The 72,089-nt window shown below is 40.1% G+C and overlaps 1 protein-coding gene across 1 annotated transcript; it reads left to right on the plus strand.

The window, feature by feature from the left end:
* The first annotated feature begins 5,007 nt into the window (after window positions 1-5,007).
* Window positions 5,008-35,101, plus strand: LOC124556272. The gene is made up of 6 exons (XM_047130257.1): window positions 5,008-5,025; window positions 25,177-25,344; window positions 32,592-32,975; window positions 34,349-34,458; window positions 34,548-34,737; window positions 35,036-35,101. Exons 1-6 carry the CDS (start codon window positions 5,008-5,010, stop codon window positions 35,099-35,101), a joined length of 936 nt encoding a protein of 311 aa, XP_046986213.1.
* The last annotated feature ends 36,988 nt before the right edge of the window (window positions 35,102-72,089 follow it).

The following is a 72,089-nucleotide window of genomic DNA, read 5'->3' on the forward strand; positions in this document are numbered from 1 at the left end:
GACCTTAGTATCATATGTAGGGTAAAGAAGTTCCACATATTTCATTATGGCATAGAATTTTACCTCATTATTGCCTATAAAGTATTAGTCACAATTTTTTATCCACATAACAATATTGCACAACAAGCAGCAGAAAGTTTACAGTGATGAAAATTATTCCATAGGTCTTACAATTATTGTTTGCCTCTGTAGCTAAGTGGTCTGTATCTATGATTGCTATGTGAATGATCCAGGGTCATTTCCTGATACTGCTAGGGATGTTTCTTTGGTGAGAAGGCTGAAATGAGGTGCAGTCAGCCCCATGGTGCGAACTGACTAGCTGCTTGAATGAGAAGAAGTGGCTTCAATGTGTAGGAAGTTGACAACACCAGAGGTGTGCTGACCCCATATCCTACTGATGCCATTGGCAGAGGATGAGTGGCCTGTCAGGGCCCAGTACACGGAAATAGTTCTTACAATCATCATATATTTTATAGTCTAACTGTAGATGTTCTGTCAAACCTTTCAATGTGCCCAGACCTAGAATTTGTCATAAGAACTAGTATGTTACCAACTTGATAATGATCTTTGCATGATGGTGGAGGGTTTGTTATTATGGCCGAAGTTATTGCGTAATTTACAAAACAGGACCATATCTTAAAATATTAATTGCATTTGAGATGTAACTAGTAAGTAAGGAGGGCTATATAATGAGGTACTGATACTGGATTGGTACGGGCATAGGTGATAATTTTTCAATAATTGTACTATATCATACCTACAATTACATGAATACTCAATACATCATATTTTTATTATTTTTAAGTGCATTTTGTGTTCTTGTTTTTTTACTTCCACATGTAATAAAAGACCTTTTGATAGCTGCTTCTTCTCAACAACTGCAGTGTAAGCCGACAAGCCAAAACATTATGACCACTTGCTGAATAACTTGTTGATCCGTCTTTTAATGCAGTGTGTCACACATTCTGCATATCATAGATTCAATAGTTTGTTGGTTGATTTTTGGAGGTATGTTACACTGGATGTTCATGCACAAGTCATGTAATTTCCTTAAACAGTGGTCCGCTGATTTGTGTATGCAGTGATGGCACCTAATAACAACCCAAATGAGTTCAATTGGATTCACATCAAGAGAATTTCATTGCCAAGACATGAATGTGAGTACACAGTCATGCTCCTCAGACCACTGTAGCACATTTCTGGCATTGAGGCAGGGGACAATTATCCTGCTGGAAGATGACATCACTGGTGGGGAAGACATCAAGCATGAAGGGTTGCAGGTGGTTCGCATCTGTGAGCGTGTCTTTTGTAATTAATGATGTCATTGGGTCAACATATAAACATGTAGGGATCATCTGCTGCAGAGCCCCATGTTCAACTATGTATGATGAATTGTATGCTTGAAAACGCTTATGCATGCACCAGCATTGTGCTCTTTAGATAGAGATGCCACAGATTTCTACCTGTCCTGCTTTACTGAGCAGGCAAGTCTCAAAATCCCATGTTCTGTGAAGCATTGTGGGCATCCAACCACTTATCGCCCAGTGGTAGTTTCACTGTCATTTTGTCACTTTCCGTAGATACTCACTACAGTAACATGTGAACATTTGAACAAGTACACCATTTACAAGATACTCGTTCACAGGCTCTGGGTAACAATGATATTACCTTTGTGAAAGTCGCTTATGTCAGTAGATATCCCCATTTGTGGCCCGCGTCATTGCTAGAATGATTCCCCATGTGTCTTTTATCCACTTATATACTTTTCTTACCATGTCTCATTGCCCCAGTGCCACCAGGTGACATCCATCCTCGCAGTGGGCATAGTGTTTTGGGTTACCAGTTTATATTTCAGAATAAAGTTCAGTTGCCAAGTGCATACTTGAAAAGTTTGTTTTTCTTTACCAATTTGAACAGATTAATCTGTCATCTTCAGAAGCCTTCAAAATTTGGGATACTATAAATCATTAGAACTTGGACATACAAGTAAGTAAAGTATAGGAAGTATATTACAACTGTCACTTAATATTGGTTTATCAGATGATAGACAGTTGTTTTTCCCTCGCTGTATTTCCCTTGCTGTATTTGTGAGTGGAACAGGAAAGGAAATGACTAGTAGTGGGACAGGGTTCCCCCCCCACATGCACCATATTGTGGCTTGTGGAATATCTATGTAGATGTAGATGTACATGTGGTAATTGTAACCACAGATTGATAATTTACAGTGAATGAATCACATTTATGAACATAATCAACTTGTGCCAGCAACCAGGAATGTATGTAAAAACTTATAAAAAGTATATCTACATCTACATGATTACTGTGCAATTCACAATTAAGTGCCTGGCAGAGGGTTCATTGAACCACCTGCAAGCTCTTTCCCTATGATTCTACTCTCAAATGTCGTGCTTGAAAAATGAGCATTTAAATCTTTCTCTGCAAACTCTGATTTCTGTTATTTTATCATGATGATTATGTCTCCATATGTAGGTGGGCACAGCAGAATATTTTTGCAATTGGAGGAGAAAGTTGGTGATTGAAATTTCTTGAGAAGATCCTGCCACTGTGAAAAATGCCTTTGTTTTAATGATTGCCACCCGAATTCATGTATCATGTCTGAGGCACTCTCTTCCCAATTTTGTGGTAATATAAAATAAGCTGCCCTTCTTTGAACTTTTTTGATGTTCTCCATCAGTCCCATCTGATGTGGATCCCTAACCACACAGCAATACTCCAGAAGAGGGTGGACAAGCATGCTTTAAGCAGTCTCTTTAGTAAGCTGCTCGGCCAATAAATCACAGTCTTTGGTTTGCTTTACCCACAACATTATCACTGTGATTGTTCCAATTTAATTTATTCATAATTTTAATCCCTAAGTATTTAGCTGAATTTACAGCCTTTAGATTTGTGTGGTTTATCCTGTAACCAAAATTTAGCATATTTCTTTTAGTATGCAGGAGTGACAAGTCAATAGTCGACAGGACACTGAAACACTCTCTTTGCGAATGAAGTTCTTTGGGGGAAAACGACAGTGTTTCATTTCTCACGTTAACATATGTTTGCATTGTGTTCGTGCGGTATAATAAAAGTGATTATTTCCAGTATAAAGTCCACGCAAGCATTTTCTTTTATGTGGTTTGATTATCCCTACGTAAGTGGTGACCCCGTAACTACAGTGGTGTGGCAGCAGACAAGTTTCTATATACATTTTTCATGCCATCTCATATCGACATGTCATCTGCACAGAACCTCTTCCATGACATCGATGGCTTCATCCAGAATATCAAGAATGAGCTCAACATGATGCAGCTAACCTCTCAGTTCACAGTGCCACGGATTCCTACATCTCATACCGAGTTTGTCCACGACGTTACATTTCCAACCACACTGCGTGTACCGGCAGTTCCCGTGCTGCCACAGAGGATATTGCCCCACACAACCAGCCCGCAGGACACACCAATATCAAACCAAATGTGCTCATGTTTTCATCACCCGTGTCGGTGCCACTCCCACAAGCTTCAAACTTCCCGTTCCCCGGCTCTTGCAGCCCACCCGTGTCGCAATTACAAATTCAGGCCCTGCCTTTCGTTCCCGAATGTTCGGAAATTTGATTCACTACTATGGAGAACATTTTTGTGCAGCAACAAACAGTTGATGATTTTGAACATTTTACGCCAGTGATATGCAACCTGGACCGACGTGCTTTGTCAGTGTTATTGGATATAATTATGCAACCCACACCACAACAAGCTTACACCACCCTCAAGACAGCGTTTACTTCACGTTGCACAAAACTTGTGGATCAATGGATAACACAGCTCCTGTACCACGAGAAACGCGGTGACAGGTCATCTTCAGACTTTTATCAGCATTTACATGCTATGGTGGACCCTTCCGTGTTCTCAGACACATTACTTGTGCACATCTGGCAACAGCAAGTCACAGTGGCCACCGCAGCAACCACCTCAGCTAACGACTCCTGCTGAGCACTGCTGGAGCAGATTGACGTTGCACCTCCAGCTTTTGCTGCTGCCACAACCACACGACATGTGCTGGACCCAACCAAAGATTTCCAATCTCTCTGCACTGCCATTCGTCAACTGACCGCCCAGCTGCAGCAGTTAGAGCCAGGCGGCATTGTGGCATCTGACACACACACACACACACACACGTCCTCGCCAGCCGACGCACCCACCGCATCACGTAAACAATGCCACCGGTTATTGCTGGTTCCACCAGTGTTTTGGCATGCAAGCTACGAAGTGTAAGGTGCCGTGCTTGCACCCAAACACGTCCCACAGCCTGCTTTAGGTGCAGCCAACTGTGACAACAAGCAACTACACCTAAACTCACAGATGCATGGAAGGAGGATACCCCCATTTCAGTGCAGGCCTACGTTGTGCGGATCGACTTCTCCTGCAGCTGTCAGGTACACAGCTTCACAAAGACTTTTTGTTCCTGATCGCTCTAGGGGATGGATGTTTTTGGTTGATACCAAGTCAGATTTCAACACACTGCCTGTAAATTTCTTTCCTTCAGACAAGCATGATGAAGAGACCACTTTGAAAGCAGTCAATGATTCAGTCACCCACATATATGGACAGAAAACACTGACAGTGGACATTGGGCTTCCAGAAAAATGCAACTGGAACTTCGTTATGGCTGATATTGACCAACCTATACTAGGTGCTGTTTTCCTGGCAAAAAATGCATTGTCCATGGATTTACACAAGACACTCCTCATCCAATCTACTAATGGATGGGTTATCCCGGGAATACAAGGGCGTCTGACCTTTCATGCATGCCCAAGAGTAGATCACCTCAGCGTGCACACCTGGGTGGACACCATAGCGACGAAGGAGCCTGCCCTGCAGATGGCCCAAATGACATCAAAACAGTTGACGGCACCAGAACAGGCTCCCACTGTTTGAACCGCAAAGGCAACAACCAAGCCAGGACATTGAACAAGAAAGAGTAGGGTGAAGCATGAGTTGGGGCACACACACAATGGATATCTTCTTCCAGGTAAGCTGACCAAGGTTTCCATTGAACGGGTAAAACCCGCTTGGACAATGAAAGCACCGACTGCAATCTCACAAACAACTTCGACACATCTCGCAACGAACCCACACCCTTCACAGAGCCAGACATCTGTGACCCTCTGAAGCTTCACACCATGGGACCTAATGCATCAGCAGAATCATCGATCAGCACCGCACTATCTGCACTTGAGCAGGCTGACAGGTGAAGTTTAAGTGCCCCACCATACCTGGTGCTCCGCACTTAAGGGGTGGGGGCTGGGTGGGAGTGACAAGTTGATAGTCGACAGGAAACTGCAACAATCTCTTTGCGAATAAGGTTCTTTGGGGAGAACGACAGTGTTTCATTTCCCACATTAACATATGTTTGCATTGTGTTCGTGTGGTATAATAAAAGTGATCATTTCCAGTATAAAATCCGTGCAAGCATTTTCTTTTATGTAGTGTAATTACCCCTACAAGTACTCATGTGGATGACTTCATACTTTTCATTATTTAGAGTGAATTGCTACTTTTCACACCATAAAGATATCTTGTCTAAAACGTTTTGCAATTAGTTTTGATCACCTGATGACTTAACAAGATAGTAATTGACTGCATCATTTGCAAACAATCGAAGTGGACTGTTCAGATTGTCTCTCATGTCATTTATGCAGATCAGTAACAGCAGAGGGCCTGTGAGACTTACTTGGGGAACGCCAGATATTACTGCTGTTTTACTCAGTGATTAATTACTAAAAACTGTGACCTTTCTGGCAGGAAATCATGAATCCAGTCACACAAGTGAGATGATGCTCTATAGGCACACAATTTGATTTAGAAGATGCTTGTGAGGAGTGGTGTCAAAAGCCTTCTGGAAATCCACAAATATGGAATCAATTTGACATTCCCTGTTGATATTACTTGTTACTTCATGAAAATAAAGAACTCGTTGTGCTTCACAGGAATGAATCCATGCTGACTGTGTGTCAACAGATCATTTTCCTTGAGACAATTCATAATGTTCCAAAATCCTACTGAAAATCAATGTTAGTGAAATGGGTCTGTAATTCAGTGGATTACTCCTATTTCTTTTTTGGGTATTGGTGTGACTTGTGCAACTTTCCAGTCTTTAGGTATGTAACTTTCAAAGAGCAAGGGGGTGTATATATTGTTAAGTATGGAGCTATTGTATCGGCATATTCTGAAAGGAACCTTAGTGATGTAAATTCTGGTCCAGAGGCCTTGCCCTTATTAAGTAAGTTAAGCTGCTTCGCTACACCAATGATATCTACTTCTGCGTTACTCTTGTTGGCAGTTGTCCGAGATTCAAATTCTGGAATTTTTACTTCATCTTCTTTGATGAAGGAGTTTTGGAAAACTGTGTTTAGTAACTCTGCTTTAGTGACACTGTCATCAGTGACATCTCCATAGTTGTTGCTCAGTGAAGGTATTGAATCTATCTTGCTGCTGGTGTCCTTTACATATGACCAGAATCTCTTCGAATTTTCTGCCAGATTTCAAGACAGAGTTTCACTGTGGAAACTATTAAAAGCATCTTGCATTGAAGTTCATCCTAAGTAAAACTTTAACAATCTTGAGAATTTTGCAGATTTTTAAATTTGACATGCTTTCTTCGTTGCTTCTGCAACAGTGTTCTGACCCATTTTGTGTAGCATGGGAATCAGTACCATCTCTTATTAATTTATGTGGTGTATATCTCTCAATTGCCAATGGCCTTCCCACAGTGGTAACACCGGTTCATGTCAGATCATCAAAGCTAAGCATGTTGGGCTTGGCTAGCACTTGGATAGGTCACCATCTGAGTGTGCTGAGTGCTGTTGGCCAGTTGGGTGCAGTCAGATCTTGTGAGGCCAATTCAGGAGCTGCTTGATTAAGGAGTGGTGGCACTGATCACGAAAACTGACAATGGATGGGAGAGCAGTGTGCTGAACACATGCCCCTCTGTATCCATATCCACCAGCCTTTCTCGAATTCAAACTGCAACTGGTCTACACTAACATAGTCAGATGAGAAGGGGAGGAAACTGTCACTTAGAAAGGCATCAAGTGAATTTTTATCTGCTACTTTAAATAAATGTAGTTTGTGTTTATTTTTGGTTGGTTTGAATGTTACAGTATTCAGTCTTGCTACAGTTGCCTTATGGTCACTAATCCCTGTATTCATCATGATGTTCCCTCTTTGCTCAGGATTATTTGTTGCTAAGAGGTCAAGTATGTTTTTGCAGTCATTTACACTTTGTATGGGCTCTTGAACTAATTGTTCAAAATAATTTTCTGAGAAAACATGCAGTACAATTACAATTTATGCCTATCATTTGAGCTTCAGTGCTTTCTATTATCAGTTGGATCTCTGATTGTTTCCTAACACAGCTACAACAATTTACAACTACAATACGGACTGTTGCTGGGTCTACATTCCTGTGCTTGTCTTGTCCTCTTTTAGACTGCTGCCCTTTCTGTAGCTTCCTGAGACCTTTAACCTAAAAAAAAGTATATATAAAAAGGAATTTATGTATCACATGCATGAAAAATGTGGCAAATAGTTCCACATAAGCTATTGCTACAAATAGTTCCACATAAGCTATTGCTAACATTAATACCTAAATGAAATGGACTAATGTTCATCATTTTATAAGAGATGCTAATCGTGCAGTCTTCAGCTGCATGATTATAGTTAGTACACCTGTTAAACTCTCCCTTCTCCAGCACAGACATTTCATCCCTTGAATACATAGTACACAGTAAAAAACTGCATCATTCCTCTCAGGAAGCCTGGCACAGACTAAAGCTCCCTGACGTAGTAGGAGTGAGTGGAGTTAGGTGGCCCAATTGCCCTATTTCTCACCAAATATTTGAATTTCCCGCCATTTTTTAATTTACTGCCAAAAATTTGAATTTCCCACTCAGGAATTTCTCAAAGGAGTTGTGGAGGAAGCGATACATGCCAGCTAGAGATAACCCATGACATCATCAAGGGACAGAGGTATCTAAATGATCAATTTGCATAATAAATTTGAAATCATAAGTGTGCCAGAACACACATTGTCCTAACACTGTCAATTGCTGTATGTGTAATATGGCAGGAAATTCATATTTTGGCGGGAATTTAAAAAAATTGCTTAGTTGCATTAGTGACGCCAGAGCCCAAGTTCTGAAGTATGGGCACTATCACATTAACACCAGAGACAAAAGATGTTAGATAGGTGTCTGCTGACCTCACTCACAAGTTCTCCTCAAAATATTATTCACTGAGAGGTGTATGGGCACTCGATACTACTTCTCCTAACTCTAAGTTTGGATCTCCCCACCTGAATCTTTATTTAGCACTACAATGAGGAGGGAAACGGTCCTCCGGACACATTGCCGCCCCTGGGAGCAGTCTGCATGCACCAGCTGCCTAAGGAGCGCTAGGTCTACCAGTGAACATGCCATGTCATTGAAAGAAACCTCTGCATTGTAGGCAAAGTGCTGTGATACGACGCCACAGTCTGGGTGGTAATGTACCACAGGCTACAGGTATTAGAAGTGAAGTGTTCACACAAAGTGGACTACAGAAGCTATCCTTCGCAATGCTAGTACGATGTTATAACAGCATTGCAACCACATCCCGCAAGATATGAGTTAAAATGATGGGAAACTAGAAAACTGCAGCAAGCACATTCATACTTTATCCCAAATAACAGGGAATCGAAAGTCACGTAATTTGAAAATAAGCTGTAACTCTCACATATGTTCTTCTTGGAAACGGAAAAATCAAGAGATGCACATTCATCCTCCTGGCAGTGGACACTTGTGCAGTGGCTCAGTGGCCAAAAGTTAGATTAAGGTACTATGATTGTAGATTCACCACAAAAAATTTGTTTTGAATGGCTGGTGGCTATTTCACTGGCATTGACATAACCATCCACCACAGAGCCATCAAACATGTGAACATATACATATCAGGCATTGTGCAACAATATTTGAGAATGAAACATGCTTATAAAGAGAGAATCAAAAAGGGCTATAGAGCTTTGGAATTATATAGAAATTTATTTGAGATAACTTACGGAATGGGTAGATGTGTCATTTTGTAGTGAACAACCTTAAGTTTGGTTGGCTGGTTGGTTGATTTGGTGGAGGGGACCCATTGGGTTAGGGAAGGATGTGGTAGGAAGTCAGCCATGCCTTTCAAAGAAAGCATCCAGGTATTTGCCTGAAGTGATCTAGGGAAATCACAGAAAACTTAAATCAGGATGTGCGGATGCAGGTTTGAACTGTCGCCCTCCTGAATGTGAGTCCAGTGTGCTAACCACTATGCCACCTTGCTTGGTACTTTAAGTTTCATTCACATAGTGCATCAGTACCCCATTATGCCAGCAGGAGCGCCAGTGTAGTGCACAGTTAAAATGGCTACTTTCACTGATGTGGAGCATAGACATTCCTGAACAGCAATGAGACAACATTTCATATCAGTCGCATGGCGAACACCTACAATTGCAGAATATAGGGCAGTGAAAATCCACAAGCAATTGTGGAACACTTATGTGACAGCCTCAAAGTTAATGTGTTTTGTGGCCTTAGCAAAATGAAAGTGTATGGCCCTTTCTTCTTCATGGAGAAAACTGTCACTGGTATTGGGTATCTGGATGTGCTTGAAAACTTTTTAATTCCACAGATTTATGAGGATGACTGAGATTGGATGGTTTACTGCCAGCTAAATGGTGCAACACCTTATTCCCTCACAGAAGTTTCAGGTTTCATCAATAATCCCTTCCCAGGTTGGTGGACTGGCTGTGAAGGACCAATCGCATGGCCACCTTACTCCCCAGACTTGGCACCATTGGATTTCTTTCTCTGAGTTTGCATTAAAGATCATGTGTATGTTCCTCCCTTACCAAAACATTTAGCTGACATGAAGAATTGAATCTACACTGCCGTTGTAAAAGTTAACCTGATTTGTTGCAATGAATGTGGGAAGAAATTGATTACTGATGGGATATTTTTCGTATCGCAAATTGTAGTCACATTGAACCAAAATGTCACTTGACACTTTAATGTGAAACTTGAGGTTGTTTGTTTCAAAACTACAGATCTACTAATTCTATACGTTATCTCAATAAATTTCTATATCATTCCACTGTATATTTCAAACTTTGTTCAAAAGTTGACTTATACGAATTTCCATTGTCTCATTGAGCAAGTGCTCACAAAAGTGGGTCTTAATTGCCCCCCCCCCCTGTCTGTCATTGCTCAATGAAGATAGAGAAAATTCAAAATTGAAAAACACACTCTTCCTCCTCCACTTTTATTTAATGTAGAAATTTTGCATATAATCAATAAGGGCTACAAAATGAACTCCTTAAAAGAGTTCAAAACAGAGAAACATTCCTATTTAAATTCCAAATATTTGTTGAATGACCAGCTTGCTTTGAAAAAAAAAGTTACATTTCACAGCTCATGCTAATAAATGTGTGTGGTGGAACTGTATCTCATTTAATAAAAGTCCAGTCAGTCTTCCAAAGCACCAGAGGCGAGGTGCTCCTCTGCTCCAATGCAAACATCCATGTGTGCAGTTGAGGAAATGTTGGTGATGAGCAGGGACGAATTTAGTAAGTGTACTACTTGGAAGCACACAGCTGAAGATTGTATCCAGAGCCTCCTACACAATGAGTGGAAAAGAAAGGTATTAGATGAGCATGGGGTGAATACTTTTAGACAAATAATGGTAATGTAGTGGGATGGGGTGAAGATGCATTTCAGAACTCATGCAGATAAATGCTTGTGCTTTAATTTAATTAATTAATTGATCAACTAATAATTCCCACCCCCTGATGACATCATGAGTTTTTTCCCATCCAGCGTGTGTCCCTTCCCCTACCACTCCATTATCCTCCTCCCTCACCCCACCCCTGGAAATGATGGGAAATTAAAATTTGGTGGGAAATTCAAAAAATGCTGGGAAATTCAAATTGAACAGTGGGAAAATCAAATCTTGTGTGTTCACCTTGAGATTTAGAGACTAACTCACCTAGCTCACAACACTATCACCAGAGGGCGCTGCTGGCCCTACTTCACTTCACTCCCCTCCCCTCCCCTCTCCTCCTTCATCTGAAAATTGGTGGGATAAGGACGCAGTCTCTGCTGGGCTGCTGGATAGGATGGATGTAAGTCTTTATTTTGTATGCAATGTGGTACTTGTTGATCTAAAAATGAATAGCTGCTGCTGGGAGGAAGATAAGGATGAATAATAACTATATTACAACAGCGACCCACTGTCCCCCAGATGGGGGGAGGGGGGGCGGTCTAGCAGCAATGTAATATGCTGCTCTACAGCCTACAGAAGAGTTAAAAAACATAATGAGAATAGAAACAAACAAGAAAAAAACAGACAATAAAACGATGACATTGTAAAAAAACTGTAAAATGGCGTTAAGTTGTGGAATTTAAAATATAAAAGTAGACAGGCACAATTAAAAAACACATGCCGACAGCCTGGTTTCTGTTCGCACAAGATAAAAAACATAACTAGCGACAGTATGGCGGCTGTTCGTAACACTAACAGGTGACGCACAAAACTGAACACTCACTTACAACACCACTATACAGAACCACGGTGGCAGATGGAGGGAGGGGGGAGGATCCGGACCTACGATGGGGAGAAGGGGGGCAGTCGATGGAGGGAGAGGACATAGAAAAAGGGGGGGGGGCTGGGTGGATGTGAGAAGGAGTGGGAAAAGCAGTGGAGGGGAGAGCAGAAAGGACTCAGGGGAGAGAAGGGAGGCAGAGAGAGGGTAGGCGGGGGAAAAACAGGATGGAAAGGGGGGGGGGGAAGAGGGAGTCCAGGGAAAGGACAGAGGAAAGGAGGGGGAGGTGAGGATCAGAGTTGTTAGGAGGGATAAATGGAGGCAGAGAGGGCATCATCCTGGAGCAGCACTGTGCTTGTAACATCTTGCCCCTGTATACAGGACTCCTGTAGCAACCCCTTTTCCCCGTCATAGGTCCGGATCCTCCTCCCCCCCCCCCCCCCCCCCCGCCCCACCCCCCCCCCCCGCCCCACCCCCCAATTGACTCCCTGTCACCTGTATAGTTCTGTTATAAGTGAGTGTTCAGTGTTGTGCGTCCCCTGTTAGTGTTACGAACAGCCGCCATACTTATACGTATTTGCAAGTTGAAAAGTCACATCCAATCCAACAGAAACACGGGAAATATATTATATAATATTTTTTACGAGTGTAGTGCTCATTATCTTACCTGAACACTGTGTCTCAAGACGAAAAAGGAAACTGACCAGCCACCTCAAGTGTAGTACAGCGCCATACACCGAGTGTATTGTGTACCTGAAGAGCCATCCAGGTGAGAAACCACTGGATGCTGGCGGCCAGCACCACCAACTGCAGTATAATGCAAGTGAAGCACGAGCAGCTGGGACGCATATAACAGTTCCATCACTGATATAGACTCCTCAGTTTAAAAAATCCGAAACGGTAATATTGTTTTGTCAATACACCTCGAATTTCTCGCGAGGAATGTAGCTCCCTCCCTTCTACACAAATTATTTTCAGATATAGAAAAAATCGGACCGTACGTTTTCACATCACGCAAGTAACGTTACTTGTTGTGAAAATTCTGTACAAAACCATGGCACAGCTATATTTCCTCTAAGTATTCTCTCATCTGTTATCTGACATGTCCTGCATCACAGGATTAGAATATTAAACTCGTTTTTGGAGTGATAAGAGCATGGTCTACCTCTGTCACAGGATGTCTCCTCACTTTTGAACTCTCATAAAGCAAACAAATGTCTCGTTACATACGAAGTCTGTCAAAGTAACAGCACATAAAAGTTGCAAATACCAGGTTTATGCTATGTATCACTTTGTAAATTCGATAACATAGCTGATTTTATTACGATGATAATCTCTCCGTGTGTAGATGAGAGATTGAAATTCGTTAAGATCTCACAGCAGCGAAAAAAATCTTATTACCACTCGAATTCTTGAATAATCTACATGGTATTCCCACCCTCGTTTCCATCCACCCGGTGGCACATCATTGTTATCGAGTTGATATGTTAATTAATTAAATTGATCACGAAAGCCCCCTGGTGTGATAAGTAATTTTTTTCTTGCAGTTTGATTTCACTCGCCTGGTAACCGTTATAGACGCTTCTGTGACGTCTGTAGGCTTCCCAAAGGCCAGGTCGTCACTTCCTTTGATATCCAATAGGTGATAATCGGCCGGCCGCTTGTGGCCGAGCGGTTCTAGGCGTTTCAGTCTGGAACCTCGCGATCGCTACGGTCGCAGGTTCGAATCCTGCCTCGGTCATGGATGTGTGTGATGTCCTTAGGTTAATTAGGTTTACGTAGTTCTAAGTTCTAGGGGACTGATGACCTGAGATGTTAAGTCCCATAGTGCTCAGAGCCATTTGAACCATTTGGTGATAATCGTCGTGAAATAGCTAAAGATATCAAATGCTGCGTTCTATCTCTTGGTGGTCTTATTGTGCTGGTAGAAGTAAGTTACTTAGAATTCTGGTACACTGCTCCCAAACTAATCCTGCTGAGAGCTGTCAGTCTATGAGGGTTATAGGATGTCTCACATGCTTCTCCACCCCCACTGCTCGATTCTATGACAACAGCTGCCACGAGGTTGGAAACCTCCGCCTGTGTATCAGGGCTGTACCACTCCGAGCCGACAACCCGCTGCTCGCTGTGCTGGACGTCTGTTGATGATTCCATATTCGCAAAAGTTGTCCTATCCTTCTCAAAAGGACTGGGCGTTTAATGCCGTTGGGTAAACACCAGGGTGTTGAACAATATGTTTCCCCACATCCCTCCTGCAAACTGAAACATTCTGAGATGTGTTTTCGAAATATCCTGGAAAGGCTGACGCAGTGAGCAAATACAAGAATACCTGTCTGCTCACTGCCACATCCCAAACGAGTATGAGTCTGCGGAACTAGTTTTCCCTGAGAATACATCCGTATTGAAGCGTTCCTAATGGCTCCTGCAAAATTAGTGAGCAGATCCTTCGAGAACTAAAATGGGAATCCCTGGAGGGAAGGTGTTCTTTTTGAGGAAGACTATTGAGAACCGACATTTGAAGCTGACTGCAGAAGAACTCTACAGCTGCCAACATACATTTCGCATAATAACCACAAAGATAAGATAATGCTCCTAGGGGACATATAGGTAGTCTTTTACCTTCCCTCTATTTGTGAGTGGAATAGGAAATGGAATGACTAATAGTGGTACAATGTACCCTCCACCTCATACCATACGATAGCTTGAAATCTAAACATATAAATGTAAATTTAGTCTACCTTTTAAGATGCCACTCCATCCATTTATAGGTTCACAAAACTTGTGGAAGAATGTTGTCTCTTACTTATCGAGAAAATAAGAGACGTAACTCTTGCTGCTAATTGTCTATCTGTAGAAACCTTCGTATTAGCTCCTAATTTTCTCACTGCAGTCACCTTGCGAGACATATGTGAGAGGCTGTAATATGCTTGCCCACAATACTTGCAAGGGAACCTCCCCGTCGCACCCCCCTCAGATTTAGTTATAATTTGGCACAGTGAATAGGCCTTGAAAAACTGAACACAGTTCAATCGAGAAAACAGGAAGAAGTTGTGTGGAACTATGAAAAAATAAGCAAAATATACAAACTGAGTAGTCCATGGGAACATAGGCAACATCGAGGATATGTGGGCACAGGAGCGCCGTGGTCCCGTGGTTAGCGTGAGCAGCTGCAGAACAAGAGGTCCTTGATTCAAGTGTTCCTTCCAGTAAAAAGTTTAAATTTTAATTTTCAGACAATTATCAGAGTTCAGGCACTCACACATAATCAATTTAGCTCTCCAAAATTCCAGGACATGTTCAGATTTGCTTGGACATATGCAGGATTTGACGGTCTACACACGGAAAAATTTGAAAACGTTAAAAACATATGTTTTGACAGAGCACAGAGAAAACTGTGCGACTGTGAAACTGTTGCATTCATTTGTTGCAGTTTATGTGACAAACTCTAATGTTTTCATAACTCTTTTGGGAGTGATTATCACATCCACAAGAAAACCTAAATCGGGCAAGGTAGAAGAATCTTTTTACCCATTCGCCAAGTGTGCAAGTTAGGTGGGTCGACAACATATTCCTGTCATGTAACGCACATGCCGTCACCAGTGTCGTATAGAATATATCAGACATGTTTTCCAGGATCAAATGTTTTCGGTTCCCATTGGAGAGGCACGTCCTTTCGTCTACTAATCGCACGGTTTTGCGGTGCGGTCGCAAAACACAGACACTAAACTTATTACAGTGAACAGAGACGTCAATGAACGAACGGACAGATCATAACTTTGCAAAAATAAAGTAAGTAAACTTTTCGCTCGAGGGTAGAACCAAGGACCTCTCGCTCCGCAGATGTTCACGCTAACCACAGGACCACGGCGCTCCTGTGCCAATATCGTCCTTGATGTTGCCCATGAACTTCTCAGTTTGTATATTTTGCGTATTTTTCATAGTTTCACACAACTTCTTCCTGTTTTCTCGACTGATTGGTGTTCAGTTTTTCAAGGCCTATCCACTGTGCCAAATTATAACTAAATCTGAGGGAGGTGCGAAGGGGAGGTTCCCTTGTTAGAAGAAAACGGCATACAGCTCATCTCTTAACGCCCCTTTCGTCAGAATATCGCTTACCTGTTGTAATCTCATTAATCTTACAGACTTCGGTATACAACATTTGAATCTAGCTGATTTTGATAAGTAAAAGATGTCCCCCACTAAGTTGCAGACCCATGCTGATTCTCTCGAAATCCCATTACATTCCGCAGCACTGTTCCGTTATAGAAGGCTGACAGGTAGAGAGCTGTCACGACGAGAAAAATAGCACACTAATGTACAGGAGGAAGTTCGCAACCATGGAGAGTATATGTGGATTGCATACAGAAGTCCAAAAGCATAACAGCTACAATTCATCAATAGCGAATGACGGTCTATAAATCAATCCGTTCATGTCCTAATCTCCTTTATCATGTTTCTATGATTACCACTCCAGAAATACGGCAGTGTGATGGTGACCAAGTCTTTGTCGACAGCATAGTATCTCTCTCTCCATCGTTATTTTTGTAATATCCAATGGAGTAAAACTATGAAGTGTAAAAGCTTTGCCAAGGTTACCTGGTAGAGAACTCATTAAGATTTTACCGTATTTCTCTTTCATCCGATATAGTGGGGAAACAAATACCATCTGCATGTTGACATAGACTCATAGACCATATGTGATGATACCATTAAATATACATTTTGTCAGTCCACTAGTGCAGGCGACCAGTGATCAAACTTGCTTTCATGAACCTGTGTAAAGTTTGGTCGCCTGTACTGGAGAAAGACTGTATCGATTATATCACAAAGACAGAGTTCGTGTGTTGTTGTTTCATAAGCAGTTTGATACATTCTTTTCCTGCTGTAACACAACCAAGCAGTGTGTGACAACATCTTTGTACTCCGCCAAACATTTTCCAACACGACTTTGAGGTCTGTGTCAGATGCTAAACCAACAATAACACGCTTCATCCATTGGCTCTCACAGAAAGCTGGACATCACATGGTGTAAACTATACTGCTTTCACTGCACACAGAATGATTTAAATAAGAGACACGGGCTGTGTTTCTTACTGAAAAAAATGTGGAAGACATTGCAACATATGGAAACTGGAAGAGTTTGCACCATTGTGGAGCGTTTCCAAACAGCTGTCTGAAGGTGATGACCCCTACAGTTAATCAAATTTTCCACAGTGATAGCATAGCAGATGTCTCAATGTTCCGTTTCAAAGAGACCAAGACCATTGATTCCTTATATTGCAGTCATGTACACGATCACTGTTTCGATGGAACGTGTTGCTAACACCAAGACTCTCTCCATCTCAAGTATGTGATATCAGTGAATCATTATGTTGTAATCAACAGTGCACTACTGGACGGATAGGATGGAAAAGACACCGTCAATGTACTGTAATAAGCACCACAGTTGATGGTTCGATCAATTTTAGCAAAATTACCAGCTCTTCTGTAATTTCAGTGCCAGCCAGTGGTGGTGGATGGAATTGGAAGCATTTTACATAAATCGACTGTGCTATCAGCTATGTAGTATTGTTCTCATGTCTGGGATCAGTACCAAGAAGGTATTAGCAAGAGAGAAATGATCGTAAAACGTAACACACACACACACTCGTAATGATGGACGGCTCTGCACTTAAACATGTTATAACTATGTGATGTGCAACGCCCTTAATACTCTAATGCAGGACATGTATGTCCAACATCTGACATACATCCACGCTGCAAATTTTCTATCCCACTCACCATGGTGACAAACTTTAAGATGATAAAACTACTTCCTTCTGCAGCAAAGAAAACCATAGACTCTGTGTTATGCATGCACAATATACTTTTCGTTGGTGTATAATACCCAGTGCTCAAATCCGATTACCCTTCAGAAATTATGCTATGCTCACATCATTCCTATGAAATGATCGCCAGCAATGGAAAATTCATCTTATGAGGAAACAGACAAATGCATAGCACTGGTGTTTGACATGTGAAATTGCACTCCGTGCTGGAATAACTCTTTATACAGGACAACTGTCAAGAAAATGTACACGCACATTCATACACACACACAGGGTTTGCAGTAACTCACAAACCCCAGTCTGCGATTTAGAAAAAAAGCTAAAACATTTTACATACATCACTTGTGCTAACAAATCCGAATTATTGTTCAGATATTTGGTGTCTACGCCAAGGAGATATCGGAAAGAGAGAAATGATTGTTGAACATAAATGCATTCCAAGGGCTACATGATTCTCCCCTTAAACATACCATAATGCTAGAGCTGTCCAGTTTCCAACCAATCATTAGTCATGTAGAATGCAACGTTGTTAATATTCCAATGTAAGAAATATATTTCCAGCGCAAGACATACATTCTACACGCAAGTTTTTCTACGATAAAGTACGGTGACAAACTGTAAGGTGATAAAACATCTACCTTGAATACCAAAGAAAACACCGGATTCTTTGTTACACAAACACTACATAGGTTTCTGAAGTTGTATGATGCCTACTGTTTAGGGAGTTCAAGCTCAGTTATGGTTCGGAAATTATGATATGTTCACAACCACCCTATAAAATGACTGTTGATAGCCGAAAATGCATACAAAGAAACAGTGAGATCTTACGAGGAAATAAATATCATGCAGTTTACCACCGTTCCTGCTAGCCTCCCTCTTGCACATAGAAGTCATGGTCCGATGTGAGGCTGTATTGCTCATGTGTGAGACAATATTGTTGTCTCTAGAATTCCTTCTCTTTCCACTATTAAGGTATTTAGGCCTATATGCAGCATCAGTTCACTCTCCTCCTCCAAAACATGTAATATTATCGATTTCACTCAATATTACTGGTAATTTTTTTCTAATTTGAAGTATGCCCACTCAACTTCCGTAATTTTACGAGGTTTTCACTATTTTACATACTTCATCGTATTTCCCTCAATGTTCATGTATTTACTTCAGTTTTACGTGATAATACCAGGCGTTCCCTCAATTTTACCAATTTTTTGTCATTTTTCATATTTTCTTGACACCTTGCCATTTGTATACGCTCTTATTGCTAACATACCCACGTGTTCATTGATTTTCTGTGAAAATATTTGAGCGTCTTATATGCCAACCTACTAAACAGTCCTAAGATTTCCCCTCTCCTTGAAGATGCAGATGCATGCATTTTGGACAGGATGATCATGAAAAGTATAATAACAGTCACTTCATACCTATAAGAGATTCAATGAGTGGTGCAGATGGTGGATGTATTAGAAAATCAAAGTCTGGAAACAATTGTGTGTACTGCTATGACCCATCAGAGAGCCTGTCTGCAGACTCATGTAGTGCTGCACTTGACAGAGTCTTAAGTCTGGACACAGTTCTACATGTTCATTTGACTATCACCCTATCATGTAGGGGTCTCCAACAAGGATTTGGCATGTGTACAGAGTTGATTTCAATTGCTGCTCGGATTTTTTTCCCGTAAGTATTTGCTCTTAGTGCTTACTAGATGTGCTTCGATATTTCTGTTTGTACTGCAGCGGCAACACCGCTTAGGATAAGGAAAGTTAGTTTTGTGCGATATTTGGACCACGAGTTACAGGCAGGTGCTAGCCAGATTGCAGTAAGTTACGCATACCAGCAGTTGCGAAGGCAAATAGAGGCCACAGGGGCCTAGAACTGCCAGAGAGGGCGCACACAGCAATTTCCATGGCGCAAGTCACAAGCAGAAAAGGGCCACTGGCCAACCTAAGTGTTATGCATACGTGATGCAAAGCGGCCCTCTTGGTAAAGCATTGGCGCACAGCCAAGTATAAATAAGTGCCATTTTCTAACGAGATTCATTCAAGTGTGGCAGCTCTCCTGGACGGCGGGGCGTATCACACCACCGGGCTACATACAGCAACAGATGGGGCGCCAGCGTCCCAGTCCACGCCGGGTCGTTGGTTCGACTCTCTGAGACCGACGCGGGGTCCGCAGCAAGCCAGGTGGGCCACCCTTCAGCTCACTACTGCGGGCAGTCGTCTCGGCTCCCGACACACGCTGGACACTTCCCGAGGCAAGGGCAGCAGATTCGGACGCCAGATCGCGGGTGGTCATTGCCGCCGCGTTCTCAGCTACGCCAGCGAGGAAGAAGCAGCAGCGGGGCCGGCCTACAGCTCCCGGCGGAGCAGCGCTGAATGAATGGGGAAGAAGACTGCTCAGCCGGCTGTCGGCACCTCCTGGCAATCAGCCATTACATTTAGTGTCATAATAGCGGACGTCGTCTGTCCAGTATGACGTTCGAGCCCACCACCTGCATTATGGTCACAAGATGTGGTGAGTGCTGCCAAAATTGTTCTGTATGAGATAGGACGTTTTTTTTCTTTTTTGTTTTTTCGCGTATGGTTCCTGGCAAGCCACATTGTACATGTTTTCGTGGGCATAGTATTTTTTGTTGTCACAGTAAGTGTTAGTGTATTTGAGGCAGTAAGATTTTTGTTTGGTGGCATTTGATTACTTTTGTATATGTTTATGAATGATGATACTGAGTATGACGATATCGAGCTGTAGGAAGTCAGATTATTCTTGTACTTAATCGATTTGTTTCGGGACTAACTGGGAACGAAAGCAACATAGTGGCAGAGTCAAGGAGGCAAGGTGTGTCGGAACCACAAGCGGCGCGGATTTTGTTGGAAAAAGTAGCACAGTTGACAGCAGACAATACACAGTTGAGAAATGAATTAACATCTAGAAGTGAGCGGGAAACCGCATCTGATCAGTCGTTTATGCCTAGGGCGAAGGAGATTGATGCAGCCGCGGCAAGTTTGATTATTCTGTTTTCTGGCAAGGCATCTGAGGATGTGCGTTCGTTTGTGGAGGACTTGGAGACTTCAGTGGTGATGAATGGTTGGTCTGACGAGCAGTTGTTACATATAGCCAAGATTAGACTAACAGGTGAAGCGAAAACATATGTAAGGTGTTCTGAGACCTTAAGGAAGGTAGGACAGTTTAAACAGTTCAAGAAAGGGCTTTTACAAAAATACAAGAAACAAAATAGCGCTCGGTACTTTAGGGAGAGGGTAAGTACAATTACTAAGAGACAGGGGGAGACAGTGGAGAAATTTGCGGACAGGATAAGGGAAATTAATGAGTATACTTACGAGTTGGGTCAGAGCGATGAAGTGAATAGCGTTCTGTTGCAGGAGGCTGAGCAAAGAGCACTTGATGTATTTTTGAGAGGGTTACCGGCGCATATGTCACGGAAAGTGCGTGAAGGGACTCCGAAAGATTTGTATTCGGCCATTCAGCTGGCAATTCAATCTGAGGAAATAGACGTGGCAACAGGGGCACGCGAGAGGCAAACAGTGTTTACGGCAAGTGTGAAATGTTTGAAGTGTGGTCGTACGGGACATGTGCAGAGGCAACGTACCCAGTCGCCAAGGAATAGAGGAAGAGGTGGAAATCAGCAGCGTGCAGGATGGAGAAGTGGAGATAGGAGAGGTGGACAATCGTTAAACGACAGAGGGGGCCCAAGACCCACGTAAAGGGGCTCCCGTTTAATTTCAATGCTACGAATACGTATGCGGCGGTGGAATGTTCAGTGGTTGGATCCATAGGAACTAAAACGTTTAAGATTTTGTTGGACACAGGGGCGCTAGTGTCAGTGACTACTAAAAATATAAGGGGACGAAGGAAGCTAGACCCACCACGTTATAGGTTGCGTGGAGTGGGGGATGAGGAGGTCACCCCTCTGGGGTCAGTGACAGTTGACTTTCGAATAGGGAAAGTCCGATTTAATGCTTGCATGGAGGTAGTACCATGAGTAAGTGAGGGCTACGACATGATCCTAGGAGTAGATTTCTTGCATCAACATCATGGCAAAATTGACCTTGGACAATGAACTGTGGAACTTGGTGGAATGTTATTTCCGCTAGGGGAAACTGTTGTCAATGCAGAGCTGTCGCGAGGGGCGTTCAACATAATGAACAAACCAATTGAACCTCGTACATTAGCATTCAGGCTTAATTCGCATGAGTGTGTGTCTAGTGGCACTGGGAAATCGCTTTGGGTAAGTGTGGAGTCGAATCTACCTGCGGCTACAGTATGTGTTACTGAACCATTGAAGGTTAATGAAGATTTGGGTTCACTGGGTTGTTTTGTGAAAGGTAGTGTTGTACGCATACAGGAGGGGAACGACGGGCGAGTAGTTCCCGTGAACGTCGATAATTTTAGCGCTGTAGACGCGAATTTGAGGAAATGAGTTTTAGTAGCAAAGTTAGACGTGCCAGATGACGAATACTGGTGTTCGGGAGGTAGGCGAAGCAATCAACCACTAACTGGCGATAGAACTGCACTGCGTGTCAAAATTATCTGAAAGGACGAGAAAGAGAGCATATGGAAGAATTATTGTGGGAATTTAAGGATTTGTTTTTCCACAAGGGCCGTTACCAGCAACTCCATTAGTACAACATAGGATACCAACAGCGAATGAAGCACCTGTTTACTGTAAATCATAGAGAATACCAAGGTATTTGCAGCCGTTTGTGGAGGATTTCATTGATCAGCAGCTCCGAGCTTCGCAGGAGAGCTTCTGTAAAGTTTGGACGGTAGGAGACGAGGTACTGGCAGAAGTAAAGCTGTGAGTACCGGGTGTGAGTCGTGCTTCAGTAGCTCAGTTGGTAGAGCACTTGCCCGCGAAAGGCAAAGGTCCCGAGTTCGAGTCTCGGTCGGGCACACAGTTTTAATCTGCCAGGAAGTTTCATATCAGCGCACATTCCGCTGCAGAGTGAAAATCTCATTCTGGAAACATATTAAGCTATCTGTGTAACCAGTCGATTATCCGTGGAATATTTCCTGAATGGCTGAAATATGCTGAAGTTAAGCCACTGTTTAAGAAGGGAGATAAAGAAATAGCATCAAATTTCCGTCCAATTTCACTGTTGCCAGCATTCTCAAAAATTTTCGAAAAAGTAATGTACAGTCGTCTTTATAACTATCTTATCTCAAATAACATACTGTCAAAGTCACAGTTTGGATTTCTAAAAGGTTCTGATATTGAGAAGGCTATCTACACTTACAGTGAAAATGTGCTTAATTCATTAGACAAAAAATTGCAGGCGACTGCTATATTTTGTGATCTGTCAAAGGCATTTGACTGTGTAAATCACAATATACTTTTAAGTAAACTAGAATATTATAGTGTAACAGGAAATGCTGCAAAATGGTTCAAATCTCATATCTCTGGCAGGAAACAAAGGGTGTTATTAGGAAAGAGACATGTATCAAGCTATCAGGCATCATCCAACTGGGAACTAATTACATGTGGGGTCCCACAAGGTTCCATTTTGGGGCCCTTACGTTTTCTTGTGTATATCAATGACCTTTCATCAGTAACATTACCAGATGCCAAGTTTGTTTTGTTTGCCAATGATACAAACATTGCAATAAATAGCAAATCAAGTGTAGTCTTAGAAAGATCAGCCAATAAAATATTTGTGGACATTAATCACTGGTTCCTAGCCAATTCTTTGTCACTAAACTTTGAAAAAACACACTACATGCAATTCAGAACTTGTAAGGGGTGTCCCAAGAGTATATGTCTAACATACGATGACAAGCATACACAGACATCCTCATTTGGGTCCTAAATGTATACATGAAGTGCTCCACCTCAGAGTTAGAAGCCAGGTGAAGTGGGGATATAGTCAGATGCTGGATACCATTGTGGATGCAAAAGTCCTCAAACTTCCTTGACACAAATGGCCTCCCATTATTGGACAAGAGGGTCCCAGGGGATTCCTCGGTGGCAAAAAAAAAAAAAAATAAAACACATGAACAGCTGCAGTAGACGATGTAGAGGACAGCTTAGCTTCATATGTGAAATTGGACAATGCGTTAACCACCAACCACCACAAGCTGCACAAAAATGGACCACTGAAACTGATGTGCACCCTATCTCAATGGTGCTCTGGGACTGACCAAAGAGAGACCTGGTGCAGCAGTGTAGCCTAGTTCTGTGTACAGGCCCCACAAGCAAAACCCAGATGTTCAGTGTCAAGCTTGATCACCAGCCAGCACACACAACTTAGCACCAATGCATTCATACAAGTAATACCCAAGTGCAATGCATCCATGCAGCCAGTGGAATAGATGAGCATGCAATGCCAGGGGGACAACTGCTAGACAGCATAGCTCATTTGTGGAAAGCATGAGCACCTAATGGAGAATGCTGAGCCAGTCATACATGAGAAAACTGTACATCATGCTTGAACCACACCCAAAGAGATGCTCCAGTGACGTTTTGGTGGCAACAATGGCTAAAGGTCAATGCCCTAGTCTGAACATTAGGATCAGGAGCTAACCGGACAATCGTGTCCCAAATTAGTGAGTCTGCATAAGAGATAGCATACATTTGGACACTCAAAACATCATTTGCATAAGAGGTGCTGCAGACCAGCCATCCAGGCCACACACAACTGCTCAAGGCACTTGTTGTGTTGGTTAAACTGCAACCACACCGCCGCCGCCGCCACCACCACCACCACCACCACATGGGTTTGATGACCAAAATTCTGCATAAGTAACTGACAAAGCTCGTTAAGAGATTTTCTCAGGCTTGGAGCAGAGCTTAAAATTCTGGACAACTTCATAGAAACCCACATTGCTGGACAAGAAGGCTGCCTTATCAATAGCCTTATCAACTAGATAAATGATACCCCTTATGTGTAAGTGCAGCAAGAAGTGGGGGAAGGTAATTCTCCCACCTTTTCATAGTCTCACTGAAACCAGAAAAAATAATCGGGGCAGTGAAGAAAAATGCCCAGTGTGTGCCTGGTCCCCTCCAGCTAGGCAAGGATGTGAACCAAGTCTGTGTTCTGGTTATCAGTGTCAGCTGCAGCTGAAAAGCTGAGCCCACATTGTGGCCCAGTGTTACACTATGAAAAGGGGGTGTAAATTACAACACGAAATTTTTAAGAATGTCCTTCATCGCCACTTTGGTATCGGCACAGGCATGATAACGTTGCTCCTCTACACTGACTGTGTAGTTGCTTCATGGGACTATGGTGGCTTGATAATAGCTGGGCAGCACAGCCCCCTTTAGAGAACATGAACTTATGATGAGAGTCCATACGTGGGAAGCCAAACATCCAAACCCACATAGTGATGTGCACAGCAATAAAATCGGCAAGCGGATATTGTGGGCAGCTTAAAACTAAGCATAGGTCATGAGAACACGCACACACACTCTCACACTGTAACTAAAATTCCTACCTTTGAAGTTCTTAAAAACTGATACTGAGAGGCAAAATTCAGTTGGCACATAGGGTTACCCTCCCACTACTAACCCTTAATGATTTGATGCAAAGCATGCTGGGTTTCAGGCCACTGTGTGCTGCTAGTATATACTATGCATGTCCATTGATCATTATTGACAATGTGGCCATCATTAGAAAATGGATAATATGTAGACTTTTTGATAAAATAGTTGTGGAAAAGTTTTAAATTCTTAGTTTTTATATGTGACTGTTAACACAGTTCTTATGATTTCAACTGTTTGTTTTTGTAGTTTCGTTTCCTGCATAAAACTCTGAGTTCAAGTGAACAACAGCATACTCAGCCTCCTCGGCCTGCAACAACAAGAATTCAACAAGAAATTGATGAGGCAGTTCAGAGGGAGAGAGAACTGAAAGAAGCAAATGGAATTCAGACATCTGATGAAAATATTGTACATAAGGTAAGTCATTGTTGTCCTAAATGTAATGTTTAATTGAATGTAATGGGGTATGCTTTTGGAACATACGGACAAATGGCTCTCTGATGGAGGTGCATGGTGGTGGTGCATATGATGCAGACAGCTAGTCTATTGCCAGAACTCTCTATTAATGATCATACATGAACACAGAGCAGTGCATCTGTGACAGAGAGACAGACAGTAGGCATGGGCGAGGCTCCTGGGATCTGAGCATGCCGGGAGTATGAGATGGGATGGTGAAGCAAAGTGAGGGAGCCAGTAGCCAGGGCTAAACTAGTGGCCCCGACAGAACTACCCAGATATGTAGCTGATGAACACAGAACTGCAAGCTGTAGAGCAGCAGTGGGTGGCAGTGGTTCTCCCTGAGTGTGGAACTGGCTGGAACTTGCTGCATGGTTTGGACCATGAGGTGGCACCAGGTTTCTGACTGCTGGAGCTCAGGCAGTCAGACGGTGGTTGTTGGTTCGTGGCCCAGAGAAACTGGGAGTGGCTGTGTCATGTTAGATGACATCTGGCACCAGCTGCGCATCATGCTACAGCCCAACTGTACCAATGGTGACAGGCTGTACCAGGGGTTTTAAATACTGATGCCCCAGCTGAGTTTACAGAAGAGCAGTGTTTCTGTGTTGGAAATCTCTGGGGCAGAGGCTGATGACCAGGGTTCATCTGTTGTGTGTCAATGTGTCAAACTGCAGAAGCTTCTTGAAGACTGTTCCACTTCTAGGTAGTTGGCACATGGGAGTGATGGTACAGAAGTAGAGGCTTATGCTGAATTGCTGCATTGGTAGGGGCACTGTTTGGCCTGCTATCTGTGACTGTGGTCTGATTACAGTCCTGGGCTGCTTTCCATGCCACTAAAATTCTATACTGCTACATTTCTTCCTGTCATAGATTAATCTGGATACTGGATTACTGCTTAAGAGTTGGGCAGCAACACCCTGCACTTTACATTCTACTGCTACTGCATGAATTCAGAGCAAACACTTCTTGCTTAATTTTCCCCTTTGTGTGGCCTCTTTCCATTTTAATATCATATGGTATACATGATCTGACTCTTGCAACTCTCAAACATGGTGTGTCAGGGCCCCTTGTTTTGTTTTCACTCCTTTACTCACTCAATGAGACCTAGTCACTGATTCTGACATGACTGCTATGGGCCTGCAGGTTAAAGAAACATAAAGGTGGGATTTTGGCAACTCTACATCTCAGGTGACATACACAATATTTATGAGAGTTATGCTAATTCCTGTGTAGTGTTAAGTTGGTGGTGGTGTTCGGTGCAATAAATTTTCATGTCATCAAGCAGGTGGTCCATCATTAAGTGACTATTTTGTGCTGATATCATCTGATTCAGGGAAGCAAGAAGGGTCAGGTATAGCATGCCATTGAAGTAGGTTAGGTTTTTCATGGGCGTAGTCTTGAAAGATGGGTTTTGCAGTTACATAATGAGCAGTTTGTGTTAAGTGTTGTTGTTCCAGTGATGGTGGCAGGTAACTGGAAAAATGTCCTAAGAAATTGCATCACATAGCATTTATCAACAATCCCTGCTCATGCAGTTATATTTGCTGTACACAGCTGAAATAGCCTTGTTTGTAGCAGATGCAAACTACAACTACTGGTTAGGGTGTACTCACATGACTTGAGGACTGTGTGTGTTCATTTTGTGGGGGACAAACAGTGAGTAGCCCAACTTGGCATTGTAGTTATTCCATGGTGGAGAGTAGTACTTTCTCAAATTCCTTGTTTTCTTCACTGACTAAAGCGACCTAGGAAACATCCCTTATGAAATATCTTTAAAGTTAAAGGCCAAAGGTGTGTAACATGAACACACCATCACTCATTTACTGCCAACCTGTTGCCTTTAAAAGTCTGCATGACTGCCTCTACACAAACCATGTATTTAACAAACAACAAACTTTCTGCACCATGTAACATCATTGATTCCCTTCTAAACTAAATTGGACACACTAAGGTTCCACTAACACTCCACAGAACATTTCACCTAAAATTTCCCATAACTTATTAACTAAACAAGAATGTCTCCTTTGAGCCTGTCTCATGAAAGAAATAGACACATTACCAGAATATACACTCACAAATATCCCTAATAACTAATTAGCAAACACAAAAAATTAGCTCACAAGGCCGCCTCATGGTTTTACGGCATTAGGAGTGTCAGGATGACTATTAGTACATCCTGCGTCACATGCTTAATTTTACCTTTCCCCCCTTGTATTTTCTCCAATCGGTTCCCTTCCCCATTCAGAAGGAGCTGCTGTTAAATACGGCAGTGCTTCCAGTACAACATGAAATAAATGAGTTCTTACTACGTGGACACTTGGGCTTTGGGTTGGGCATTGCAGTTTGACATTAACTGGAGACATAATCTCAATTATCTGGTAAGGTGCCTGGTATTGCAAAATTAGCTTTTTAGTTTTTTCTTTCAGCATGTAGGTGTTAGATAACATTACTCACTGCCCAGTGTGGTACATAACCAATTTAGCTTTTTGTTGTGGGGTGCCTTCATGCCATTCTTAAGACTTCATATTCATCTTTCTAATCTGTTGCCACGTACTTCTTAATTTTGTAGCAAAATTTTGTGTGAAGTATACATCTTCACCTAGGGTAGGTGGCATAATTTGAAAGGGAATGGGGTCTTTTGGCTAAAAACCACCTCATAGGGGATAAAGCCCATGTTTTTGTACACTTTCCAAGTTACAAGCTGTCACTACAAATTATGGTAAAGTGTTCAAATCATTGTGACTACTATTCATGAAATTACTTAACAGTTTTCCCCTACTGTCCTGTGAACTCTCTGTTCAGCCATTCACTTGCAGGTGTAGTGCACTAGTTTGTAACATCTTATAGTGTAAATAATAAGTGTAATTCAGAATGAGATTTTCACTCTGCAGCAGAGTGTGTGCTGATATGAAACTTCCTGGAAGATTAAAACTGTGTGCCAGACTGAGACTCAATCTCGGGACCTTTGCCTTTCGCGGGCAAGTGCTCTACCATCTGAGCTACCCAAGCACGACTTGTGCCCCATCCTCACACCTTTACCCTGCCAGTACCTCATCTCCTACCTTCCAAACTTCACAGAAGCTCTCACCTGAACCTTGCAGAACTAGCACTCTTGGGAGAAATAATAATAAGTGTAATAATGAATGTAATTGCTTCAATAACTTGGACATACTTGGCAATTAGTGCTGTGGTCATTTATTATTGTCTCTGGCATTAGATTTTTAATAAGCAATGGTTAACAATAGTCTGTGCCACCATTTCTGCCTGTTGATTTGATATGGTGATCATGGCCAAGACACATGATTTTTAAATACAGGGTGGGCAAGAGTCCCCGTACCCCTGTAACTTCTGTGTAGTATGAGATGTTATTAGGCAGGTTGGTAACTTTATTACTACTTGTTGCAATTCGTGTTTACATGTTTCCACAATGGCGTTTTAATCTGTAGCCATGTCAGACGTGAGTGGTCGTAATTGCACTACTGAGGAGCATTTAGTGACAAGTGTGTGGATGCCTGAATGACACACAGGGCAGACAATGAGACAGAATACTACAGTAGTGTTCTAGGAAAGGTGTGATGAGGCTCCACCATGAAAGGTGACACTTCTGGATTGAGAAATAAATGCTTTTGCTTTTGGCAGTGTTAAAGATAAGCCACTGAGTAGAAGGAAGAAGACATGAGAAGAAACGTGCCTGAGTCTCTACTTTGATTGAACAGTCTCCTGTAAAGCCAACACACAATATGCTTTAAATTTGGTATACCAAGGACAAAAATGTGAGATCATATCAAAAGACATTATAGTCAGACCTTTATGACTGAAGTTCGTAAGAGTTATCGGACACAGACTGGAATGAGTGTGTTTCAGCGTGCCAAGTTTTGTTAACTCAATTTCAAAATGCAGTGAACTATGCCATGGTTATGTTTTCAAGGGAATGTGCCATTTATCACAGCTCACACAATAGAAATATTGTCGTTTGAGCCAAAGAGAATCATTACATGGTCAAGTTACAAAGAAAGCTGCCTCACATAATGATATGGGCAGCGATGACTTCACAACTTATGCTTGGACCACACATTTTTCCAGGAACTGTGAATGAATGGCACAGATTATTTACACGTGGTCCAAATGTTGTTCATACCTCAGCTTGAGGAAAGGGGCCTCACAGAATGCATATGGTTGCAGTAAGGCTGAGTGCCTCCTCACTATGCTCCTGCAGTGCACAATTTCCTAAGTGAGCTTTTTTTATGACGGTTGATAAGTTGTGGTGCATCAACACCACCAGGTTCCTTGAAATGTCCACCAAAACGTCCTGACATCACCACACCTTACAACTCATTATGGTGAGTCATTAAGGTGCATGTATCTGCATGTTGCTATGCTACCAATGAACTGCACAATGCTGTTGAAGATGCATTTCACACTGTAACCCCAGACATGTGTAAAAATATGTCAAGAAATGTGTTAACAACATGGTGGGGAACCTACTGATATAATGGGCACTTAATACTAAAGTACATAGTTGCGCTAAAACAAATCAAATCAATTAGCGTTTGATACTAGGGGTACAGGGCTTCTCACCCACCCTGAGCTTTGTGCTGTTCTTCTGTGTTGACTCAATACATTCTACAGCACAGCATCTAGTAGAGAGTGTGCAGCAACAGATTTTATGGTATTCTTCTTCTTGTCAGCAGCAGATGTTGTCATTTCGACATCTTCAATTGTTTAGTATATTGTCTGTCTTGCACGGCGACGGTATCTTCTGTAGGGCATCTTGGCAGCGTTCAATGCAGTTGCCTGTGCAGCAGCAGCAGCGCGAATGATCCGCTCCGCGGGCAGCGCTCGCTTATATAGCCGCGCACTGGCGCGGCGGGAGATAAGGGACTTAGAATATTTCACAGTGCCAGCCGAGAGTTATCCCGGACGCGAGCACTAGACGTTCTAGGTGCTCGCGTCAGCTGTTCGTCGGTCAGTCGGCGGCTGGCGCGCTGCCAAGATTGGGTAACAGTGTACCAGTGATACTTCCTTGAACATTGCACAACCTCAAAACCAAATTCACTTAGCCATGAGTTGGAGGTCTGTCTCGAAATTCATTTCAGTGCAATACCTCAAGATTTGCTTCAGTGTGGAGCCTCATGAACCTATTACCTCTTCTTTAACAAAGGCATAACTTCTGCAAATTTTGGGATGTATTCTCTATAAAATTGCAATCCTGAGATATTACTGTAATTTCTTCATTTGTGCTATACACTGGGAAATCATTTACAGCTTGTATCAGCTGTGAGTTAGTCGTGCACCATCTCGGCTGATGATATGACCTGAATAGCAGACTTCCTGTAATACAAAGTGGCATGTTTCTAAGATAAGGGTCTGTCGTGCCACACACAAACACTCAGACCTCTTGTAGATGCACCTTATACTCCTGGATGTGTTGGACAATACAGTGTCATCTCGGTAGACTAAGCATTGTTTTGGTTTCAGATTCTGTAGTACTCCATCTAACATGTGTTGGAAAGTTGCATTTTTCAAACCAAATGGCATCTGATGATACTGGTAGTGATCAAATGGATCTGAAAACGCTGTTTCAGGTCAATCCTCCAGTGCTACCTCTAATTGGTGGCACACCCCCCCCCCCTCCCCCCCACCAAATCCATGGTGATAAAATAATGGCATTGCACCAGATTGTCTAAGGTCTCTGTAATGTTTGGCATGGGCTATTCATTAGTTATTGCTTGTTGTTTAGATATTTACAGTCACCTGATAAGCCTTCTTACCACCTGTTATGAGAAGCACTGACTAAACACTGGTGCTTTCTTTAATAATTACATCCTAGTGCTGTTTCTTGTACACAAGCAGCACATTTGTTGTGGAATTCCATGCTGCAATAGTCATGTAGCAGGCATTGTCCATGCAGGTTAAATAATTCTGCAAATTTCTCCAATAATCTCTTCATTTCCACTTTATCACATCCATTTAGATAAGACACCTTTCCCCTTAGTGCAGTTAAATCAACAGACTGCCCTGGGTAAAACTGGCCACAGCACACTGCATGGCCCAGACCATAAGGCAGTAGCACACTGCCTGAGCTCAGGCAGTCAGATGGCAGTAAGATGGCTAGTGTAGTTGCATCGGCTGTGCTTCATGGTAAGGCCCAGATGTACTGATGGTGATGGCCTCTCTCTCTCTCTCTCTCTCTCTCTCTCTCTCTCTCTCTCTCTCTCTCTCTCTCCCTCTCCCTCTCTCTCTATTAATAGTTACATATTTTTTCAGTCTCTCTTTTTTTTTTTACTAAAGACATTAAGACAGTGGCTATCCTGCCTAGCCTAAACTTAAAAATACGTTCATGTCAGAGAAAACTGAGGGAAAATATATCTCCAACAACAGTGACATGGATTTTCTGTGGTTTCTCTAAATCACTCAAGTATAGAACACTGATGATTCCTTCATCAAATCATTTTTCTTCTCCCATTATTGTACACGTGTAAATTTTTTTTTAATTTTTTATGTCAATAAGATGTGAAACACTAACCACCCATTTCATTTTTTTTTAATTTTCTCTAGATGCTACATATTTTCATAAAAACATTTAATATCTTCATGATTATTAACAACTGCTGTGGTGTAGTTTTCTCCCTTTCATCTTCAGAGTAACCTAACTGCATAATGTTGTTTACCTGTGCCTGCTTGTGTGGGTGTCCCTCACAGATACTTAGTTCATAGCAATTTGTTGGAGGGAAGTTCAGTAACTGCATGTATTTTGAAAGGGTAAGAAATGTAATTTAGCCAAGTCAATAGTTAAGTCTCTGAGAGGAGATCAATGCAATGGCCAAATTCAAAAATTTATACACTCTGAAATAATTTTCTCAGTGAAATCTGTCATCAAATCAATGTTTAATTCTTCCATAACCTTTCCCTAAAAGAATAAAGTGGATGGCGGAAACTTGAAGCCATTAAAGATAATAGAGTGGCCAGTTTCAGTCCAGTGTTATGCTACATCTGTTACCAGTTTTAAGAACTAGATGTTCCATCAGGATATGGTTACAAAGGTACTCGGCAGAAGTTCTTGCTAACACAGTGTTCTCAGTTTTCTCTAAAAATGTCCAGCTTTTTGCTTTCTAATTTAGTGCATTATCATTGAAGTTAAGGTTTGAAATAACTTCCTGATCTGAACAGAATAGTTGCAGAATAAGATATCTAATTTTTTATTTCAGAGATCTCAAACACCTGATGCTGTCAACAGTTCCACAGAAGAGAGAGAGAGTGATCCAAATAGTTTCTCCTCTTCGAACAATCTTTCAGATTCACTAAATGATGGAGAACCCTCAGCACAAGCTGTTCCAACAAAGAGATCTCAGTCATCAAGTCCATCACTTAATAATTCTCCATTTGCAAGCCCAACACACAGGTTCTCATCTGGTGGTGGACAGAAAGGATTGATGCAGAGGTTTTATGCATCACATGGAAGGATGAGAATTTATGCTGCTCCAAGGAATACTGTACCTGTTGTTGTTTCTCCTCCTTCTGTTTCACCTGTACATAACCAGCCTCCAATTCAAAGGAAGATCATTGACATCAATAGTGGGAATGATTCACAGGTATGTAGTGTGTTACTGAATTAATTAGTAATATTTGTAGAACTTATCAATCAAATGAGCTTTTTTCCTTTGTATTCTACACACACCATAAATTTCTGAAAAAAATATAGTGCATTTGTAAATATACTTGCAAATGTGCCCATTTGCCACTCAGTGCCATCTCCAAGGTGAAGAGCAATGTAATGCTTATTGTTTTTATTATGGATTTTCCATTGTTTGCTAATTGCAAATCAGTTGTACAGGAAATAGTGTCCTAGTTTTATTGCCACGCAACTGAAGTGTGTGTTTCATTATGTTTACTTGATACTATGCAACATGGTACCTGAGCCATTGGTTTTTAGACTCCGTACATATTTGCTGAGAAATGTAACATTGTTGTTGAAACAATGACCTTACATTCCAGGCAAAGGGAACTCAAATCTCTATCTTGCCATCCATGTGTAGGTTTTTCACGGTTCCTCTAAACTAATGCAAATGCCAAGATGGTCCCTTTCAAAATAGGAAAGCCAATTTCATTACCAGTTACCATGTCTAATCGGAGCATCATTTGAAATACTAAACCATAATATTCACTTGTTTCTTTGCTATGTAGATCATTGGACTTCCAGCTGTACATGTCATGACATTTAAGGGGTGATCAAAAAGTTTCTATTTGAAAAACCACACTGTTCAGAATAGGTATGCCAATCACGCAAACTCACAATGAGCATTGAGGCAATTGTCTCAACAATGCATCAGGTTAAAAATACCTGTTTGGTATAACATCGTGTCCTGCTGCATGAAGTAGTTCTTAACTGGCTGTTCTACATCCTCATCTGACAGAAATTTTCAATGGATTAAGGACTTTTTAAGGGACCAAAGGCATGATAATCACGTGAGCAAGAGATCAGGACTATAGGGCAGGTTCTAGTGTCTCCCACATGAGTTTGTGTAATTTCTGCATTACATTTCCTATATGGGGACATCCGTTATTACGAACTTGGTGCACCATTCCACAATGGTAGTTTTTTTTATAGACATGCTGCGCCATACACATTCTTCATTCTCCAGTGGATGTCTTCCAGTTTTTGCCCTTCAGCAACCAAGGAAAGAATAACAGCATGTTGTTCCTGTTAACATGAATTTGGTAATATGGCCATAGTTCACATTTCCACATTTACTGCACACAGACACATTGGAAAGACAGGAATGCCACACTAATACTTTCACATGTGGGTGCTTATATACCCACATCAGAGTCATGTTACATTGTGTACATGCTGCAGCAAAATACTCAAATGGAAAGTTTTGATCGTCCCTCATAGTAGCAAATTATAGAGGGGAGAGAGTAATTTTTATACTGACACATTTCATATAAGAAGCATTTTGTACAGGATTCAGATGAAGACCTGGTAAAGACCCCAGTGAGAAAGGGCTACCAATCAGCTGAAGAGAAGATACAAGCAGAGTTACAAGAGATGCAAAAACGTGAAGAAGAATTGAGGTAGGTCTTATAAATTTACAATCATTTGTAATGCAGTTATCTGATTTTTGGTAAATTGTTTCCTAACATGTATTATTTCATCTCGGAAGGTTGCTGAGAGCAAAACTATTTGCTCAGTCACAGCCAAATCTTTTGAGCATTGGTAGTATTGAGGAAGAAGAAATTAATCATATCAATGGTGATGGAGAGAAACAGACTTTGCAGAGTGCACAGTCTATTCCAAATCTCTTAGATTCTGATGATTCATTGGATGTTTCACAGGATCCGGCTTCACAAAAGGTGAGAACCGGCATTCAGTTATGAATTAAGAGGAATATCTACGCAACATTAGCTTAATAATTCCAATTGCAGGTTTTCAAATTTTACTTGGAGTAGACATTAGTCTACTATAACATTCATGTTTCTGCTAAATAGACATTCCATTGTGAAATGAAATACTTTCCAAGGATCATAAAGATGGCTAAGAGGTTAATTTTTTTAACTTATAGACAGAGAAATGTAAAACACTCACAGAAGCATAAACACACTTGCAAAATTATAAGTATTTTCCAGTTAAGCATGTGAGCTTTTTATACAGATACTGGCTGTACGCCCGTGCTTAACAGTGGATAAAGATGGGCGTTTGCATACTGTCACTTTTTAGGGTTCCGTACCTCACTTAGTAAAAACAGAACTGTTACAGGATCACTTTGTAAAGAAATGTTTTCCTAGTGAAGAAGTCAAATATAAATGAAACGTAATGAAACAAGCAAAGCATTTTTTAAAGTCTTTAACACACAAAGTGAAATCAGTAAATCTGTATAGCCTAGCCAAGTAAATTCACTGTTATGAAACTTCCTGGCAGATTAAAACTGTGTGCCCGACCGAGACTCAAACTCGGGACCTTTGCCTTTCGCGGGCAAGTGCTCTACCATCTGAGCTACCGAAGCACGACTCAGGCCTGGTCCTCACAGCTTTACTTCTGCCAGTATCTCATCTCCTACCTTCCGAACTTTACAGAAACTCTCCTGCAGAGTTTGGAAGGTAGGAGACGAGATACTGGCAGAAGTAAGGCTGTGAGGACGGGGCGTGAGTCGTGCTTTGGTAGCTCAGATGGTAGAGCACTTCCCCGCGAAAGGCAAAGGTCCCGAGTTTGAGTCTCGGTCGGGCACACAGTTTTAATCTGCCAGGAAGTTTCATATCAGCGCACACTCTGCTGCACAGTGAAAATCTCATTCTGGAAATTCACTGTTAGTTTGTATTCAGAAAGATAAGATTGTTGTATTTAATTCTGTCACTGATGTAAACTTCTAAAAATACTCCTGTCACTGAGGTAAAAAAACTGATAGCATCATCTATTGGTTCTTTGGATACAACACCATCTCTAAGGCAAATATCTGAGCTACTAACCTGAGAAGACTCCTAAAATTCAAATTACACTATTTTTATCTGCGGTCCAGTTTCGAAATAAATCCTATAGGTTGCCTCCAGCTAGACTAGTTACCTGTGCAAACCACATGAATATTCACCAAGCAGTTTTGGAGATCAGTGTGTAAACAGAGACAGACAACATGATGATTTTCCAGTTTTATTATTAGTGTAGATATAAATATTTGATAAGTAGCTGAGATAGCTATTGAATAATAAAACATCTATATATCTTTTAAACAGGAATAGTAGCATGTTGACACATGCTAAACCAGTGTACCAATAACATCTGATATGATGTAGTTGCTTATAAAACAATAAATTATTAGCTCTACAGACTAAACTCGAAGTATATCAAATAACGTACAACACAGAAGACTGTAAGAAAATTGCCAGTAGAAGGTATAAAATATTTTTTAAAAAACTGGTACTGTGGGAGACATCAGAACCATAATACTTCCATATTATACAAACCACACAACAATAAAGATTCTAAGGAGAAAATACACAGCAGAGTGCAGAAATTGTTAGACTATACTAAGAGGGTCGTTCAATAAGTAATGCCCCACATTTTATTCTCGGAACATATTTATTGTTGAGAGTCAGAATATGGTGACATGGTAAACAGGTCTTGTCCATGTCCTATTTTTCTACATTGTCTCCATCACGTCCTATGGCCATATGTCAATGTTGTGGAAGAGCATGTATTACCCACCGGTAAAAGCTCTTGTCCTGTAGGCATAGCCATGTTTTCACTGCATAGATGACCCTTTCATCATCTTCAAAGTGTTTTCCCCCATGGAGAATCTTTAAGCGGCCCAAAGAGATGGAAGTCTGAGGGTATCAGGTCTGGACTGTAGGGTGGATGTCTGGAGCAGTGGCTGTGACAGGACGTCCTGAACCTGGTTGATCATGGAGCTCTGTTTCTGCATTTCCTGAGGTTTTGACTTCCTTTATCCATTGCCCAACTGTACTACTATCAACTGCAGCACCACCATACACTGCACACAAACATTTATGGATGTTCACCATGGTTTCTTTTTCTGAACACAAGAATCCAATAACAGCATGCTGATTGTAATGTGAGTTGCATGTAGATGCCAAATTGACACTGTACTATGGCTCTGACGTCTGCAAGAATGGTTTGAAACTTCACCAGCACACAGAACAAACATCAAATGTGAAGCACCAACAAGGACATTTGTCTATGTATTTATTTGTTGAATGTATTTAAAGTGCCTTACAAAATTTTAATAACAGATAAAATGTCATACAGAGAGCGAAGGATTCAAATTGTTGGTAACACATTTATTGTCTTGACCCAACAAATTTGAATACCCAGTAGAATAAATGGACTTGGATGGCTGATAGTGGCAGAACCTGTAAAGTGCTGCAGTTTTCCAAGAAAGTGCCACCCTGAAGTTCCTCAAATGTATGCTTCAACAATAGTTCTTGCTGCAGATGAGATAAATATGACCACATGGCCATAAACTCATGTCTTATCTTCACTTCAGTTGTGTATAGTTGCCATTGTACCTAACTCTAGATTTACTTTACTACATTGTCACATCATCTTGGTTTCTCTCTCAGTAACTCGTCAGTCTGTTGGCATGTTGTTCACTTGTCCATCTTGTGTTACCATTGTGAACATCCAGCCAAGGACAGCAGACATTTGTTTCTGTTGATTCTACCAGTCAGATTCTGCCACCTCATGACTACAGCATCATTTAAACACACATTTTAACCATACTGTCAAGATTCACTCTCTTGTTGAATGTTTAAGGTGGACACATTACTGACAAAATTCAGATTTACCTGGATATTTAAAATTAAATCAGTAGAAAACTAGATTATTCCTGAGCTATTATAATAAAATTTTGTAACTAAGCAAGTAAGGAAAAGTAATGCAAATAATGAAAATCAGCAAGAGAATTAAAACTGAACAGATATTGTGAATTTTTTTATTTTTATCTTTCTTCAAACATCAGTAATTGTACATTACATTAAGATACGACAGAATAACTCATTGGTCCCATACAGTGGATTCACATAAGGCCTCTCCACCATCAAGGCTTCAGAGTATGTAGTACAAAAATACATAGTTAGATGGTTGTTGTTTCATGTGTGGTGGTGATATGCGGAATAAAGTGAATGTACTGATACCACAAAATGCAACCACTTTATTAAATGTGATTGATCATAAGACAAGAGTCATGGGTGTTGATATGCACACTCCAAAATGAAATAGACAAAGGCCAAGAATAAAAAGATGGGGCTGAGTGACACACCTGGTCAGTATAAATTGATGATGGGCAACTGAAACAAGGAATCCACAGATGAACAAAGACCAAAGCAGTAGATTTATCTATCATATCCTTTAAAGGTACAGCTTCCACGCAACGCAATGTCCTGTCAGTTGCGGAGAAAATATATCGGAACAAATTTGACTCAAGTAGTGGACCAACCAGGTCCAAATGGACACATTGAAGTCAGTCTTAGCATGTCATATTTCCCCTATTGCAGAAAACTGTGGTGTCCTAGCCGTTGCATTGGCAAACAAGAGATGTGCATAAACTGTCTGCAGTCCACTTAAACACCTGACCACACAAAGCCCTCAGTCACTAATTTTGTGGTGGGATGAATACCAGGATTTGATAAGTTATGCAGACCATCAAAGATTGCCCTGCAGAATTTGGCAGGGACAGAGAATGTGATTTGCCTTTAAAGGTGTCACACCACAGGAGTAAGTTGGTATGGGGGATTTGGACAAGTTTGGGCAGAAATTGTGGCAGTTCAGACAAAAAGTGCTGAACTCTATGAACATTGATGGAAATATGCCCATGCGGCACCATGTAATTCAATTTGGATGTGTTGTCAAATTTGGCACCATTGGTAGGCAATGACTTCGAAAATAAGCTGGAAATATTAGTGTGTGAGCTTGTCAGCCAGGTTCCACAAGGTGAAAGAATCTGGTTTGTCACCTCTATAACCAGTGCTGAAACACAATTTGAATCATGAGGGGAGTGGTCACAATGATGTATTTGTGCATAAAAATTTGATGCATGCCCAGGAACATCTGTTTGTATCAGTGTCCTTTCTTCATCTTCCATAAAGAAGTCAATAAGATCCAAGGATAGTAACAGAACTGTGATGCACGATCCACATGTCCTTGTACACATTTGGGAGGAGAATGTTTTAATCAACCTCACTTGTAGTTTCATACTTTCATTGTTCCATATTGTTCAACATATCCCACAACCCACAAGAAACCAAACGAAACCAAACCAGTATAGCTGAAAGGTCTCAATAACTTTTGTTGTGTGTCAGTGTTCATTGTTTGGTGTAAGGTAACACTGTGCATTTCCTGAGTCCACAGAAATTGATTGTTGTCATAGGTCACCAGTGTGGGCTTTTCCATTGTGGTGAGTGTATGTAACAAGATACATGTACTGATTTCATAAAATGTAACCTCTTTAACCTGATGACATTGCTATTTTGAGTGAAAGTGAAGAAGAATTACATGATCTGCTGAATGGGATGAACAGTGTAAAGAGAATGGATTGAGAGTAAATTGAAGATGAAGGTAATGAGAAGTAGTAGAAATGAGAACAGCAAGAAAGTTAACATCAGGATTGATGGTCACAAAGCAGATAAAGTTAAGGAATTCTGCTACCTAGGCAGTAAAATAACCAATGCTGGACAGAGCAAGGAGGAAATCAAAAGCAGACTAGCAATGGCAAAAAGGTCATACCTGGCCAAGAGACGTCTACTAATATCAAATATCAGCCTTAATTTGAGAAAGTAAGTTCTGAGAATGTATGTCTCGAGTACAGCATTGTATGGTAGTGAAACGGACTGTGGGGAGAACTGGAACAGAAGAGAATTGTAGCATTTGAGATGTGGTGCTACATACTGATGTTGAAAATTAGGTGGACTGATAAGGTCAGGAATGAGGTGGTTATGCACAGAATCGGAGAGGAAAGGGACATGTGGAAAACACTGAGAAGAAGGGACAGGATGATCAGACATCTGTTAAGACATGAGGGGATGACTTCCATAGTACTCAAGGGAGCTGTAGAGGTCAAAAACTGTAGAGGAAGACAGAGACTGGAATACATCCAGCAAATAATTGAGGACATGCATTGCAAGTGCTACTCAAAGATGAAAAGGTTAGCACAGGAGAGGAATTCGTGGTGGGCTGCATCAAACCAGTCAGAAGACAGAGGACAAAAAACCTCTTCATTAAAAAAAGAACGATCACAAGATATGAGACACATGTGTTAACACAGACAATACAAAGTGAACTAGACATAGGTAGAGACTTCAAGAAGGCATTATGTGTGTGTGTAATGTTCTTGGGACTCGATTTTGCTTGCTCATGTCACCTTCTGCAGGTCGATATCATCACATGACCATAGTGAACCAACAGAAAGCTTTTTATGCAGTATTTCACACCATAACACTTGAAAAGTTCCAAGATTATGAGCTATGTGAGAATCCTCTTGAAGGAAAATTTAACTTTTTAAGCTTATTTACCATTGTTGGTGTGAACCAATTTTGTTACATACTTAACTAAGGGGAAGAGGTATTACACAAAGATGAGCTTGGAGGCAAGATACTGAGAGACTTGATTTGATTGATTCGATTTAACCAGAGAGGTAAAACAGCTGAACATAACCCCATTTATCAGCAATGTCATTTGTGTGTGACCCTGTTGGCTAGGTTCCACAAGTTGACACAAATGTGGTTCCTAGCCTCCAGATGTCCACACTGAAACTGAGATTATTGTACAATCTCTCCCCCTGTCATACTAGGAAAGCTAACTAATAGCCTTAAGTAGTAGGATGATTCCCTTTACTTTCTCTGTTAGCTGCAATTTCTTCAGGAATTAGACATGTCCAAAAAAACAGATACCATACACACAATTGTAGTATCTAAGCATTGATGGTACTTCATGATATCTTCAGAGTGGATGCACCCTAGGTCCAATCTCTTGCAGGAATCATGTAAGATGCCACGAGCAAAGAGGGTAATGGGCAGGGAGCACTACAGAATGAGTGTGCAACAATTTGGGAATTTGTGTTGGACATGAAGCATGCTCAAATAGCCAGAGTGGTTAAGGCAAGTGCTGGCATAAAGCAGAAAATCCAGGTTTGGGTCCTGTTGTAGCACAGATTTTCACTTGTCACAGAATTATTTCAATGCCCTAATGCAGCTGAAATTGGTACTTCTTTTTCAACATGCAAACATTCTGTATCTTTTGCTCTTCAGTACTTCACATTGAAAGATTAAATGTCACTTCTTTCTCTATATCTACATCCGTACTCTACAAACCACTGTAAGGTGTACCACTGCTAGTCATTTCCTTTCCTGTTCCACTTGCAAATACAGTGTGAGAAAAACAAATGTCTATATACTTCCATACAAGCCCCAATCTCTTGAATCCTATCTTCCCAGGGGCACTCCTGACAATACCGTTGTCTCTGATAAACTCTCACTGTTGGGAACAAAATACCAGATTCTGCTCATTGAGAAGCCTTAGAGCCATTCACATTCCCGGGAACCTATTCCATATACTTGTACATTCAGTAAAAGTTGGCAGTGTGGCATCATATAATATGCTTTACAGAAATCTAGGAGTATGGAATTTGCCTGTTACCATTCATCCGTGCTTCACAGAATTTCCTAAGAGAAAAGAGTGAGCCGAGTTTCACACAAGCGATGCTTTCTAAAACCATGCTGATTTATGGACAGAAACTCTGCCCTCTCGAGAAAATGTATTGTATTTGAACTAAGAATATGTTCAAAGATTCTGCAGCAAAATGATGTTAGGGATATTGGTCTGTAATATTGTGGGTCCGTTCTTCTGCCCTTGTTATACACAGGGGACACCTTTGCTTTTCTTCCAGTAGCTTGCTACCTTGCACTGGGCAAGAGATTCATGAAAAATGCAAGCTAAGTAAGGGGCCGATTCTGTAAAGTACTCTTTGAAAGACCAAAATGGGATTTCATCAAGACCTGACAACTTATTTGCTTGAAATTCTGTTTCTCTACACCAGGGATTTTTCTCTATGTCCTCCACACGGGAGCCTGTGCGATGGTCAAATGATAGTCTGTTTGTACAATTCTCCTATGTGAATGATTTCTTAAATGTGAAATTTAAAAGTTTGGCTTTACTTTTGCTATCTTCTATTACCATACCAGACTGGTCAATATGTGACTGGATAGAAGTCTCAGACCCACTTAGTGATACCCTTTGTGTGCAGGTGTTTCTTGAGGTTCCTATGCCCACTCATTAGATCTAAAAGTTAAATCTGCCTCTTGTTAACCCCACAATTACAGAAATTTTCTTAGAACATAGTTCTGGCATCATTGGCTTGCCACAATTTTGTTTTTGGATTGTAGTCAAATATTTTGCATGCTGTCTTGTGATTCAATTACATAGTATTAAATTTTACCACTGAAGTAGTGATGGGTAGGACAGGTTCTGGTCCAACAAATGGTCATATCTCCTGTGGCGGCAAGCCTATTAGCTTGCACATTACTACTAACTCCTGAGTGATAAGAGACTGACAGCAGGTTTTCACTCTGCAAAATATATTTGATCTCATTGCAGGGGTTGATAGGGATTTCAGAGCAACTTGGCTGTATGAATGAATGCAGATGCTATGATCCTCGTAACACCTACATAGATACTTCTCTGCACATACTCTAATTGTGAATATTTCCCCTGGAATACTGTTGCTAGCTTCCATGGATAGATTGTGCTTTCTATTTGAGGCTGCACCCTGTGTACACTGCCTCCAGCAACCTCGTCTGTTTTTCACCAGTCAGTAAACCAGACTGTCATCTGAACAGTACTGTGGTTATTTCTTACACTGCTCCTACTTCCTATGGTTAGAAAGATTTACTGAAGCCACTGGAAGTTGTTACATAGTGAGCATGCATTTTCTCTGTCATTCTTATGTTTACCACATTCATTATATAAGTGTGGATTTCCAGTTTCTTAACGTACACGCTCCTGCTGCTGCCTCCATTGTAAGCCAAAGGTGTAATGGGGGTGTGTCCAGCATGGGAGTGCTGTTAATTCAACCCAATAAATCTATGCAGTCCAGCCGTGCACCTTCTCGTGCTCCTTAGCAGCTGTCTTCTGGCACGGATCGTGTCACAGCTTAGGTTGGGCAAGTGCTTTAGTTCTGTACCATTTGTGCCATCTAGTTCATTTTATTACATAAACCAGATGACTAGAGAAGGAGTACTTATTCCCCTTATTCAGAAAGGATCTACTATTGTATGATTTGATTTATTTCGTGTTCCATAGGTCAACTGTGTTGAATACACAAGGACGTGGAACGAGTCAGTTTTTTACAAATACAGTCTGATAATCTTATAGCATATAGAGAAATTTGAGTACATAATTATATAAAAACTTATACAGTAAATTCTTTGGGCAGCAATATAGAAAAAGAAAATACATATTTTCTAAGAATTATTAAAACACAACAGAAAACAGATACGGAGCACACACAGATACAGATCTCAGGTTAAATAAAATTCGTAGTGGCATTATGTCAACTTGTATTATATAATATTAAAATATTACAATTTATTTAGTTAAAAATTCATCTAGACTGTAAAAAGCTTTTTCTAGCAGAAATATTTTTAGTGCTTTCTTAAACTCGCTATTGTTATGAATCTTTGTCTTTATTTCGGGAGGAAGAGCATTGAAGAGTTTTGCTCCAGTGTAATGGACACCCTTTTGTGCCAAGCTCAAATTTCTGAGTTCACTGTGTATGTCATTCTTCCTCCGTGTGTTATGCTCATGATAAATACTATTTGGTTGAAATATATCTATATTTTTACAAACAAAACACATGAGAGAAAAAATATATTGGCATGTAGTTGTGTATATTTTAAGATTACGAAAACTATTTCTACAAGAGTCTCTTGGGCGCAATCTACATATAATTCTTAAAGCTCGCTTCTGTGCAATGAACACTTTCCTTGCTAATGGCTGGTTGCCCCAAAAAATAATTCCGTACTCAATGAGACAATGAAAATAGCCATAATAGGCCACTTTTGCAGTGTTAGGTTCAACACATGTAGTGACAACCCGTAAAGCATAGGTAGCAGAGCTAAGCCTCTTACAGAGATCAATAATATGTGAAGACCAGTTCATTTTCTTGTCAATGTGCACTCCAAGAAATTTTGTTGTTTCCATTCTGACTATTGGTTGATTACCACATGTCACACTTATCTCTCTCTCTTTTTCTGTTTTTGTACAGAATTGAATAAAGCTGGTCTTACTGGAATTTAATGAGAGACCATTCACCTTGAACCAGTTAACCATATCTGAGAGTATGTGATTACTGAGTTCCTCAAGATTGTTGACTGTTCTACTGCTCATAAAAATTGTGGTATCATCAGCAAATAATGTAAATTTACACGGCAGGCTTGTACATGATGGTAGATCATTTATAAAAATCAGGAATAATAGTGGCCCAAGAATTGAGCCCTGGGGCACTCCACATGTAATGGAACTCCATTCAGAATCTGAGGAAGTGTCACATACTCCACCCGAGCTATTCAACACAACTTTTTGTTTTCTGTCTTGGAGGTACGACTGTAGCCAATTGCCTGCAACACCACTTATTCCTACTAATTTTGCTTTTTGCAAGAGAATCTGGTGATCAACACAGTCAAACGCTTTGGATAAATCGCAGAAGACACCAAGTGCTAGCATTTTTTCATTAAGGGTTTCTAGAACTTCATTTGCAAGTGCGTAGACTGCGTCTTCTGTTGAACGGCCCTTTTGAAAGCCAAACTGGCTTTTGCTGAGAACTCCATTCTTCATGAGATGATCAGTAATTCTTACATGTATTAGCTTTTCTAGAATTTTGGAGAAAGCTGTCAGCAAAGAGATAGGTCGATGGTTAGTTAGTTCAGCTTTATCCTCCTTTTTGTACAGGGGCTTCACAATGGCATACTTAAGTCTACTGGGAACAACACCTTTCTGAAGGGAAGCATTGAAAATATGACAGAGAATGTCCCTTATCCACACACAAGAATATTTCAATAAATTACTAGATATATTATCAACCCCTGCAGAATTCGTACTTTTTAGAGACATGATGATTTTTTGAATTTCTTCTACAGTGACAGGATTAAGGTGCATTTCTGAAATTGTGTTAGAATATACAGCTTGACAAAGAGTTACAGCTTCATCAACATCGGGCTTGCAACCAATCTGTTGAGATACTGATAGGAAGTGTTTATTAAAAATCTCAGCCACCCTTTTGGGGTTATCTATTAGGATACCTTCATATCTGATATTATTTATATCTTCTTTACTTGTTGCATCTCTTCCTGTTTCTTTTTTTACAATGCTCCAAATTGCTTTTATTTTATTATTAGAATTATCTATTTTCTTCTCATGATAAAGGGCTTTTGATTTCTGTATTAGTTTCTTCAAAATTTTACAGTATATTCTATAGTGTTCCCATTTTTCTACATCTTTACAGAATCTTATTGCAGCATAAGTTTCCCTTTTGGTTTTACATGACTGTTTTATACCTTTTGTAATCCAAGGCTTGCTTACAGAATTGGAAGAACTGTTTCTGACCCATTTCTTGGGAAATATTTCTTCAAAAAGAGCACAGAATTCATTTATAAAACAGTTAAATTTAGTATCAACATCATCATGGCTATATACTAAAGACCAATCCATTTGCTGCAACCTGTGGTTGAAAGTTCCTTTCGCCTTTTCATTAATTATTCTTATGACTTTCCATCGAGGAAATTCTTTTTTGAACAGATGAACGTCATAAATAGTGAGAATTTGTCCATCATGATCTGAAAGCCCACTTATAACCTGCCTGACAATATAATTCTGATGTCTATTTACATCTAAAAAACCGTTGTCTATCATAGTTTGGCACTCGGATGTAATTCTTGTTGGGAAATTTATTACTGAACTCAGATTGAGTAAGTTCATCACAATCTCAAAGTCTATTTTATTCTTATTTTCTGTCAAAAAGTTTATATTAAAATCACCTAATACTACAATATCCTTCGCTTTTGAAAGTAACCATGACAGAAGGAGTTCCATTGAATGCAGAAAAGTTTTTATGTCACCTGAAGGAGCCCTGTAGACAGCCAACACTATTATTGGATAGAATTTAGTTGTTATTTCTGTGGCACATGCCTCAAATTGTTGTTCCACACAATATTTCTTAATATCTATAGCTTTGTATGCTACACTATCCTTAACATAAATTGCTACTCCACCTTTATCTTTATTTTCCCTACAGTAGTATGTTACTAAAGTATAACTTGCTATAGATGGCAAGGCACATTTATCAGTAACATGGTGCTCAGTTAAGCACAAAATCTGGGCATTATTTATACTGTCCTTTTCACTAATGTTAATAAGGAGTTGATCTATTTTGTTTAAGAGGCCCCTTATATTTTGATGAAAGAAAGAGATGCCTTCCTCTTGCTTTTTCATTCTATTAGTGCTGTTACCTGACTGAGAATCCATTGGAGTCTGCCTTGAGACAGGAGAGAGGAGACACCTGACACTACCTACTGTTGTCCCTTCTTTTTCTTCGGGCCCACACATAAAAAATCGTTGAGATGAGAAGGAGGCTCAGCATTTCTTCTGTCCAACAGCCTTCTATTTGTTGTTGTTGACGGTGGTGCTGTTTCTGACACTTCAAATGTTGGTTCTACCACTACTGCTGTGTTTCCTTGTGAACTTGGAGTCTTCTCGTTTTTGTTATTTTCGTCTAAAATAATACTTGGCTGATGAGGAACAGTAGTTCTTTTGTTGTTGAAATCGATGTCCACTGTTCTTTCTGTTAAAATTTGGTCTTTTTTTACATGTTTTGCTGCTGATGATGAAGTTTCTAATGAATTTTTTTGAAGTGTTTTCGAAATGGAGTCAGTCGATGGCAATGCAATTATCGTTTTGGTTTTGAATATGTTTTGGTGGTTTTTATTACCCTGGTTATCAGGCTTGTCAGATAATCTTTCCCCAAGCCATTCAGGTGAAGTCCGTGTTGCGTGTGGAATCTACGTCCAATACTGCTTATATCAACGCATTTCACGTTTTTAAAATGTTTGCAGATTTTTGCAAACTGACTGTTGGCACTTTGTATTTCCCTGTTAACACATGACCATCTTACAAGATCATAGCGATGCGGAATATTGACAAGTATTACGTTAGTGTGAGTGAGGTTCCTCAGACACTGTTTAAGATCGCGCGTTGCACTCAATGTTTCATTTTTGTAGACATCGTTTGCGCCTCCCATAAGTACAACGAAGTCTTTATCATGCAGATTTTTTGCCTCTGCGGATTCGGTCATTTTTTTAATTTCGCTAAGTGGGGCTCCCGGTTTCACTATACCACACGAAAATGTTTCAGTTGTTTCTTTTAGTTTACTAGGAAGTCCACGACCATGGCTGTCTGAAAACACAAACAGTTTCCTGTTATTGGAGTTCACAATTTGCGAATCGTTTTGTATTGTTTTACCACACACTTCGACACAATTTTTGGTCGGCACATTTATATTGACCTCCTTCACAGTTGTTTGCGTCAGTAAATTTTCTTCTCTTACCTTATTCCCCAAAGTGCCATTTTGCTTTTCCAACGTTCATGCCAACTGTAAGTTGCATTTTCACTATCGGCGATAGAAAGTACTTGAAATGTGTTTTCGTGCACAAAGCTTGCGTAACTTTCGCAGGTTTTCCGAATTTGCACTTTGGACTTGCTGTTTTTGCACTTTACATTTGACCACTTTTCCGTAACGGACGAACTATCTCGCACAAGTTTAACGTGTTCAGTTCACTATTTTCTTGTTGTATTTTCGAAATGTCCGTTTTCAAACTGCCGATTATGAACTGTAAGCTCGTTATGCGTTCATTCAGTTTCTTGATTTCGTCTTTACAATTTTCACACGATTTCTTTTTTACGGCAAAATTTAAGTTTTTCTGGAAGGACACTTGCTTAACTTTTACTGTAGCCGCCATCTTGACAGGTCAGTCCCTCCAGATAAAAGTAGGACAACTCATGATGGCGACACAGCAAAAAGAATTTCACAGAGATCTGAAAGACCTAAGTTGACACAAGGCTGTGGAGTAGGTGACTGTAATAATTCAAAGGAGCCAAGTCGCAACAGTTGTTAATATCTCTGAATTGTCAGCCTAATAGGTCATGGTTCAAAAATACTGATGCTAATTATTTACAGAAGAATGGACAAACTGGTAGAGGCCAACCTTAGGGAAGAGAAGTTTGGGTTCTGAAGAAATGAACATGCAATACAATACAGACTGCACTATGTATCTTAAATGAGACACTGTAGAAAGACAAACCTACATTTCTAGCACTTGGAGATTTAGAGAAAGCTTCTTACTGTGTTGGTTGGAATACACTCTTCAAAATTCTGAAGGTAGTAGGAATAAAATACGGGGAGCAGAAGGTTAACAGAAACTTGTAGGAAAATGAGGATAATTTCAAGAGAGGGACATAGTAGATCAAATAACTCGTACATACTAGTTGACTTCCAATGTTTTCTTTTATTTAGCTTTATAATCAGTCAGTGAGTCAAGGCATACTTCCTGAAAGACTACAATATGCTGTAATAATATGGATTTATAAAAGTGGAGATAAGCAATTAATTTCCAAGTCAACCCTCTTTCTTGTATTTTTTTGAGAACAAATTGGGTGGGTAGCTTGTCAGAACACTGAACCACTTTCCTGATAACCTTGGAATTACTGTCCCTTTTGGCTTTTGCAAAGGGTTCCCTGCAGAGAAACAAACACATGATCTCATAAGTTCAGGTCTGGTAGTAGTAAAAATAAAAATTACCCTTTTGGCATGTTCTGTGATTGTGCCAAGAAGTTAGATTATGTGAATCATTTGTCTGTAATTTGTAAAAGTCTATTTGTTTTAAAGTTTCAGAAAAATTCCCCAAGAAAAAGATGTGCACTGATTGCTGAGTGGGAGAGCAGGATCCAAAAAAATTCAGAGCATTGATCGTGACCTCTGAACCACCACCAATGGTATGATATATCTGGAGCACTATTCCATAAGTTTTATTGCTATAAAATTTGCTTTGACACTTCCATACTGTAAAACTGATGTGCTGAATTTTCTACACATCATTGAAATAATATATATAACTAAAAATTTCAGAGATACGAAATTGACAAGAAAATGTAAGCTTTCTTAGGGAATTTCAGTGATGAAATCCTCTCACATTATTAGCCAAGTAACAACTGTTTTCAGAGCTATTAGTTAGCTGATAAGGCAAGAAAATTTCATAGATATAAAATCATCTTTGTTGTAACAGTAAGGTGGTTGCTGTATGAAGTAGACAAGGTCTTTTTCTGGAGTTCAAATTTTGTGTGTTGTTCCTAGATGTAGGTTGAATGGGACTGCTACTATTTCATATTGATCATACACTAATTAAAAATGAAAATGTATGACTTCATATACTTACTTTGGAAACACACTATTTGTATAAAGCAGTGGTAGATGACAGTAAAGGCACTGATTCAGAGCACTGTATTGTAAACAGTAGGTGAATTATTGACATAGCTTGAGGACGCTTGAAGAGCAAATGATAAAGTTGTTCAAAAAATGTCTCCATAGGTGTATCACAATGTAATTATGGTTAAAGAGATTCACATAGGACTATTGCTGCATAATGTTAATTTCTTTCACTTTCCTCTAATGTAAAAGTTGTAATCACTCTGATTACAATTCCACCCGTCCCCTTTCTTTTCCTGGTGTCACTATCTTGATGGATTTTTGTCATTACACACTATCTCACTTGCACAGTTGTGACAAATTTTCTACATTCTAAACTCTTAATTTGAAAAAAAGAGAAAAAGAAAAGGCTCTTGAGATTTAAGTTGTAGGTTTCTTCTTACCTAGTTATGTATACATTTGGGTAGTGTATCACTGTAAAAGTTGAGAACAGTTTCCATCAGAATGTGTAGAAGTAAAAATAGTAGTTCCTTTGCAATGGAAAAAGAAAGTCATGTGCACAGGAAAATTATTCACGCTGATCAGTTTTTTGGCATATAAAATAACTAGTTTGAATTGTTACTTTCTAGTAATAATACACAATAATCCACACGTCTTAACTCCAGTGATTTACCATCTAAGATAAACAATGGCCTCCCATTTTTTATCTTTTTTATTATTTGCTAATGTGGCCACTCATTCACTTAGGATCCGTTATTGTTATCTTATCCCATCATGTATGATGTATTACACCATACGTAAGTTGTTTCAAATGTTCCACTGTATTTTCTGCCCACGTCCAACCTCCTCCTCCTCCTCCTCCTCCTCCTCCTCCTCCTCCTCCTCACCACATATTTCACTGTACTTGGTCTACAATGGAGGCAGTTTGTTTTATTTCAGCCCTTCTAATAAAATGATGAAAAATACTTAGACATGTTTATCAAGCTGAATAAATCACTTTTACAAAAACAAAGGTTAGCTGTGATATCATGATTTCATGTATTACATCTAGCAGAAGGTAAGTGAACACAAAAAATTAATTTACTCATTTACATCATGTAAAACAACTGAGTTTGGAAAAAATGATACCTTCTGGTTGTAGTGTGTGCTCAATGATTTAGGATACTGTATTAATTCTTATTTTGATTATGTAATATTACTTAACATTACCATTATTATTATTAAATAATTTTATCAGAAGTTTGTGTAGAGACATTTCAATGTTGAAATTTATTATTTATTTGCAGAAAATGTCACATTCCAGAATGTGTGTGGATACAACCAAGAAACAATACTGCCTTTGCAATTTTACTAGACTGCTGTGTTCCCAGTATTGTGGAGAAATTTGTTTTTCTTATGTAGAGTTTCTTAATATTATTGTGCAATTATTGTTGAAGATTTCTGACAGGACCAGAAATAATAAGTATTATTAGGGAGGTAATACACAATACATTCCAGCGACATAGGAAACAATGTCTAAGATATTTTCTTAATGGGTTTCTTTGTAATTGTATAAGAACTGTCATTTTACTCTGTGTGATGAATTGGTTTGAAGCTGAATATTCTGTTAAAATCCTTAAACTTAATTTCAATGCACAAATACTTATACCATTTGTTCTAATTTGGCTACTGGGATTTCATAATGGCTTCCAGTCACTTTTGGTTACCATTGGCATGATGCAGAAGTTGAAGTAAAAATTTCAATGGTATGAGCAGTGTTGTATCATTCTGTGTTGAAAGCAATCAAAACAATTTGATTTTCCTTGTATTGTGTCTTGCCTATATGCTAAATTTGATGATTGCATTTGATGGAAATTCAAATGAAAATCTAAAGTGATGAGTGTTAATAAATGTTCCATTTAGTGTGTTCTTTTCTTGAACTTCAGTGTAACACACTCCTGAAGAAATATTTTCCCTTTATTGTTCTACACACAAGGAGCTTTTGTCCTTCCTTCTCATTAATTTGAATGTGCTTAAAAATTAGAATATTGCTGTGTGTCATATGTTATTGCAATAGATTAAGGGTATACTCCTTCATAGTATTCCATGACTAGAAATGTTTTGTTGATTAAATTGATGGCTAATGATTTAACAAAATGTATTTGCCATCCTTTTGTTGTGCTGGTTGGAAGCATCACTCGATGGCGAATTTAGCCTGCTAATTTCTTAAAGAAATACATGAAAATGAAAAAAACTGTAGATAAACAGTTATACAACCGTAATAACGCAAGAATTACAGTAAAATTAAGAGAAACTAATATATAGTATTTTGAGACACTTATAATATGGTTATTCAAACATGACCAAAATGTAATATTGCTGGGAGTGTAACTGTACTATCTGGATGATGCTTATGCAAGATTCAGTGTAAAGATTGAACGTAGTTAGAACTCTGCAACTGTTAATCAAAGTAATGTCTGTAGAAAAGCATGTTTGCGAAAAAGGAAACTAAGCTTCAGCAGTTTCAGAAGAGAATTGGCGTAAGTATCACTAGTCTGGGTGTATGTAGAGAGTAGACTAAGAAAACAGTTGTTAGAATTCATTTTCCTGTTTCTTCTTTCAAGTGATGAATAATTTTGGAATACATAACAAAAAATTGATATACGAGAAGCTGTTAAATATAAGTATTTAAACTATTGAACAAATAGGCATTATAGTTAACAACATTTTATTGTGTAAGAGTTGTTTGTATGTGTAATATGACTGTTCTGTTACATCATGATGAAATTTTCACATCACTCGTTATTTTCATTGTTGAAATTGCAGGTAATATCTGTTATATATAAGTGTGTGTGTGTGTGTGTGTCATCAAAGTAAAAATGTGGTGCGAAAATGACTTAATGTACTGGTATTTATTTGAATACTATTTATACTGTTGCATTGTTGTGGCATTAAACTCCCTCTCAGACTTTGTTCAAAATATTGAATTTGAAGGTGCTTCTTGAATTTTTTTGTGCTACCACCCATGGTTAGATCTATTACTAACCAACATGTACATATCAAATATTCATGTGGCATGAGGTGCATTTCTGAGAAATGTAAGTAATAAATTGCTTGTAAAGGATCCATGATATTTAATAAATGGATACTAATTCAGTCAAATTTTGTCATGAAACACAATAAAAATGATTACTTCTGTATACATGTCCCAATTAAACCATTTCAGAAGTAATGCTTATATACATGTATGAGTTACCACCTAACTTAAACAGTAAGTATTTCCAAAACTGCACCTAAAAAAAATCACTAACGTACTATAGTGCAAAACAAAAGCTTAGTGAGCCATACTTATGACACCGAATTAGTCACAGTTTCTGTAAAAATAAATGAATAAGTAAATACTTTCTCCTTACACATTTTGTTACTGCAATGTTATAAGGCATTTCAAATTTCTTCTGAGACAGATACACACTTGCACTTCCATTATTCTGAGATGCTAATGTTCTCATATTGCTTACATCTGGAACAGAAAAAAAATTCTCCACATAGGCAGTTGTGACAGTAAAAGACTTACTTTTCATCTCACTCAAGTGTGGCAATAAAAATAACCAAATTATCAGACATGTAGACTTTATTAGAACCTTATCCTTTTTCAATATAGAAAGGATTAGATGATACATTAAAAACACTACTATGGTCTCAGATATGCATCAATTTGTGTGCTTCATATGAGAAGCAACTTGCTGACACTTCAATTTCTTTAGAAGAAAAAGAAAAATTCATACAGTTAGGTTTAGTAATGATAATCTGTGCAGAACCTTCCGGGTGTCTGTGATTTAAAGACCATTATGAAAAGAATCTATGCAGAAAATAGTTCACTATGCACCCATATTACCAGAGCATTTTAAAGTTACTTTCATACCACTAAATGTATAATTTAGGTAGCTAATCTCAAACCCTAATGAATCCATCTCCATCCTTACCCCAGTGACACTCCAAGACACACATCTTCCACATGTTCCCCAAAATCTACAAATCCAATGATCCTGGATACCCCATTGTAGCTGATTATTGTGCTCCCACTGAAAGAAGAATTTCTCTCTTGTTGACAAACACCTCCAACCAATTGCACATCAAAGATACTAACCACTTCCTTCATCAGCTCTTCAGTAACCACACGCCTTTACCTCCTGGACCCATACTCATCACTGTAGATGCCATCTTCGTATACACAAACAACCATGATGCCCAAGCACTCATCACCATTGTACACTATCTCACCCAATGTCCTTCAGACTTCAAACCCACTACCTCATTCCTCGAACACCTTACCAACTATATACTACTACTACTACTACTACTACTACTGCTATTATTACTATTACTTTAAGGGGAAAGTATATAAACAAATTTGTGGCACAGGGGCCACACTCATGACACCCTCCTATGCTAAAATACCTTCCTAGCCTTTCAAAACGCCAGACACCTTATCTGATGGAGGTCCATTAATCATATAATCCGGACTCAGGTCCAAGACATCCTATCCTCAGTCCTCCACAACCTTCTCTCTCACCTGCTTCATCTGGTCCTGCTTATTCTAATATTCCACCTTCCTGCACATTGACCTCCACCTCTCTGGTGACACCATCCACAACTCTGTCCATACTACAGCCATTAACCACCAATAGTACCTGCATTTTGATAGCTGTCATCCTTTCCACACAAAAAAATAACTCCCACACAGCCTGGCCACCCATGGGCATCATATCTACAGTGATAATACTCTTGCCCAGTATGCTGAAGGTTTCATGGGGGTGTTCACACACAGGCATTCCCTCCCCCCCCCCCCCCCCAAAAAAAAAATCAAATACTTAAGCATATTTCCCATGCCATACCTTCAGACAACCCTAACTGTCCCACCACCCCCAAGAATCAGTTACAAAGGAATGCCCACCTCATCACACAGTATCACCCTGAACCATATAATTCACCAGCATTCTGATTATCTATCACATCTGGAAATGAGACATCTTACCCAAGATCATTTCCACCCTTTTTAAAGTGGTATTCATCTCTTCCCCCCCCCCCCCCCCCCCCCCACCCTCCCACCCACCAACCTGCACATCATCCTGGTTCATACTCCATACCTACGCCACTCACACAAGGAACTCCTTGTAACAGGAATCATATCCCCATGGATGACCCAGGTGCAAGACCTGCCCAGTTCACCAACTCGACAATTGCCACTCCAGTTGTGATGCAGGCTTACCCCCCACTGTTAGGTGCAGGACCACATGTGAAAGCAGTTGTGCCATGTACTTACTCAGCTGTTGTCACTATACCGTTTTTCTGTTGATATGACAACCAACCAACTGTCCATCAGAATGAAGCCACTAGCAAACTGTGGCCAACAACAAAGTTGACCACCCAGTGGCACAACATGCAGCTGAGCCCAAGATGTTAAATTTCTATGTCTGCTTCACAACCTGGGCCATCCGAATCTTTCCCTCCACCAGCTTTTCTGAACCACACATATGGAAGTTAACATGTGTGTGCCTGTGTGTATTTTCGCTCCCTACCACGAAGAATTTATTCCAAAAGTTAGCAAGTTCTCTCTATCTTTTGTGTGTGCCTGTTGTTGACTCAACATTTCTGCTGTTTGGTGATGGGGTATCCTTTACTCCTAGATTATTTACATTCTACCAGAACGTCACTACATATCAATACAAAACTTACACCTAGAGTATGCATTAGGGGTAGGAATTTCTTATTGAAGAGTCTTAAAAAAATAGCCAAATTCTTGTAAATCTCTTTGTCTTGAGAAGAGTTAGATCGTGCTGCCCTCTCTTCATAATACATGCTAATGAACATACTGTTGTTGTAAGAAGTATTTGCTAGGGGTGCAGCTATTGTGTAAGCCAAATGACAACTAGCCACAGTTGTCACAATTGCAAGCACAGTTGTTAAAAGTAAAAAATGAACAGTTTGGATGGTGTTAAGAGCAGTGAACACATTTTATTTTTTCCTTCGAATAAATTGTATTTGCTCTTCCACTGAATTAGTCTAAACTTTTACTTTGTTCTAAACATCACATTCAAAATATTAAGGCGCTTATTCACAATCCATGAAGATGAACAAGACACTTTTTGCAGTATATAGCCTGCAAATAATTCTTCTTCAGTGCCTTAAGAGATGTTTTGACTGGAGGTTCTCCACTTCATCCTGTTCTGAACATATTCCTTCATCCATTTTTAATGTTGTCCTTCACTCAGTTGCTCTTTCTACCTCCTCATTCCTTCCACTTTCCCTCTAAAATTGTTTGTTGCTAACAATTCCTACACAGTAAGTGTCTCGGGCAAGCTTTTTTTCTGTTTATGATTATTTCTAATAATCTTCTTTCTTCACCTATATATTATTTCATACTTAAATCTGTCCGTCTGCTTCACCTTAAGCAGTCTTTTCCATGATCACATTACAAAATTTTCTTAATATCCTTTATATTTTTCTTTTTAACTGTCCACAATTCACAGCTGCATAACATTGTACTCCAAAAATAACTTGGCAAATGTTTTCCTCAGCTTCATGGGAATTCTTCCAGCTGTCCCCCTTAAAACATTTTCTTTCTCACAGATGTACTCCTTATTTCTTCTGTACAGCTCCTATTTCACACCATTAAACTTCAGAATTTAACACAAACATATGTGGTGCTGTAAATGCGACACTTGAGTACCAATTGTGAGTAAACCCTATCTAAAAAATTTTCACAATAATGTACGAGCCCGGCATTATAGGATTGATCAAATTAGTGCAATATTAACAAGTGAACTCGAGCATATCTCGGTATTATGCATTTATCAGCACTGGCTAACCCCTGAATTAGTTCAACATACTTTAATAAATTAGTCTTCCTATTCTTGCAGAAATAACAGAAAGCAGTAGGGGGTGGCTGTTTACATAAAAGAAAATATAATTTCATTGCCTCACCTGACTAAATGTAACAAATGTAGAAAAAAAGTAGGAAACTGCAGCAATAAACATTATTAGGTTCAACCTAGTTATTACTACAGTTTACTGATCACCATCGGGAAATTTTCAGGTTCTTTAAATAAACTGCAATTCATTGTTCAAGTAAATATTGATTTCCTCACAATAAGTAGAAATTGAGAAGCCCTTTTGAACCCTGCTACATTCTACAATTTATTGGCTGATGTGAAAACTGCTACCTGAGTAAGAGGCATTTGCCAAACAGAAGAGTTAACACAGAACTTCAATAAAAATTTTCAGTGCATTCTTTAGTCACCATCATCCTAAAATACTAAAGTTGAAAATAAAATGAAGTATTGTTAATACATGTCTATAAGAACCACATGTACATGCTACAGTCAGCCTCGTCAACCCCAATTTGGCAATAGCCTGTCTCCATGTCCATAGCGCTCACTGGGGGACAGGGTGGAGATCCGTTGTATTTTCTGATGAAAGATGGTGCTGCCTTGGTGCCAGTGACAGCAGTGTGTTGTTAGGAGGCTGCCAGCTGAGGGCCTGCAACCAACCTGTATGTGTGCTAGACATACTGGACCTACACCTGGGGGTTGTGATCTGGGTTGTCATTTTGTATGACAGTAGGAGTGCACTAATGGTTATCCCATGCACCCTGACTGCAAATTTGTATGTCAAGTCTGGTGATTCGGCCCATTGTAGTGCCATTTGTGAACAGCATTCCAGGGTGTGTTTTCCAACAGGATAACGTTTGTCCATGTGTCGCTGTAACCAAACGTGCTCTACAGTGTGTTGATGTGCTGGCTTGGCCTGCTTGATCACTAGGTCTATCCTCCATGGACCTGCCTCATTGTGCAGCATCTTCAGTGATGTCTTGATCATCTGCTCATGGTGTATCAACAATGGCTTTCGTTTTTCCACTGACAAAACTGTTTGCATGAATTTCTGGCGGTGCAGTTGGTGTCTCCCACCATTTTTGCATCTTGGGCCTGTTGCTCTTCCATTCGTTGAAACTACAAAATTCCTGGGGCTCGTGCTCGATAGGAAACACTCTTGGTCCTCCCATGTGTCTTACCTGGCAGCCCACTGTAAGAGGTCCGTCAATGTCCTACATGTCCTCAATGGTACTTTCTGGGGTGCACATCAAACCACCCTCATCCATTTGTACTGGTCCCTTGTCTGTTCAAAACTAGACTATAGATGCTTGGTTTATGCGTCTGCATGTCCAGCCCTCTTATGCCGTATCAACACTACCCACCACCGTGCCATCCATTTTCTCACTGGCGCTTTTGACACTAGCCCAGTTGAGAGTCTGTATGCCAAAGCCGCTGAGTTGCCTCTGTCCTACCACCATGACTTTTCTCCTCAGCAGGTATGCATGCCGTCTGTCTGCCATGTGTGGCCACCCATGCTATGCCTCATTCTTCGATAAGTCCCTTAATTGCCAGTATGGGATATGTCCCTCTTCTCTGTTACCACCTAGAGTCAGCTTTTGGCACTTGCTTCAGCGACTTAACTTCATATTACCTGCAACTTTCCCAGTGGGTGTGAACCCTTCACCATCTTGGCTTCGTGCGGCAGCCTGTGTTCACCTTGGCCTTCATTCACTTCCTAAAGACACTACTCCAGCCTCACTCTATTGCATTCAGTTTCATGACCTTTGCATGGAACTTCAAAATAGTACCTTTGTGTACACTGATGGCTCTCGGACTGACTGTGAGGTCGGGTGTGCCTTCATCATTGGCGACATTTTTCAGTATCAGCTTTTGGCACATTGCTCAGTACTTACAGCCTCTGTATCAGGCCACAGAGTAAATCCAGCAACACAAGCTTTTCTATTGCATCTTCTACTCACTCTCTCAGCGCCCTTCAAAGTATCTGTCTGCTGTACACTGCCTGTCCTTTAGTGCAACGGGTCCAGGAAAATTGTCACTTGCTCATTCTTGATGGAGCCACTGTGCTGTTTATGTGGGTTCCTGCTCATGTCGGTCTGCCAGGAAACGAGGCTGCTGGCACTACTACCAAGGCTGCAGCCCTCATACCTCAACCCACTAGTTCCAATATTCCTTGCAATGACCTCTGTGTTCCCATCCGTCAGGAGGTGTTGTCTCCTTGGTATCGCCATCGACCCTCCCTTCGTGGGAATAAGCTCCGGATTATAAAGCCTCTCCCAGTGACTTGGACGAGACGTGCTTCGGTAACTCAGATGGTACAGCACTTGCCCGCGAAAGGCAAAGGTCCCGAGTTCGAGTCTCGGTCGGGCACACAGTTTTAATCTGCCAGGAAGTTTCATATCAGCGCACATTCCGTTCAGCTTGGTATTGATAGTTCTTGGATGTCCTGAGTGATACCATGGCAAATTCTGCCCAACTGGCGAGTTAAATCATCAAAATCCTAGCTGGTTGGAGGGCCCTGCCCATAATGCTCCAAATGTTCAGAACTGGGGAGAGAACCGGTGGCCTTGCTGGCCAAGGTAAGGATTGGCAAGTATGAAGACAAGCAATAGAAGTTCTCACCTTGTACAGACGAATGTTACCTTTCTGAAATGTAATCCGGTAATCCAAGGATGGCTCTCATTGACTGAAGTAGAACTGATGAGTCCCACTTGAACTGAGCCCCAATGATCAAATCTGCAAACGTGTTTATCTTGTAAAATGTTTAGAACAGAGATAGATTATGTAGAGTATCATTAATGTATGACAATCTTTCTTCATGGTTTTGTTCAGTTGTCAGAATGCGAAGGTTCAGCTGTTACTACAAGGACACACTTCAAGATGGGTTGTGGCTGCTCATAATTAGTGATCCAAAGTTCTTGATCCACCACAATGCTAATGATCACCACTGATGTTATATTTCTTCTGTAAGCCTGAGCAGATTTTTGCACTCAACATAAGCTTGACATCTTAACTATAACAAATGACTGAAGCTATTCTCGTTGACAATGGCGGTATAACATCTTCAATAGCAAACAAATGTCCAAAGCAATCTTTGTTATGTGTACATATTGGTATGGCTTCATTGAACAGCAACTCATCTTCCACAATCTGCGAGTCCTTGTGGTACTCGAAGAGACTCATCTGAGAGTGACACCAAAACTGCTTTGTGTTAAAATGATATTCACCATGAAGATAACATATTTAGTTGCAGACAGGCACAGACACTGTTATACATTAAAGCTTTCGACCAAAGCCTTGTTCAACAAAGAAAACTCACACTAATGCATGCAAGCAAGCACATTTCATGCATGCTACCACTGGTAGCTCTGGCCAGAATGGTCCAATATTGTTAATGTTCTAACCTGGAGTTTCTGTTGTTTGATTCTGTTAAAATGACAAATTCAAAAGTGCGTGTTGTAAGGGTCTATGGGTTGCACACAGCCTTACAGTATGTAACACGTGCTTGCTAGCTGACCTATCAGTTATGACAATTTGCTTGGTCAGTACACGTGCGTCTGGCTGCAGTGTGATGCAGGGAGTAAGTGCTGTATTAACTAACGTGGCCTCGGGCTCGAATGTGTGTCTTTCGTTAGCTCACCATGGAGCCTTTTGATACAACCATAATTATGTTGTCACACACAGTGATGATGGGTGCATGTAGCGTGTGTGTTTTATAATCAGCCTTTGTTAATAAGACTGTTTAAACTTACTTCTCGGTGTTCGCATATTGCCGTACCTCAAGGACCCACTGCTTAGAAATCCTGACAAATATTCCATCTAATTGTCATCTGGGGCAACAACACAAATAACGCCCTTATAGTGTTCTGTCATTAACAGATACTCTTGCATTACATGTTCCTGTCAGCTGCACCTATTGTCTGTTTGAGACCTTCAGCAAAATCAATTTCATATCATGGAACATATTCTTCTTTAGTTGCGATGATAAGCGTTTGACCTTACAGAAAAAGAAAATCCAAGTCAATTAGAGCCCTAACTGGTTAGACGTTAATGATGATGTGAATGTTTCTGTCATCTTGGGTAACTGTTGTACATGGAGGTTTTTCATTAGTGGTCGCCTCACCTTCATAAATGCTCACATCACTTAGTTTTCCTGAATTTGGTGGCTAGGCAACTGCACAATATCAGTGCTGGTTCCACCCCAGATTATGACATTATCCCTATGTCACTGATAAAAAGACTTCGGTCCCCCTCCCGACACCCACCTAGCATGCGGTGAGGTCGTGTGTAAATTTGGTGGAAAAATGAGGCTGATACATGTTGAGGTGAATTCCGTAGAAATGTTGGAACACACGAGGCAATACTGACCCTACAACTTATTTTAGAAGATAGGTTAAGGAAAGACAAACCTGCATTCTAGCATTTGTAGGTTTAGAGGAAGCTTTTGATAATGTTAACTGGAATACCCTCAAATTCTGAAGGTGGCAGAGGTAAAATACAGGCTATTTACAATCTGTACAAAATCCAGATGGCAGCTATAAAATTAGAAGGGCATGAAAGGGAAGCAGTGGTTTTGAAGGGTGTGAGGCAAGGTAGTAGCCCATCCCCAATGTTATTCAATCTGTATATTGAGCAAGCAGTAAAGGAAACATAAGAAAAAATTGGAGTAGGAATTAAAATCCATAGAGAAGAAATAAAAACTCTGAGATTTGCCAATGACACTGTAATTCTGTCAGAGACAGCAAAGGACCTGGAAGAGCAGCTGAATGGAATGGACAGGGTTTTGAAAGGAGGACATAAGATGAACATCAACAAAAGCAAAATGAGGATAATGGAATGTGGTTGAATTAAATCAGGTGATGCTGAGGGTATTAGAACAGGAAATGAGACACTTAAAGTAGAAAGTGAGTTTTGTTATTTGGGAAGCAAAATAACTGATGTTGGTTGGAGTAGAGAGGATATTAAAATGTAAACTGGAAATAGCAAGGAAAGTGTTTCTGACGAAGAGAAATTTGTTAACATAGAGTATAGATTTAAGTGTCAGGAAGTCTTTTCTGAAAGTCTTTGTATGGAGTGTAGCCATGTATGAAAGTGAGAAATGGATGATAAGCAGTTTAGACAAGAAGAGAATAGAAGCTTTTGAAATGAGATGCTACAGAAGAATGCTAAAGATTAGATGGGTAAGTAATGAAGAGGTAACGAATAGAATTGGGGAAGAATTTGTGGCATAACTTGACAAGAAGAAGGGATCGGTTGGTAGGACACATTCTGAGACGTCAAGGGATCACCAATTTAGTACTGGAGGGAAGTGTGAAGGGTAAAAAATCATATGAGGAGACCAAGAGATGAATACACTAAGCAGATTCAGAAGGGTGTAAGTTGTAGTAGTTATTCAGAGATGAAGAGGCTTGCACAGGATGAGTAGCATGGAGAGCTGCATCAAACCAGTCTCTGGACTGAAGACAACAACAACAACAACAACAACAACAACCACCACCACAATCGCATGCTGAGGTTATGCCCACTTCCCACCTGGGTCAATAAGAATCCGGCTTCTCACACTTCCCGTCCTCCCTTTATTACTAGATCTCCATCATACTAGGTCAGTTCACCATACTGAGACGAACATCAGCAGCACAGTTATCCTACTTAAAAATGGTGGTAAATATTACCATAACTACCATAATTTCAAAAGTTACATATTCTGCTAAATGGCGATATAATTTACAATGTAAGACACCCCGACGTTACAGTATGTTGCAGAGTTGTTATAAAATAATGGTGGTATGACATTAGCTGTAGCATACCCATCTCTCATTGCCATTTTCTATAATTTTACCGATTTTCCACCAATACCAATGCCTCCATTCTAAGATATATGTAAATAAATGACTGAAAAAAATACGGCAACACTAAGCAATAAGTAAAGTGTGGTATTTTAACAAATACACAAACATTCTGAGTTAAATTTCACAATGGAACAAAATACATATCAAGTCGTGTACCTTCATTATTAGTGCATGGCGGCACTATAAGACTGCCCCTCGTAGCCTCACAAAGAACTGTGCAAAAAATCATTCACAGCACAATAAATAAATCTACACTTAACCCTTTCATGGACAGTGGGAAGGTATCTTTCCACATATCGTATATGATTCCATCACTGCCCATTGAGTGAGGACAAAACAATCATACACCATGATTCAGAAAATGCAGTGATGTCAGGATTTCAAGGAAATTGTAGCAGTAACTAAAGCTGTGATATATTTCTGACAGGTGGCCCAGTATTGCTGCAACTTATAGAAATAGTCTGAAACATGTCAACCATTGCCAACACAGTGTTTAGCTGTCAAATTACCCTGTGCCAGTACACAAGAAGCACATTCCTATTTATTTCCTACATCTACATACATACTCCGCAAGCCACCATATGGTGTATGGTGGAGGGCACGTTGTAACACTACTAATCATCCCCTTTCCTGTTTCAGTTGCAAATGGAACTAGGGAAAAAAGACTGCTACTTGCCTCCATGTGAGCCTTAATTTCTCTTCTTTTGTTTTTTTAGTCCTTGCACAAAATATATGTTGGTGGCAGTAGAAACATTCTGCAGTCAGTTGCAAATGCTGGTTCTCTAGATGTTATTAATAGCGTTTCACGAGAACATCATCAACTTCCCTTCAGGGACTCCCACTTGCATTCATGAACCATTTCCATAATACTCGTCAGTTGACTGAATTTACCAGTAACAAATCTAGCAGTGTGCCTCTGAATTGCTTTGATGTCCTTTAATCATACCTAGTGGGGATTCTGAACATTTGAGAAACTGAAGAATGGTCATACTAGTGTTCTATACACAGTCTCCTTTATGAATGAATTACACATTTCTAGAATTCTTCCAGTAAACCAAAGTCATCCATTCACATTCCATACTACCAACCATAAATGATTTTTCCATTTCATATTGCTTTGTAGTGTTGTGCCTAAATATTTAATCAATGTGGTTGTGTCAAGCAGCACACTCTAATACTATATTTGAACATTACAGGATTTTTTTCTCCTATTCATCTCCATTAACTTACATCTTTCCACATTTAGAACAAGATGCCATTCATAACACCAAATAATAATATTGTCTAAGTCGTCATGTATCCTCTTATACTCACTCAATTAGGACACTTTCCCATACACTACAGCATCATCAGCAAACAATTGTAGGTTGCCACTCACCCTATCCTTCAGATCATTGATGTGTATAGAGGCTGAGTGGTTTTGTTACACTTCTCTGGGGCATTCCTGACAATACTCTTGTCCCTAAAGAACATTCACCATCCTGGATCCTGGACAGTGTACTAGGTACTACCATCGGGTACTTGAGTTAATTCTTGCTGCTTGTTGAATAGAAAACACACGTTTATTTTAATAGAATGGTATAAGGTAATTTACTGAAAGCAGTGTACTTCAGCAGCTACAATCTTTTCCCACTTTTTGGCAACAGATAAATTCCAGAATTAAAAATTCAGATTCTTTTGAGGTGGTCCACCTGTGGAGCCAGTTTCAAGATTGTTAAGAGATCTGAAGTGCTGTTCAGAAAGCCCGCTGCCTGGATCAAAACAAGTAGTGATTGGAAGGGGTGATGTCTGATCAATATGGTGGGTGGTATAAGACATTCCATCGAAGTCCCTTTGATGTTTCCTTGACTCCATTTGTGACGTCGTTTGGCATTGCCATGTCTCTGAGTATATTGTGGGCATTTGTCTTTCAGAGTATGATTCTAATTGAGTTATTGTGCTTTGTAGTATTCGGCATTCACTGTCTGACCCAATTGCAGCAGCTCGTGGTACACCACACTGATCAGGATGTGTTTTCTCACTCACTTCAAAATTGTTGTGTTTGAATTGTCAAAACCAATCTCTGTAATTGTTTCTGACAGGGCATGTTATCCATATGCTTTCACTAACAGAAAATGACTTTCTGCAGTAGATTTCCTGGGATGAGAGCACAAGAGTAACACTTCCTGCAAGTGCTGTTTTTAGGTACAAAACCCAACATGTTGAAGACACTAAACAGATATGTTCTTTTCACTCCACTTCCAAGTCACACACTGATCTGAAAGCCTTATGTTACTGTTGCTAAATATGTTCTGTTTTGCTGTTCACTGTGTTGCACTAGTACATCTACTCCCCTCCCTTCATCAACAGTGAGAATTAATTCAAGCTCCCAATACTTAAGAAGTCATCAAGCTCCTCACACATCTGAGAATCTATTCCATATGCTCAGACTATCATTAACTGCAGTGTTCAACTGTATAGTTGAACACTGCGTCAAATGCTTTCTGGAAATCTAGAAATGTGGAATCTACCTGTTATCCTTCATCCATGAGTTGCAGGATATCATGAAAGAAAAAGACAAGCTAACTTTTGTACCAGAAATTCCTTATAAATCAATGCTGATTTGTGGACAGACGTTTTCGCTGTCTCAGGAAATCTATTAATTTGTGGTGTCGTACATTACCACACCAGGCAAAACACATCCCGAGGTTGGCAGTAAACCATGTGACAGCCTCATCCATCAGCAGCAATCCTGAGGGCTGCACCTGCTGTATATGCAAGCAGCACCACCATCTAGGCAGCTTAAGGAAGATGCAGCACTGACCTCATCCAGTTTGATAGTGGAGTTCCTTGAGTGCATTAGCAGTTTTATTCATAGTCTCTCTGTACTATGTTGATTATGATGACTAAGCTCTGACTAGTGGATTTATGGAATACAGTTGAACTTGCTGCATTAAAGTCAAGTCACTCAGAGTACATCTACTTCTAATTATTTCTGCTTTCTGTCTAAGGCCCACCTTTACCTCAGCATCCACCCCTGGCAGATCTAGCAATATTCCTGTTAGAATATTCTCAAGAATTCAGCAGAAATCAATGTTAAGATTATTAATCTGTAATTTTGCAAGTCTGTTTGTTTACCCTTCTTATGTACAGGAGCCACCTCTGCTTTTTCCAGTTGCATAGGACTTTGTATTGGGTGAGAGAGTCATGATAAATGCAAGCTAAGTAAGGGACCAATGCTGAAGAGCACTCTCTGTAAAACTAAATTGAAGTTCCATTCAGGTCTGGTGACTTACTTGTTTTCAACTATTTCTGCTACTTCTCAGTGCCAGGAACACCTGTATATATGTCCTCCATAAGGTAGTATGTGTGACAGTCAAATGATGGTATATCTGTAAGATCCTACTGTGTTAATGATCTTTTAAATGTTAAATTTGAAGCTTAAGCTTTCCTATTGCAATCTTCTATTGCCACACCAGATTGGTTCTTCAAGCAACCAAATAAAAGGCTTTGGCCTGCTTAGTGCACTTTTTAAGCTAGGTGATAGTTTGAGGTTCTTTGATAAATGCTCAACAGGTGATACGCAGGGAGCAAAACCAGATCATACACAATGTAAAGACTCTCTGAATGTCAAGATATTAACAGATAATTGTCAAAGCATTTGTAACAAAGTCCCTGAATTTACAACCATCCAGGAAAGCTGTTGCACTCAAATTATATTCAGAAACGAGGACTAGAATTCTTTTGGGTTCTCTGCAAGAGCTTTTCACTGACAAATGATGGTGGAGGTTTTGTATGCTTCGAACATGAGTCTTTGTACAGAAGCACAAATTTCTACTTACTTTTATCTGGTGACATTTCTGCATTCATCTTGTATCCTCAGCGTTTTCTGAATTTTATTATTAAACCCCAGTGAGTATTTTCCACCCTTCATCCACCTACCCAGCACATACTCCTCCAGAACATTATTTACAATCTGTTTAAACTTTGCTCATAATTCCTCTATGCCCATCATATTGGCACTAAATGATGTCCATCATTGTCTAAGTAGGATGCTAGTAACTGCTTATCTGCTCTTTCCAGCATAAAAACCCTTCTAGCCTACTGGACAGATTTATTAACTTTAGTAACTATCATTACTGGGATGGCATCATGACCACTGAAACCTGTCTCTATACTGACACTGTTGATAAGGTCAGGCCTGTTTGTAGCTACTAAGCCTAAAGTAATTTCATTGTGTGTAAGTTTGTTGAACTAGCTGCTCAAGACAGTTTTTGGAAAATGTTCTCAGAACTACTTCACAAGACTATCTGTCCATACTACCTGCAATGAATCCATAGGCATCCTAGTCTATACTTGGTAGGTTACAGTCACCTCCAACTAACACTGGATGACATAAACTGTTGATAATGTACAGCAACCAGCTACAAATTGGTTTTAAATTACTTTATTCTGAAAGTACTGTTGCTGATTTTGAACTTTTCACAATTCGCCATCAGATGTTTTTTTTTTTTTTTTCATGAAAACAAATTATACAGTTATTTCCTCTGAGTTGCCCTAGGATAAACAATAATTCTATGGCAACTCAGGGGAAACCAGTGTATAATTTGTTCGATGAAAACATGGAAAAACCATCTGATGGTCAACTGCAAAATATTCAAAACCAGTAATGGTGATTTTTGAATAAAGTAACCTAAAACCAATTTGTGCCTGGTTGCTGTTCACCATGAACTACTTGTTTCATATAACTGCCACAGTCTCCAACCATGTCTTTATCCAACAAAACTGCATTAACATTGGGTGATCATGGTACTTCTGCATTGCTGAACACATGCTTTCTTTGAATGAGTCTACCAACTGATATAACATAATTGAGTTGCTGGGAAAACATCCGATGATGAATTCACCTGGGCTGGTTAGACACATCCAGATAACTTCACACTCAGACACAATTTCAAAGTTGGCTCTGTATTGGCTCTAATTTCTCAAATTTTCTCCTCATGGTCAGTTCTAAAATTCCTGAAGTAATGGCACACATTTCTTTCCATTTCAATTAGTTACATTAATATAAATAAGAGGTACTACCTGAAAAATTTGTATTATTTGAGAAACAGAAAAGTGTCATTAGTATATGGGGGGGGGGGGGGGGGGAGGTGACAGTAATATGTTGTCCAACTCCTCCTGAAAAGTGTTGTCCTGAAATTTCAATAGTAAATATTTCTGTGATGCACAATGCCTCTCTTTTAATGTCTGGTAAGAGTGACCTGGCCATCCTTTTTAATCTTCCTCAAGCTACCTCCCTCTCCTCAATAAAGAAGAAACTGTTAGTTCTGAAAGCTTGGATAAGTTATGTACTTTAATATACATATATCAGCAGTAAGGTAAGTTATAGCCAGCAATTCCATCTCAAAAATTTTATACTATTCTTGAGTGCATTTTCCTTTTGATATAACTGAACAATTGTCTTTTTTACAGCCCTGCTCATTGTGCTAGTGACTAATTAGTTGTCCTCATGGACATATTTAAAAGAAGTGATAGAATAACTTAGAGTAGTAAATACTTCTTTCCTTGACTGGGAGTGTGACAAAGCATTTACTCAAAAGTGATAGTGACAAGAGTGACATAGGTTTGGACAGTTAGCAAATTTTGGTGTCTACGATGAAATTCTGTAATGAAACTTACAACAGATTAAATGTGGATGCTGGACTGAGTCAAACTTGGACCCTCACTTTGTTTTCAGATTGTGGGAGACATAATGTCAGATTGAAGCTTTAATTTGGTCATTTATGTTTGCTTGTGTAACTTGGTTCATGAACCACGGGCAACGTATGAGTTGCCATGTAAGTGGTCCTGACAGTCAGGATACCAGTTACGTTGAATTAAGGCTGGGCATCTCGGACATACTCTGAGTCGTGGTCACCTTTGTGCTCAGACGGCAAAGACTACCAAATCCACCGGTTAGTACCTCAACTGTTAGGGGTAAAACTCAATGAGACCCGGAGCAAGTAAGGCTAGCAACCTGCTTCCCTGGTACTTTAAATATGATGCTGGCAACAATCAGAGCAAAATACCTCAGACCTTTGGAGGTGATGGAGTCCCATCTCTAATTGACAAGCCAGGGAGTCCTACAATACGATTCGGCAAAAGAGTGGTAACAAGATGGGAGCTACTAATATCATAGGGGCTACTACGGGAAGAAGGTACAACTGGCAGAGGCTGCAAGTAAGATGGGGTTGGACGTTTTAGCTGTTAGTGACATTCGGGTAAGGGGTGAGAAAGAAGAGGAAGTGGGAGAATACAAGGTATATCTGTCAGGAGTCAAAGCAGGAATAGCACAATGAGGTGTAGGGCTTTACATCAGGAAAGAAATGGAACCCAGCGTAGTTGCAATAAGGTATGTAAATTAACAACTGATGTGGATAGATTTGACAGTGTCTAGCAAGAAAATTAGGATTGTGTCAGTATATTCGCATTGTGAAGGGACAGATCAAGATAAGATGGATAGTCTTTAGGATGCATTCAGTGATGTAGTTGTTAGAGTAAAGGACAAGGACAGTGTTCTGCTCATGGGTGATTTTAATGCCAGGATTGGAAATCGAACAGAAGGGTATGAAAAGGTTATGGGTAAATTTGGAGAGGATATGGAGGCCAACAGGAACAGGAAACAACTCTTGGATTTCTGTGTTAGTATGGGCTTAGTAATCACAAATTCCTTTTTTAAACATAAGAACATTCACCAGTATACTTGGGAAGGCAGGGGAACCAGATCTGTCATTGACTATATAATAACAGATCAGGGATTCAGGAAGGCTGTGAGGGACACACATGTATTCAGGGAATTCTTTGATGACACTGACCACTATTTAAGCTACAGTGAAATTGGTATTGTGAGGCCGAAAGTGCAGGAGGTCAGGTCCATATGTAGGAGGATAAGGAAATCGGGCACAAGTACATAACAGTGATCTCATAAAGGTACCAGTTAGTTGAATGTCGTCAATTACAGTCATTGGAAAAGGAATGGACAAGGTACAGGGCCACAGTACTAGAAGTGGCTAAAGAGTGTCTTGGACCAGTAGTACGTAAAGGTAGGATGAAGTAAACAGCTTGGTGGAATGACACAGTCAAGGCAGCCTGTAAAAGGAAAAAGAAGGCGTATCAAAAATGGCTACATACTAGAACTCAGGTAGACAGAGGAAGTTATGTTAAAGAAAGAAACAAAGCCAAACGGATCATTGCAGCATCTAAGAAGAAATCTTGGGAAGACTTTGGGAACAGGTTGGAAACTTTGGGTGAAGCTGCTGGAAAACCGTTCTGGAGTGTAATTAGCAGTCTTTGAAAGGGAGGTAAGAAGGAAATAACAAGTATTTTGGACAGGTCAGGAAAACTGCTGGTGAATCCTGTTGATGCCTTGGGCAGATGGAGGGAATATTTTGAAGAGTTGCTCAATGTAGTTGAAAAAATGATCAGTAATGTTTCAGATTTCGATGTACAGTGGGATAGGAATGATGATGGAAATAGGTTCACATTTGAGGAAGTGGAGAAAATGGTCAATAGATTGCAGTGCAATAAAGCGGCTGGGGTGGATGAAATTAAGTTGGAACTCATCAAATACAGTGGAATGTCAGGTCTTAAATGGCTACACAGGATAATTGAAATGGTGTGGGAGTCGGGACAGGTTCCATCAGACTGGATGTAAGCAGTAATCACACCAATCTTTAAACATGGAAACAAAAAAGATTGTAACAACTACAGAGGTATCTCTTTAATCAGCATTGTAGGTAAAATCTTCTCAGGTATTGTTGAAAGGAAAGTGTGAGTATTAGTTGAGGACAAATTGGATGAAAATTAGTGTGGGTATAGGCCTCTTAGAGGTTGTCAGGACCTGATCTTTGGCTTATGGAAAATAATGGAGAAGTGTTACGAGTGGAACAGGGAATTGTATCTATGCTTTATAGATCTAGAAAAGGCATATGACCGGGTTCCTAGGAGGAAGTTATTGTCTGTTCTACGAGATTATGGAATAGGAGGCAAACTTTTGCAAGCAATTAAAGGTCTTTACATAGATAGTCAGGCAGCAGTTAGATTTGACGGTAAATTGAGTTCATCGTTCAGAGTAGTTTCAGGGGTAAGACAAGGCTGCAACCTGTCTCCACTGTAGTTCATATTATTTATGGATCATATGTTGAAAACAATAGACTGGCTGGGTGAGATTAAGATATGTGAACACAAAATAAGCAGTCTCGCATATGCGGATGACTTAGTTGTGATGGCAGATTCGATTGTAAGTTTGCAAAGTAATATTTCAGAGCTAGATCAGAAATGCAAGGACTATGGTATGAAGATTAGCATCTCGAAAATGAAAGTAATGTCAGTGGGAAAGAGATATAAACAGACAGAGTGCCAAAGAGGAGGAACAAAGTTAGAACAGGTGGACAGTTTCAAGTACTTAGGACGCATATTCTCACAGGATGACAACATAGTGAAAGAACTGGAAGTGAGGCATAGTAAAGCTAATGCAGTGAGCACTCAGTTACAATCTACTCTCTTCTGCAAGAAGGAAGTCAGTACCAAGACTGAGTTATCTGTGCACCGTTCAATCTTTCGACCAACTTTGTTGTATGGGAGCGAAAGCTGGGTGGATACAGGTTACCTTATCAATAAGGTTGAGGTTACTGATATGAAAGTAGCTAGGATGATTGCAGGTACTAGTAGATGGGAACAATGGCAGGAGGGTGTCCACAATGCGGAAATCAAAGAAAAACTGGGAATGAACTCTATAGATGTAGCAGTCAGGGCGAACAGGCTTAGATGGTGGGGTCATGTTACACACATGGGAGAAGCAAGGTTACCCTAGAGACTCATGGGTTTAGCAGAAGAGGGAAGGAGGAGTTGGGGTAGACAAAGGAGAAGGTACCTGGATTCGGTTAAGAATGATTTTGAAGTAATAGGCTTAATATCAGAAGAGGCACCAATGTTAGCATTGAATAGGGGATCATGGAGGAATTTTATAAGGGGGACTGAACACTGAAAGGCATAATCAGTCTTAAATGATGATGATGATGATGATGATGATGATGATGATGATGATGATGTGTAACTTAGTTGGTAGAATCTTCCAATGGACAGTAATGGCTTCAATTTTATGACCTGTCTGGCATTTCATTTAATCTGTCAGGAAGTTCTAAGCTTTAATGTATTTCTTGGCTAGTTTTTCACAGTAGCAGAGATAAAATTTTGAATCCTACCTCAGAGGAAAACTACATAATACGTAACATAAAAGAATTTATCAAAAGTTCTAAAATTGTTGAAGTAATGGCACACATTTCTTTCCATTTAAATTAGTTACATTACTATAAATAAGAGATACTACCTGAAAAATTTGTTTTATATGAGGAACAGAAAAAATGTCATTAAAAGTGGATATTAAACTGAAACATGATGAGCACCAGGAAAAAGAAATGACACAAATGAAATACATTTGTTCTTATTTTGTGAATTTCAGGCTGATGAAATAAATATATTTGGCAGTCAGAAATACCATACAAGCAATGTTATGTTACTGCATTTTATGGTCATATACAGGGTGTTACAAAAAGGTACGGCCAAACTTTCAGGAAACATTCCTCACACACAAATAAAGAAAAGATGTTATGAGGACATGTGTCCAGAAACGCGTAATTTCCATGTTAGAGCTCATTTTAGTTTCATCAGTATGTACTGTACTTCCTCGATTCACCGCCAGTTGGCCCGATTGAAGGAAGGCAATGTTGACTTCGGTGCTTGTGTTGACATGCGACTCATTGCTCTACAGTACTAGCATCAAGCACATCAGTACGTAGCATCAACAGGTTAGTGTTCATCACGAATGTGGTTTTGCTGTCAGTGCAATGTTTACAAATGCAGAGTTGGCAGATGCCCATTTGATGTATGGATTAGCATGGGGCAATAGCCGTGGTGCAGTACATTTGTATTGAGACAGATTTCCAGAACGAAGGTGTCCCGACAGGAAGACGTTCGAAGCAATTGATCAGCGT

The sequence above is a fragment of the Schistocerca americana genome, chromosome X (genome assembly GCF_021461395.2).
Source record: "Schistocerca americana isolate TAMUIC-IGC-003095 chromosome X, iqSchAmer2.1, whole genome shotgun sequence".
In the NCBI taxonomy this organism is placed as follows: domain Eukaryota; kingdom Metazoa; phylum Arthropoda; class Insecta; order Orthoptera; family Acrididae; genus Schistocerca; species Schistocerca americana.

What these genes read in the sequence shown, in the direction of transcription:
- LOC124556272 (XM_047130257.1), top strand. An exon ending in AAACGTGAAGAAGAATTGAG is followed by an intron (nt 34,459 to 34,547) that starts GTAGGTCTTATA and finishes TCATCTCGGAAG; the next exon opens with GTTGCTGAGAGCAAAACTAT. An exon ending in AGGATCCGGCTTCACAAAAG is followed by an intron (nt 34,738 to 35,035) that starts GTGAGAACCGGC and finishes CTTTTTATACAG; the next exon opens with ATACTGGCTGTACGCCCGTG.